The 72,089-nt window shown below is 42.5% G+C and overlaps 1 protein-coding gene and 1 pseudogene across 1 annotated transcript; both read left to right on the top strand.

Moving 5' to 3' along the window:
* Positions 1–25,576: 25,576 nt before the first annotated feature.
* Positions 25,577–27,745, top strand: LOC117348554 (beta-1,3-galactosyl-O-glycosyl-glycoprotein beta-1,6-N-acetylglucosaminyltransferase 3-like). The gene has a single exon (XM_033920806.1). It carries the CDS (start codon positions 25,577–25,579, stop codon positions 26,807–26,809), a length of 1,233 nt encoding a protein of 410 aa, XP_033776697.1. The 3' UTR covers positions 26,810–27,745.
* Positions 27,746–51,216: 23,471 nt separating this feature from the next.
* Positions 51,217–57,227, top strand: LOC117348553 (annotated as a pseudogene).
* Positions 57,228–72,089: the final 14,862 nt, after the last annotated feature.

Here is a 72,089-nt window from a genome sequence, read left to right as displayed (position 1 = left end):
TGCGGGTGTTGCACGTTCATGCTCAGAACTGAATTTTGGGTGATGCAATTTGGATAACTCCCCAGATATGCCTAACAGATTTTGAAGTATGTTGGGGGGTTATGTGAATAGCAGTAATAGCATTTTAGAAGCTGGTCTTTTATTAATCAAAGTAATTTTTTTAGGGAGGGATTATCTTTCAAATGAGGGAAAAGATCTCCGGCAAAGGAGTTTCTTTCAAAAGGTGTTGCATAGTTACCACCCCTGGTTCCTCAAAGCGGAAATTCAGCGTGGGAGAAGTGCAGAGGCTAGCAGATCTCTTCTCTCTCAATGAGAGAATTCTGTTTCCCCTAAAGGAGATACTGAGACCATGGACTGTGCCTGGAGTAAACAGTTCATGTTCTGTCGTTCCCTCTATTAAACAGGATGACTGACGATCTCATCCAGATTGTGTCAGAGGGTGTCAGAGGGTCTCCTTCGCAAAGCACAATGACTACCTATCACTCATCGTCTCTCCTATAAAATACTCCTCACTTTCAAAACAAAAAATTCTAATCAACCAGCATTCATAGATAAACTTTTGATCCCTTATTCACCATCAAGGGCCCTCCGATCAAATAATCAAAATTTACTCTCTATACCGCCTATACGGGAATTGTTTTAAGATACTACCCGCAAATCCATCTTTTCAGTTACCGCCACTTCTTTGTGGAACGCCCTTCCACTAGACATTCGATTAGAGACCTCACTTGGAAAATGTAAGACTAAACTTAAAACTTTACTTTTTAAAGATGCTTTCCTTCTTTAGTATTAGCTTCCGCCTTTTAAATTCCCTGATTCAAACGAAGCTTTGAAACATCTTATACTTCTTTTTAAGTAGTTTCCATCCTAATGTTTTTTACCATTCCCTATTTACTGTCCTTTTTTATTGATTTTACTTTGATGTATTTTAAATTACCTCTCCTCCCCCTACTTTTCTTCAGTCTCATATACGTTGCTCAGAATTTGTATAGTATTTTTAATATTTGATAAACTATTGTTTTTATTTACTTATTTTAATTGTACTCTATAATCTTTATAATGTACACCATCTAGACATGTGTTTTGATAGACGGTATATCAAAAATAAATAAACTTGAAACTTGCTCGGACCCTGAGAATGATGACAAACGAACTAGAGCGGATTGCCAGCAAACTGGATTCTCCACCCCAACCAAACAGGTTTTAGGCAACATCACTCCACAGAACACTCATTAATTGGTATGACTACCACTATCCATTATTACTTAGATCACCACCAATCAGTTCTCCTAATCTCATTAGATCTTTCGGCAGCCTTCAACACAATCGATCACAATTTACTATTAAACAGACTTCAATCAATTGGTATTACAGACCAAGTCCTATCTTGGTTTCAATCCTACTTTTCTAATCGTTCCTCTTCTGTTTCTTTTAATAACACAACCTCTGATACTTTTAATACAGCTTACGGTGTCCCTCAAGGCTCTATATTGTCTCCACTTCTGTTTAATATATTTCTTTCTCCTTTACTGACCTTATGCCAATCCATAGGCTTCAACGTATTTGCATATGCCGATGACATTCAACTCTTACATCCCATAGATACTAATAATCCATCCGATTCAGCATCAATTAATATTAAATTAGAGAAAATTCATAACTGGTTAAATGAAAATAGACTTGCATTAAATATTAAGAAATCCAACGTATTACTCTTCCCTTTAAAGGAGAACTTTAATCTACAGTACCCTATTTCCATTAAGGGTCAACCATTACAAGAAGTTTACAACATAAAAATACTAGGCGTTATATTTGATCAAAAACTTACTTATCATGAACACATAAGTAGTGTTATCAAGTCTTCATTTTTCAGGCTCCGCCAAATACGTTCTGTGTCACAATTTCTTAGTATTAAATCTCTTAACATTCTTATTCATTCTCTTGTCATTTCAAAAATAGACTATTGTAATGCGTTGCTGATAGGAACAGCACAAAAAGAAATTAAACGATTACAAATGATACAAAACACATCCATAAAACTTATTTGTAAAGCTAAAAAATTCGACCATGTAACGCCCCTTCTTAAAGAAGCTCATTGGCTACCAGTTGCCCATAGAATAATATACAAACTTGGTCTGCTTACTTTCAAATCCCTTTTTTTTAAAACACCAGCTTTCATTCACAAATTATTAATACCTTACACTACCAACAGAACTTTAAGATCTGCAGAACAACATTTATTATCTATCCCATCTCTAAAAATAATAAATACGCGCCGCCAGTTTATGTTTTCCGTTACTGCTCCCCAAAATTGGAATTCCTTCCCTATTTATCTAAGAGAAGAAACTAATATAGAAAAATTCAAAAGTAAATTGAAAACTTTTCTTTTCAATGATGCATTTATAAATTAATTTAAAAAAAAAAAAAAAATCAGAAATCATTTTTTTTTCTCTTTCTTCAATCACCCTACCCTTCCTCATGTCCATTCCCTATATGTCTCTCCAGACTTTTAATACAATGTAAATTCTCCCCTTAATTCCTTATGTTTCCAGTTCGTTGCATCTGTCTAAAGTTGAGTTTGTTTTATCTATTGTAGTAATAATTTTAATATTGTAATTTTATCATGATGTACATCGCTTTGAATCCAGATAAAGCGATTAATCAAAATTTTATTAAAACTTGAAACTTGAAACTTGAGGAGCGGGGCATAGTTAATTGCCATTAATGTATTCATAAATTCTGCACTGTTTTGGAAACATATGTTATGCCATGTTATTTTTCTTGATGTTCAGATGAAAGCTCAAAGGAGGAGGAGGAGGAGGTCAAGGAGGAGGTGAAGGTAGGAGCAGCGGCTGCTGTTGCTCCTGCCCCCACGCCGACCCCTTCTCATGCCGCGCAGGCGCCTCATTCCAACCTCCCCCCCAGGCCCTCAGGTCAAAATTGGACCACAGAAACTTGTGCAACATGGCATCTGCGCGTGTTTAAAATTAAGATGCTAGGTTGAGGATTTAAAGAAGAAGGCGCGGGACCTGCGTCTCCATCAACCGTGCTGGGTCAGATGCATGTGACGCAATTTTGATAACTCCCCAGACAGGCTTAACAGATTCTGAAGTGTGTTGTGGGGGTATGGGAACAGCAGCAATAGCATTTTAGAAGCTATTCTTTTCTTCATTTAAGGTAATAGAATTTTGTTTTGGGAGGGAGGAATTTAATAAATAAGGGCTAATTGCTCCAGCTATCGGAGCAAATTTATCTCAATGGGGGTTGCTGAGTTAATAACACTCCTGTTTCCTCCAAGGTCCCTCCTTCCACCTCCAACTTCCTTCCCCGTGCCATGGGTAACCCCAGATTTCTCTATTCATTATTTACATTAAGCTAAATGTATTTGCACTAGAGGATTGTGATTGCCAGGTTGCACAAGTTTATATGGTCCAATTTATACGTGGTCTTGCTAGACTTCATTTAAGGTTAACTTTTCTAATTACGGAAAAGTGCTCCTGCTAGCGAAGCTTCTGTCAACAGGTGTTGCAGAGTTACCACCCCTGCTTCCTCCAAGGTGCCTCCTTCCACCAATGTAGGTGCTCATGGCACACTTACCGCCACACCTATACCCATCTTGTTACAAAAATGTAATGTTTCCCAAATGGATAACAGTGCCGAAAAGACCAATAAACTTTGTAAAGTGTTTGCCTTGACTGTATATTACGTTAGTATTAACATGATGCTTGTCATACGGACACAGTGCAATGGTCCTTATGTGTGTTGTTCCTTTCTGTCCAAGTCTATGTAATACCAGCCCTTATCACAACCATAATAAAAAATATATGAACAAAGATGTTTTATAGCAAGCATTTTTCTATTCTATTCAGGTATTTTTAACAAATGTTTGAAAACATTATTAGACCTGCCACACATTAGCACTTGAAAACGTCATCTACGAAGCAGAAACAGAACTTTGGATAAACAGTGTTTTATTGAAATAAAAAACAGTTAGGCAACCACATAAAAGTACACACATATCTATAAACAGAACATTTCATAGTGTATTAGTCAATGCAATGCATCTCCAGCTGATTGCTATGATGAAAAATATGCACAGATAATAAATTCTGAAGACATGCTGTTTAGTTTTATTGGGGGAAATAGGGGGATTACTACACATCCCAAGCGCCACGCTCTTAAATATAACCCAAGTGTTGACACCCTGTGTTCTCTGCGGCTTGTGCTGAAATTCAAGAGAAAACATGGGTTATGAGCAATGTTCCCTCTAAGGATTGATGAGGTGTGTGCAAAAAAAAATATGCATGAGTGACAAGTTACATACTCCACAAATTTATGAGCAGGCGCGGAGGAAGCATTTTTAAACAAATGTAGTTTATCCTTGTACTCCTTATGTATTTTTAATCATCTATGGATATGTTTGTATGTTTATTGTTCAAGTGGTTTTATTTATTTCCCCAAATTTATTTTTGTTATACGCATTGTAAATTGAAACAAATATAATGGAAAAGTCAATTTAAGTGACCAAATAAAGTAATCTAAACAAAGAATGTGTAGGAGCACTTAATTGTATAATGTGTATTTATAAACAAGGGAAAAAGGACCTCAAAATACCCCATTAAATGTGATCAATGAAGCCACAAAGTTTTTGGGGTGGGTATCATCATTGGTCAAAAACCCTTGATTTTTTAATTTTTTAAGAAAGATTTTTTATGTGTGCTTTATAAATTTTACATATATATCCAAAATCTTATTAGTGACTATTAGAAAAAAATTTTTTCTTTTCTTGACTTTTTTGAGCAAAAAGATAACCAGCAATTTCTATAACTGATGTTCAAATGTTTCTTATGTTTTGATGATAAATACTCAAAAAGCACTTATCTTGTAGACCCGACGGAGGCCATGCCCGTTTCGCTCAGTAGGCTTCTTCAAGGGTATGTTTTTGATAGTGCCAGTACAATTTTCATTTTACTGCTCAAAATGTCTTAAACAAAAAAAGAAGAAAAGAACATCACATTATACTTATAATTATATTAGAAAAGTCTCTGGACTGATATGATGAAATGTTCAATTGAATGAGAACAAAAGCATCCAGCGAATATTAGACGGTTTTATAATAAATATGTTAATATAAAGACAGCCATGTTTCTATCAAATATTTAAACCAGCAATTTGATAAAGCCATACCTATAAAGATCATGGTATATTGAAAACAAAGTTGTACTTGCCATATAACAGGACTGCTGGTGATTTCGTCCGAAAAAAGTGAAACAAAATGGCGCTTCTATTTAAACTAGACGCCGCCGATTTTTAACCAATGAGAACGACGTTGACGCCATTTTGAATATATTATATGACGTATGTGGCTTTATAAATAACGATCGCCATTTTAGATAGTTGTAAATAGTCATTCACAATGCCGGTACAAATAAAAACAATCCATTTAAACAGACACTCATTCTTCAAAAAAATTTTTTTGGCTGTTTAGATTCACAAATAATTTATGAAACATAATCGATCAATTGTTTTGATGGTAAATTTCATGACTGTATTAAATGTATGTATTAGATGATATAAAATATATATATTGTGAATGAATGTGTTGAAAGGATTATAAAGACATTGCTGGTATTGTATAAATGAAACAAATTTAAATTAAAATTAAAAGAAAACATGCCAGTCAATCTGATTGTTTAAACCATCAGGTTCCAACGATCTTAATCTTGAAATCCATGATTGTTCTTTTCTCATGAGAATATTGTTGCGATCTCCTCCTCTGGATGGTTTCATAACCTGATCAATCACCCAACATTTTAACTCATGAAATTCATGCTTGAATTCTTTACAATGGGATACTATTGGTGCCTCCATTTTTATACGTTTTAAATTGGACCGATGTTCATTAAGTCTGATCTTGAGACTTCTGATTGTCTTTCCAACATATACCTTGCTGCATGGACATATTAAAAGATAAACAATATGTGTGCTATTGCAATTAGAATAGAAGTTAATATAATATTGTTTCTTATCACGAGGATTGATGAAATTGTCAGATTGTACCATCATTTTGCAATTGATGCATTTTCCACATATATAATGTCCTTTCAAAACAGGATGTTTAATTGTGATTGATTTCAATTCTGATGGACTTATTAATTCTTTTAAGTTCTTTCCCCGTGAATATGCATTTCTTAAATTAATGTTCTTAAAGATATCCATGGTTTGCATAATTTTCCAGTGCTTCTTTATCACATATGAAATTCTTGGACTTGCATTGGTATATTTAGAAACAAAAGTACAGATGTTTTCTTGTTTATTTTCTTTAGAAACCGGATCTAATAGTAAATCTCTATTATTGAATCTTGCTCTTTTGTATGCTGTACTTAAATTCTTCTTACTATAGCCTCTTGCAATGAATTTTTCTTTTAGAGTTTTAGATTGTAATTTGAACTCATCATTAGAACTACAAATCCGTTTGTACCTTAAAAACTGAGAAAAAGGTATACTGGTCTTGCATCCCGAAGGATGACAACTAGATGAGTGCAATAAAGTATTGCGGTCTGTACTCTTATGATAAACTTTAGTTTCAAAACCATCTCTTGTTTGAACTATATTGATGTCTAAAAAGTTTATGCTGTTATATGAGTATGTTTGTGTAAATCTGATGTTATCATTACAAGTATTTAACCAGGCAAAAAAACTTTTGAATTCATAAATAGAACCTGACCATAAAAGAAAAATATCATCTATGAATCTATACCATGTTTTTATTTTGTCACTAAAAGGAGATGACTTTACCCATTCATTTTCAAAATCATTCATAAAAAGACAAGCTATGGATGGTGCAAAAGTGGACCCCATAGCAACTCCCGATAGTTGAATGTAGAGTTTATTTAAAAATGAAAAATGATTTTCTTGCATAGCTATTCTTGTTAATTGAATGATGAAATCCGTAGGTACAAAATGAGGACGTGGTCTAGACTCCAAAATTCGCTTGATGACTTCAATTGCTTCCAATTGAGGAATAGATGTATAAAGAGCATTGATATCTAAAGTTACCATTAGAAAAGAACAATCATGGATTTCAAGATTAAGATCGTTGGAACCTGATGGTTTAAACAATCAGATTGACTGGCATGTTTTCTTTTAATTTTAATTTGCACCATCCATAGCTTGTCTTTTTATGAATGATTTTGAAAATGAATGGGTAAAGTCATCTCCTTTTAGTGACAAAATAAAAACATGGTATAGATTCATAGATGATATTTTTCTTTTATGGTCAGGTTCTATTTATGAATTCAAAAGTTTTTTTGCCTGGTTAAATACTTGTAATGATAACATCAGATTTACACAAACATACTCATATAACAGCATAAACTTTTTAGACATCAATATAGTTCAAACAAGAGATGGTTTTGAAACTAAAGTTTATCATAAGAGTACAGACCGCAATACTTTATTGCACTCATCTAGTTGTCATCCTTCGGGATGCAAGACCAGTATACCTTTTTCTCAGTTTTTAAGGTACAAACGGATTTGTAGTTCTAATGATGAGTTCAAATTACAATCTAAAACTCTAAAAGAAAAATTCATTGCAAGAGGCTATAGTAAGAAGAATTTAAGTACAGCATACAAAAGAGCAAGATTCAATAATAGAGATTTACTATTAGATCCGGTTTCTAAAGAAAATAAACAAGAAAACATCTGTACTTTTGTTTCTAAATATACCAATGCAAGTCCAAGAATTTCATATGTGATAAAGAAGCACTGGAAAATTATGCAAACCATGGATATCTTTAAGAACATTAATTTAAGAAATGCATATTCACGGGGAAAGAACTTAAAAGAATTAATAAGTCCATCAGAATTGAAATCAATCACAATTAAACATCCTGTTTTGAAAGGACATTATATATGTGGAAAATGCATCAATTGCAAAATGATGGTACAATCTGACAATTTCATCAATCCTCGTGATAAGAAACAATATTATATTAACTTCTATTCTAATTGCAATAGCACACATATTGTTTATCTTTTAATATGTCCATGCAGCAAGGTATATGTTGGAAAGACAATCAGAAGTCTCAAGATCAGACTTAATGAACATCGGTCCAATTTAAAACGTATAAAAATGGAGGCACCAATAGTATCCCATTGTAAAGAATTCAAGCATGAATTTCATGAGTTAAAATGTTGGGTGATTGATCAGGTTATGAAACCATCCAGAGGAGGAGATCGCAACAATATTCTCATGAGAAAAGAACAATCATGGATTTCAAGATTAAGATCGTTGGAACCTGATGGTTTAAACAATCAGATTGACTGGCATGTTTTCTTTTAATTTTAATTTAAATTTGTTTCATTTATACAATACCAGCAATGTCTTTATAATCCTTTCAACACATTCATTCACAATATATATATTTTATATCATCTAATACATACATTTAATACAGTCATGAAATTTACCATCAAAACAATTGATCGATTATGTTTCATAAATTATTTGTGAATCTAAACAGCCAAAAATTTTTTTTTGAAGAATGAGTGTCTGTTTAAATGGATTGTTTTTATTTGTACCGGCATTGTGAATGACTATTTACAACTATCTAAAATGGCGATCGTTATTTATAAAGCCACATACGTCATATAATATATTCAAAATGGCGTCAACGTCGTTCTCATTGGTTAAAAATCGGCGGCGTCTAGTTTAAATAGAAGCGCCATTTTGTTTCACTTTTTTCGGACGAAATCACCAGCAGTCCTGTTATATGGCAAGTACAACTTTGTTTTCAATATACCATGATCTTTATAGGTATGGCTTTATCAAATTGCTGGTTTAAATATTTGATAGAAACATGGCTGTCTTTATATTAACATATTTATTATAAAACCGTCTAATATTCGCTGGATGCTTTTATTCTCATTCAATTGAACATTTCATCATATCAGTCCAGAGACTTTTCTAATATAATTATAAGTATAATGTGATGTTCTTTTCTTCTTTTTTTGTTTAAGACATTTTGAGCAGTAAAATGAAAATTGTACTGGCACTATCAAAAACATACCCTTGAAGAAGCCTACTGAGCGAAACGGGCATGGCCTCCGTCGGGTCTACAAGATAAGTGCTTTTTGAGTATTTATCATCAAAACATAAGAAACATTTGAACATCAGTTATAGAAATTGCTGGTTATCTTTTTGCTCAAAAAAGTCAAGAAAAGAAAAAATTTTTTTCTAATAGTCACTAATAAGATTTTGGATATATATGTAAAATTTATAAAGCACACATAAAAAATCTTTCTTAAAAAATTAAAAAATCAAGGGTTTTTGACCAATGATGATACCCACCCCAAAAACTTTGTGGCTTCATTGATCACATTTAATGGGGTATTTTGAGGTCCTTTTTCCCTTGTTTATAAATACACATTATACAATTAAGTGCTCCTACACATTCTTTGTTATACGCATTGAAAATATTTGATATTGTGTTTAAATCAAAATCTCAATAAACTTGAAACGAGTGCCCGTGAGATTGTGGGAGGGATAAAAACTCAAAACTTAGAAGAATAACAATTTACTTAAAGTTTTTGCTTCGCCAGCTTTCTGGTATCTTTACATACAGTGGCGTACCTAGCATATGTAACACCCGGGGCCCATCATTTTTTGGCACCCCCCCTCCATCTATACGAGAAACATGATTTTTAGTAACAAGCCACACGTCACACATGAGTAGCTAGGAAAAGGCAGCATCTTGCATATTGCAGTGAGCAGTACATCAATACACCCATTGTAAAACTAAACAAGCCAGACCAGCACAGATCAATCCTACACCGTCAATCCTAACAGAAAACCATGACTTTTGAACACACAGAACACAGAAAACACCTTCGCCTAGTATGGAATATGTCATCACAAACTAACCCCTTCCCCTTTTACAAAACTGTAGTGTGGATTTTAGCCACGGTGGTAACAGCTCTGACGCTCATAGAAGTCTGAGCATCAGAGCTGTTACCACCACGGCTGGCGCTAAAAAACGCTCCACAGTTTTGTAAAAGAGGGGATAAAATAGAAATACACAGCTTCAACTCTCTAGCTCAGGGGTGCCCAAACTTTTTGGGCTTGCGAGCTACTTTAAAATGACCAAGTCAAAATGATCTACCAACAATAAAATTAAAATCACAAAGCACACTACACGCTGAGAAAATGTTAATTACCGTATCATTCCCGTTCTGGGTTTTTTTCAAAGAGGTCAAGGCAGATGACTCTATGCATTGTCACCTCAGTAACAACCATACAAAAATAGACAAATATACCCCCCTTCCTTTTTATTAAACCACAATAGCAGTTTTTAGCACAGGGAACTGCGCTAAATGCCCAGCGCTGCTCTCGACGCTCATAGGCTCCCTGCGCTAAAAAACACTATTGAGGTTTAGTAAAAGGGGGCCATAGTGCAAAATATAGACAGCATATATAAATTCAGACACATTTTGATCACTAAATTTAAAGTAAAATCATTTTTCCTACCTTGTCTGGTGATTTCATGAGTCTCTGGTTGCACTTTCATCTTCTGACTGTGCATCCAATCTTTCTTCCCTTCTTTCAGCCTGTATGCTTCCTCTCCTCCAGACCTCATTCCCTCCCCTAACTTTTTCTTCCTCTCTCCCTGCACTTTCTTTCTTTTTTCTCTCTTGATGCCCCCTTTCTTTTTCCCTTCTGTCTCCCTGCCTGCCCCCTTTCTTTCTTTCTCCCTATCCTCCACAAAGCCACTGCTGCTACCATCGGGGGAAACAGGTCCCAAAGCCACCGCTGCAACCATCGGGGGAAACAGGCCCCAAAGCCACCGCCACGGCTTCCCCAAGCTCTCTCTGCTTCCCCCGACGTCAATTCTTCCATCAGAGAGGAAGTTCCGCCCAGCCAGGCAGCGATTGGCTGGCCCGAACTTCCTCTCCGACTGCAGCCTTAGGAGGGGTGCACAGCCGGGGTGGACCGCCCCCCCCCCCTTGGTACACCACTGAAGACTTGGCAGCGGCTCCTCTCACGAATCCCAACCTGCGTCGGAAGTCCGATGCAGTCGGGGATCTTGAGAGGAGCCGCCGCTGCATCTTTCAACTTTAAAATACACTAAGGCCGCCGCCGCTTCCTCTTACCTCCGCCTGCCCTCGAGTGAGCGACAGGAGACAACGTATGAGCGACGCCACTGAAAATAGTGAGCGATCGCTCATGCGCTCAGCTTAGAGGGAACACTGGGTTATGAGAATGGTTACAATACATTAAAACATACACGATGGATGAAATAACATTTTTTTAACCACCAATTCAAATAGCATACATTTCCACAGGCAATTCTTAATTTCAGAAAAGGTAATATATAGCTTGAATTAAACCTAAAACACCGGCGCAAAAGATACATTCCATCCAAGTTTCAAAGCCTTATTGGATCCAATTTTCAACTCAAGCTTTTGTAACATGGAAAAAATGTTACTATCAGGCACCCTATTTCAAAAAATAACTGGAACACAAGCGTTTTTACTCTGTGCCGTTGTGGTTGAGATGCCCATAAAGATATGTTACATCCCAGTTTCTAAAGCCTTATTATTGCAAGTGCACAATGAAGGCATTTGAAACCTGGAAAAAAGGATCCTCTCAGGCGTGAGGATCGCATTGGTTGCACACTCCAAGTAAAACCTGGAATGCACAATTGGGTTAAGGTTTCTGTTGAATCTGGGGATGATTCAACAGAAAGTGGAGGGCCCCACACTGTTCTACGATGAATCTCTCCTGAAGTCTCCTCAATCTGGGAACACTGCCGATAGTGCTGAAGGGTACATAAAAAGAAAAATGTGTGAGGGGGGCATAAACCCAATAAACAAACCAAAAATAAGAATGTAGGACAATGGACGCTGCATACCTTGTGTGACATCAGCTCTTTTCCCAGTTGTGCCCCCGAAAAATGGACTCACAGGAATATGTCCTCGAAGAAGAAAAAGAACAAAAAGATATTAGCTTCCCAAGACCTCCTAAATCCAAAAACTGAAACAAATAACCAAAGGATCGTAGGACAGACTAAAGGATCACAAAGCATTGCCCAAAATTAAAAAATGAGGTGTAGAAGCTCCCAATTTTGGGGGTTTTGCACAACGAACAACACTAGTATACTAATTAGCTGGGTCCCACATGAACACTCATTGGAAGGGTTGCAACTCTATGTCCTCGCTGTAGATTGCTGTGAGTGCTGAAGTAAAGAGGAAAAAATAGTGGATTAAGATAGGGAAAACCTATAGTTAAATGAAATAAAGTGGAACTAATGAGCGCCATTTACCTCGATACACAGCTTGCGCGGTACTGCTAGGGGGGCCTAGTGGGTTGCACCGGCGTCGACGTTGCTGGTCCTACGGTGTATACAACATACCACAATCAATTAGTGACAGACTGTGTATGGCACCTTCAATATACAAGATAGGAAAAATGGAAAAGTAATACATACAAATTAAAACTTACCCATGGATGATGGAGATGACCACCCATGATATGTGTGCACAGGCTGCCAAGAAGCACTGTTACGCTGGACACCTACAAAGGATAAATCACTATTAGTAATGTGGGACACAAGCTATAAGAGGGTATCACACATCTATGGTTATTTACCGCATTTGATGGGGCTTGAAGAAACCGGAGGTGCCATAGTGGGTTGCACATGTGGATCCATGGGTGGTTGTGCAGGTGGGCCCAAACTATAAACATGGTTTGAACCTATGGAGAAAAAGAAATGGACCGATTAGTATATCGCCGTACAGGAATGGAGAAACCCCAAATGTAAAAACATCTTGCACATGGATGCTACTTACCACGTATGGGCTAGAACATAAGGGTTGTGCCCTAGTAGTGTACGCGTGTGAAGCCATAGGACTGAAACCTGTAGATAGAAATAAGCGGACAGATTAGCATGTTTCACACCTACGGAGAAATTTAAACGAGGTGTATGCAGATATAATGAAGTTGAGGTAGGAGATTGTTCTAAAATGTAACAGGTTGAACACTCACCATGCATGATTGGGCTGGACGAAACTTTAGGTGCCTTACAAGGTGAAGCACGGGGAGCCATAGGGGGTTCCACTGCTGGAGCTACAGTACAAAGCGTACGGTTTGAACCTGTGGAGATGAAGCATTGCACATATTATCATCGCCTGGCACATATACCGAAACAGTTAAAAATCCCCAAAAGGTATACAAATAGAGTAACAGGATGCCCCGAAGAAGGAGCTACGGATAACTACTCAGACATAGGAGGAGATGATCACACAACAAATAAGGGAGACAACGCAGGAGCAGAAAAGGATACCGTGAAAAAAAACAGTAGTGACTGTTAAGCTTAGAAAGTCCAAGAATGTAATACAAAGGGAACTAAAATGTATGTATAAAATGCTAGAAGTCTGAGAAACAAAATGGGAGAATTAGAGACAATAGCAAGACACGATGAACTGCAAATCATTAACATAACAGAAACATGGAGGACAGGGATACAAACTATACAGAAGAGATAGAGTAGGGCAGAAAAGTGGAGGTATTGCCCTATGTGTTCAGGAAGGAGTAGAATCTGTTGGAGAGGCTACGACGGAAAGGAAAGAGAAGCTGGAGTCCCTCTGGATCAAGATTCCTAGACACAATGGTGCAGACACAAAAACTGGCCTTTACTATCGAGTCCCAGGACAGATGGAGGAGACAGACTCAGAAATGATAGAGGAAATTAAACAAGAATGTAAGACAGGTAATGTAATAATCATGGGAGACTTCAATTTCCCGGGGATAGACTGGAACCTGGGAACCTCGAACTGTGGCAAGGAGGCCAAGTTCCTGGAAGCACTAGTGGACTGCTTCCTGGAACAAATGATGGGAGAGCTGACGAGAGGAAATGCCACCTTGGTCCTAAATGGCATTACGGGACCGACAAAAGAAGTAGAAGTCATGGTCCCGCTGGGGATGAGCGATCACAACATGATCAACTTTAAACTTGACATCGGGAAAGGGAAACTTATCAAAACCTTAACCACGACCTTAAACTTTAAAAAGGGAAGATACGACAGCATGAGAGCCATGGTGAAACAACATCTCAAGAATAAGATGGACAAAGTTAAAACGGTAGATCAGGCATGGTTCCTACTGAAAAATACTATCACAAAATCTCTACATTCCGCGGTTTTCCAAAGAAAGGAAAACTAAAGGCAAAGGAGAACCGGCATGGCTTACTAGAGAGGTGAAGGAAGCCATAAAAGAAAAGAAGGACTCTTAAAAAATGGAAACGCATGAAAACAACCGAAGCTTGGAACAAACATACAGATGATCAGAAGAAATGTCACAAGGCGGTGAGGGATACCAAAATGGACTATGAGGAGAAAATAGCGTAAGAGGCCAAAAATTTCAAGCCCTTCTTTAGATACATAAAAGGGAAACAACCTGTAAAAGAGGCGGTGGGACCACTGGATGACCTGGGAAGAAAAGGGTACATCAAGGAAGACAAACAAATTGCAGACAGACTAAATTCCTTCTTTGCATCTGTCTTTACAAAGGAGGACACAGCAACAATACCAGAAGCAGTGAAAGTGTTCAAAGGAGTAATAGAGGACAGCCTCACCACAGTAGAAGTGGACTTGGACCAGATATACTACCAGATCAACAAACTTAAAAGTGACAAATCCCCTGGACCGGATGGAATTCACCCGAGAGTCTTAAAAGAACTGAAGGTTGAAATCGGAGAACTATTGCAGAAACTTGCCAACCTGTCAATTAGAACTGGACGACTGGAAGATAGCGAACGTCACACCAATTTTCAAAAAATGATCAAGAGGAGAACCGGGCGACTACAGACCTGTGAGTCTTACGTCTGTCCCTGGAAAGATGGTTGAAGCACTGATTAAAGATAGCATAGTCCAGCACTTGGATTCACATGACCTGATGAGAGCCAGTCAACATGGCTTCAGGAAAGGGAAATCATGTTTGACGAATTTACTTCAATTTTTTGAGACCGTGAACAAACAAATTGATAGTGGAGAACCGGTGAACATAATATACTTGGACTTCCAGAAAGCGTTCGACAAGGTTCCACATGAAAGATTTCTCAGGAAACTACTACAAAGCCATGGAATAGAGGGGGATATACAAAGATAGATAGGCAAATGGCTGGAAAACAGAAAGCAGAGAGTGGGCATAAATGGGAAGTTCTCAGACTAGGAGAAAGTGACTAGCGGTGTACCCCAGGGCTTGGTACTTGGGCCAATCTTATTTAATATTTTCATCAATGACCTAGAATAAGGAACATCCAGTGAGATCATCAAGTTTGCAGATGACACAAAGCTATGCCAGGCAATCAGATCGCAGAAGGATAGCAAGGAACTCCAGAGCGAGTTAGAGAAATGGGCAGAGAAATGGCAGATGAAGTTTAATGTGGAAAAGTGCAAGGTAATGCATTTGTATAGAATGTCAGGTGCAACTCTGGGTAAGAGCGAACAAGAAAGGGACCTGGGTGTACTGATAGATAGGACCCTGAAACCGTCGGCACAATGCGCGGCAGCGGCAAAGAAAGCAAATAGAATGTTAGGCATGATAAAGAAAGGAATTACGAGTAGATCGGAGAAAGTTATAATGCTGCTTTATAGAGCAATGGTCAGACCACATTTGGAATACCATGTCCAACATTGGTCTCCCAACCTAAAGAAGGATATAAAACTGCTAGAGAGGGTACAGAGACGAGCAACAAAGCTAGTAAAAGGTATGGAAAACTTGGGATACAAGGAACGACTTAAGAGACTAGGACTGTTCTCCCTTGAGAAAAGGAGAGTGCGAGGGGATATGATCGAGACCTTCAAAATACTGAAAGGAATCTACAAAATAGAGCAGGAAAAAAAAATCATTTACAATGTCCAATGTGACATGGACAAGAGGACATGGACTGAAGCTAAGGGGGGACAAGTCCAGGACAAATATCAGGAAGTTTGCTTCACGCAATGAGTGGTGGACACCTGGAATGCTCTCCCTCATCATGCATAATGTCCGGAACTTGATCCTCAAGGTTGGTCGATTGAGAATGTTCTAAAAAGAGGGAAAAAAATAAGGTTTAAAAATATAAATGGTAAAAATAACCATATTAAGAAATATTAACACAACACTCACACCTTGCAAACCGCAGGCAAAAAACTTACCTTCATCTGCACAGAGGTCTGGTGAAACACAGGTTCCCACGATGCTTCCCTCCTGTGTATGCACTGAAAACATAAACAAAGCATTTAAAAAAAAAATTTAGAATTCACATAAGTACCTTATAAGAGTACATCACAACCTGCATTAATCAAAACTTATCATGTTGCAGATCTATATTCTGTGTTGCTGAAACTGGCGCAATCGCTGTTAATCTTCCAACACCCGATGTCCCTGGCTGTGGCTCCTCTGAAAGAAGATACAGAAAGATATTTCAGGGGACAGATTTATATATGTAATTTAACATAAAAGATGCCATCCTCCATAGATCGATGCTCACCTTCCTCAAAATTCATAGACGTAGAGGCAACCAGTTCAGCTGGACACAATCTTCTTTTTTGTCCTCTTTCCATAGGAAATGTAGAAGGGTGTAGAGTAGCCTCAGCCCCTGTCTGGCCATCTTGCGCTGTAAGAAAAAAGACAAATCATTTAGGAAAAAAATAATTGCATGAAAAATGTGACGTACAAAAAAATAATTGCATGAAAAATGTGACGTACAAATGTGAACTAATAGCAAAAAAGTACAACTAATTCACCGTTTCCATCATCGCTGTTCAGACTGCAGGTCACTCAGCTCTACAGCACATAGAGGGCCACCACCGATACCCTTGGCATGTCTGCATATCTTGTTGTACTTGGCCTTAACCACAGCACGGATGTCCTTCCAACGGTGCTTGCATTGCGGGACACTGCGTTTTCAAACACCGAGGGTACTAACATCACTTGCAATTTTCAACCAAATTGCAAGTTTCATCCCAGAAGAAAGCCTTGTGCTCTGGAATAGATCCTTAAACTTCGCCACAACACTATCCACAAGAACAGCAAGCTCTTCATCTGTGAATCTGAGTGCTCTGAACTCCCTCTGCCTCCATATCTCCTGCAATAGAAAGTAACAGGCAGGTTAGAACAACGTTCCCCCCCCCTGTAAAAAATAGACTAATCTAAACATTTCAGATACATAAAATGACTGTATGTCCTGGATTTTAAACGAAATGAAATGTTACAATGGACAAACTCCTAGCCTGGTAACGAAGAGATGTGTTTTTCACATCCTCTATAACCAGCTAACAAACAGCACAAATCTATTCCAAAAAGATGTTAAAAATTAAGGAGAATGCCTTACAATGAATAAATCACCCAACCCCACCTAACCGAGAAAAGTACAGTATCCCCGAAACCAACGTGTCTCCTAACACCCTTTCGCTAATAAATGGCAACTTACCAACAGAAGAAAATCAAAACAGATGAATATAGGCTTTTTGGAAGCGCGCAAAACTTCGAGATCAATCCATAAAAAATAAAAGTACAGTATCCCCGAAACCAACGCATCTCCTAACACCTTTCGCTAACAAATGGCAACTTACCAACAGAAGAAAATCAAAAGAGATGAATTTAGGCTTTTTGAAAGTGTGCAAAACTTCTAGATTGATCCGTTAAAAAAGAACGAACTCGAAGAATTCAACAGCTCGCTCACAAACCTCCGATGCTAAAAATTTTCAAAAAGCTAAGGTCACAACTTGTACAGCATGCAACAGTACTTCAGAAAAATAACGGTTGGTAAGAATACTTCCTTATATTGCCTTTTTGACGACAACAATGCTTTGCGGTAGGCGCATTCGGAGCCCGCTAATGACATCTGCGATTAAACCAGGCCCCATTTCTACGCAGTGAAGTCCTAAAGAGCTAGCACATGCATTATGAGCTTCAAAACCAACAAGGATACAGTGCGCACACGTGTCAATCGATGTTTCAGCGCTAATAGACAAGCTTTACTGACTCGATCACCTACAATGACTCGGAAATGGATAGGACACGAAGCAGATAGATTTCGGGAATCCTGCCCTAATTCTATTCTCTATTAGCACTACTTTCTTTAATTCTAAGATATAGACCTGCAGGAGTCAGTGATCAATCCCTATTCACACCCCTCTTGTACCTTTGCCAAAACATAGAAGTAAAGCCACATGACTTTCCAAAACCTGGGGGGAGCTTCGGTAGATGATGTTGGGGGTGGGCGGAGCTAACTTTCGCTGCTGCCCCTGCTTCTCTTTCTCTCCCTTCTCTCCTGTTTATCCCTCTTCCGGGTTTTTCCTGTCCCCCTCCGCTCGCCTCTTGCTCCTCTCTGCTGCCTGCAGAGCCAAACGGCTAAGCGCCGTTGGCCCCTCCCCTTTTAAGGGGGAGCTTCGGTAGATGACGTTGGGGGTGGGCGGAGCTAACTCTCACCGCTGCCCCTGCTTCTCTTTCTCTCCCTTCTCTCCTGTTTATCCCTCTTCCGGGTTTCTCCTGTCCCCTTCCGCTTGCCTCCTGCTCCTCTCTGCTGCCTGCAGAGCCGAACGGCTGAGCGCCGTTGGCCCCTCTCCTTTTAAGAGGGAGCTTCGGTAGATGACATTGGGGGTGGGCGGAGCTAACTCTCGCCACTGCCCCTGCTTCTCTTTCTCTCCCTTCTCTCCTGTTTACCCCTCTTCCGGATTTCTCCTGTCCCCCTCCGCTCACTTCCTGCTCCTCTCAGCTTCCTGCAGAGCAATTTATCAGGATATTTTCCTATATCCTTCCCTAGATTGTGGGGGATTATCAGCTTTTACTGCTTCTAAGGGCAACATTCTATATACAAAATATAGAAAATAATGCAAATAACCCTAAGCGTTCTCCTATCTGTATATACAAGCCTTATAAATACGCAACCCTCCTTAACTAAACCTGCCGTTAATATACTTGTTATTACCTATAGAGTTATATACAAGGTTACATAAAATAAGAAGAAAACTACTTACATTCCGTACGGACACTGCACAGCTTTTACATTACCTTCATGTCCGGCGTGCAGGATGTCTTTCAACACACAGGTGTCCTTTCACAAAGGGCCGGATTTTCCTATAGGCTAACTAGGCTTCAGCCTAGGGCCTCAAGATCAAGAGGGGCCTACATTCAAATTGTTAGCAAAATTAAAATTACACTATTCTAAAAACAGTGAACACTAAAACACTGAACCGAAAATAAGGAGAAATTCTACGCATATGACTAATAAACAAACATAAAAATGTATTGGTTAAGATCAAGGTGTTCGGCTCATTGGGTCTGTTCGTTTGTATATACTAGATTGCACCAAAGTATAGTTCATACGTTCATTGATTGCTATGGCAAATATTGACATGCCTTATGCTAATAAGCTCTGGTTTGTTCTTGCATGAATAAAGTGCAGATTGGTGTAGATTGGAACAGACAAACGAACAGCCCTATTGATATCCCGACGTTTGGTTATATTCCTGTTACTTCGATAGTATGAAACACGTGTTAATGTTATTAGAAAAGATTCTTATTTTAGGATTGCGTACATGATCATTTGATTCTCGCCTTTTGAGTTCAGTAGGTTCAATACTTTAGTGAAGTGTTTATAGACTTTTGAAAAATTTTTTTGTGACAATATCTTCATTTCGCGGAATTCTAAGTAAGTTCTTAACATATGTTTTAATTTGCATATTTTAAAATGTATATTACGTGCTTTATTTTATATTTTCATGATTATATCATAAATAATAAAATCCTAGAGCGGGCATGCGCTGTTGAAATATCGTGAGTCCTGGTGGCGTGAGGTGTGCTTCTGTGTCACTCCTCACGGCGCCTGCGCCAGCGACTCATCAAAATTCAGCCGGGGGTGGGGAATCCGAATTGCACACGTGCTCCAGCTCCAGATTGGATCCCGCTGCTCCTCTTCCCCTCCCCTCCCCCCCCCCGACCTCTTTCCCGGCTCCGGAGGGAAATCGGTCTCAGCCCTGGGTGATTTATTTTATTATCTCTCATGTAATTTGCAAACTTAAAAATGGGAGGTGAAAGGACCTCATATGTGGAATAGCCTAGGGCCTCTTTTCATCTAAATCCGGCCCTGCTTTCACCACACAGATGAAATTTCTTTACCATCACACAAGTGAGGATTTCTTGTCACCACACAGGTGCGCTCTGAGCAAAAACCGACATGCTCAGATCACACACATTCTCTGATCACGTCGGGGTCACAATTTGAAGAGCTCTAAGGTCGTTTGTGATTGGCCCATTGTGCTGCAGCTGAACTCCTCCGCAAACACCTTAAAACCTGGCTATTCTCAAAACTGTAACACTTCACCCCTCTTAGGCCTCTCCCCTTCCCCCTTTACACCTAACTCTTTAATCTCTCCACTGTAGTTCCTCTCTCATCCTTCTTCCTGTAAACCGTGCCGAGCTTCGCATTCGTGGAGACGGTGCGGTATATAAACCCAAGGTTTAGTTTAGTTTAGTTTAACTAATGTGTGCCTGTGCTGAGCTTACTGCCTAGATGATGAGCTCCAGAGGAGGGAGAGCCGGCGGATGAGTTTCTGCTTCTGCGGAGCTGTGGCGCTTCACTTTCTGTTGCCTTTGTGTAGCCGCCTGAGTGAGGAACGGGATGGCTTTCTGGCTCTCAGCTGCGTCTTGCCCTGCCCCCACCTTAGCTGGCTAAAGTTGCACGGGGTAAGTGTGGGCACTGGATCTGGAGAGGGGAAGGACCTTGGGGGGGCGGGGCGGGACAGGCCAGAACCCTGCACCTCCTAATCCATGTCTCCCCGCTGCCATGGTGAAAGTGGCTGCAGCTCCTGAGCATTGGGTGGCTGGCTGGGAGAGGGCCTATTCCCCCTGCCGAACCATATCGGTCGTCTATATGTTTGATATTCAACTTACCCACCCCGTTGACCTAGATAACCCTGCCGATATTTCTTCCATCAATTCGAAACTGAATCAAATCTGTCACTGGTTAAACAAAAACATGTTAGCTCTTAACATCAGTAAAACCAAAGCAATGATTTTCCCAGTTAAGGATGGTTTCTTCTCTTCCGTCACTATTAAAATAAACTTTGTTCCTGTTCAAATAGTTACTTCTATTAAACTTCTTGGAGTTATTCTTGATGGAAAATTCTCGTTCCATGATCATATAAGTTCAGTAGTCAAGAAATGTTTTTACCGCCTTCGAATGATTAGATCTCTTTCTACTTTATTAGACCAAACTTCTTTAAATACTCTTATTCATTCGCTAGTCATTTCATGTCTAGACTATAGCAATGCATTATATAAAGGCATCACTAAGAAAGAAATAAAACGCCTCCAAATTATTCAAAATACTGCCATTAAAATCATTTCAAAAGCTTGAAAATTCGATCATGTCACACCACTTTTGATTAACGCCCATTGGCTTCCCATAGATCATTGAATTACTTATAAAATAATGTTACTGATACATAAAACCATAGCTTCCGGTCTACCTGATTTCATCAACAGGTTATTAATCCCCCACACCCCCCATCGCACATTATATTCTTCTAATCAAAACCTGTTATCCATTCCCTCTTTAAGACACATTGGCACCATGCGTACTAATATCTTTTCTGTTACGGCCCCTACCATCTGGAACTCAGCACCAAATTATATAAGAGAAATTTCATCACTTGATAAATTTAAAAGTAGCTTGAAGGCCTTTCTTTTTAAAGACGCATTTGGAGTATAATAGTCCTTTTAAGGGCTGTAATGGAACTTCGCTCCTTGCTTTTCTTATCAAGTTTCAAGTTTATTAATTCTTTTGATTAATCGCTTAATCATAGTTCTAAGCGATGAACTATTTAAAATACATTCAATGGGAAACAATACAATACAAACTTTGAACAATACAATAGGGTTAAAGATTAGCTCATCATATTCATAACATAAGGTAAAATGGGGATGTGAAATACAATTTAATATAGAAAAGCAGAACAAAAAAAGGAAAGGTACACAAGGGAAAGAAATAAAAGCATATTAATACAATAAAATCAATGGCCTGGGGGTTGAGAGATTAAATATCAAAGGCATCTTTAAAAAGAAATGTTTTTAAATTACTTTTGAATTTTCCCAGATCCTGCTCCTTTCGTAAATAAATTGGAAGAGCGTTCCAAGTCTGTGGAGCGGTTACTGAAAAAATAAACTGCCGTCTTGTGTTGATAATCTTAAGCGAAGGAATAGTTAATAAATTTTGTTCATTTGATCTTAGAGCTCTGATTGGATTATATGGAATTAAGCATTTATATATAAATGCTGGCGTTTTATTGAGAAGAGATTTAAAGGTGAGCAAGCAAAGTTTATATGTTATCCGATGGATAACTGGAAGCCAATGTGCATTTTTTAAAAGAGGTGTAACATGATCAAACTTTCTAGAATTGGTTATAAGTTTAATGGAAACATTTTGAATAATCTGAAGGCGTTTAATTTCATTTAATGATATTCCTTGAAGAGTGCATTACAATAGTCTATTTTAGAAATCACCAAAGAGTGAATAAGAATATTTAATGATTTTGGACATAAAAATTTTGAAATTGATCGAATTTTACGTAATCTATAGAAGGTAGTTTTAACGATATTGCTGATGTGATTATGAAAATTTAATTTGTTGTCAAAAGTCACCCTTTTCTTATTCATTTTAATCTTTTCTACAAAGCACTAGATTATTTATTTTTTGTTCCCCTCCTTTTTGTTTTGATCCTTCTCCCTCTCTTTTTCATTACACAAATGTATTTCTACCCTTTTTCATTTTGTTTTGGTAAGTTAATAAGAACATAAGAACATAAGCACTGCCTCTGCCGAGTCAGACCATAGGTCCATCATGCCCAGCAGTCCGCTTCCGCGGTGGCCCCGTAGGTCAATGACCTGTAAGTGATCTATTACTCTAAAGCGCTTTGTACTGTACAGTAACCCTCTAATTGTACCCCTCAATCCCCTTTTCCTTCAGGAATTCGTCCAATCCCATTTTGAAACCCAAAATCGTACTCTGCTCTACCACCTCCTCTGGAAGTGCATTCCAGGTGTCCACCACCCTCTGAGTGAAGAAGAACTTCCTAGCATTAGTTCTGAACCTATCCCCCTTCAATTTGTTTGAGTGTCCTCTAGTTTTTGTTGCCCCCGCCAGTCTGAAGAATCTGTCCCTCACTACCTTCTCTATACCCTTCATGATCTTGTAAGTTTCTATCATATCCCCTCTAAGTCTCCGCTTTTCCAGGGAAAAGAGCCCCAGCTTCTCCAGCCTCTCAGCATATGAAAGGCTTTCCATGCCCTTTATAATTTTTGTTGCTCTTCTCTGGACCCTCTCGAGTATCGCCATATCCTTCTATGTGTTTGACTGTCTGTTTTAATAATTATAATTTGTTTTTAATTTATGCCTTTCTACTCTTTATTTTATATATTATGTAAAACCGCTTTGAATTTTGATAAGGTGGTATATCAAATTTTTAAATAAACCTGAAACCTAAACCTGAATCACTTGGAAGAAGCCAGCTGGTTCTGCTGAAGTCCGGTTAGTGGGGTGGGGGCGGGGGAAAGGCTTGGTGGGTGCTGAGACTTGGCATGCATGTGACAGGTGGAGAAGAAAAGAGTGGAGAGTCAATTTGGCCCAAAGGTTAGGCAGGGGTGGGCTTGGGATTGTGGGGGATAGCTAGGGAAAGGGAGAGAGAAGTGACAGGCAGACCAGAGTGAGGAGAAGAAAGAGTGAGAGCTAGCATGAAGGGAGAGAGTGAGGTGACAGGGAGAGAAGGTGGGGGTGAGGCACAAGATAGCAGAGACAAGTAAGCAGGCAGTATGGCTAATATGAGAACTACTAGCAAAAGGGACAGGTGACGACCATCATGAGGGGTAGGGAGAATGAGGCAATGGTGAAATGGAGCATGGGATCACAAGTGGCTAGAGAATAAGGTGGCAGACAGGCCAGCCAAGGTGATAGCCTTCCACCTTGGTCAGAGAGAGAGAGGTAGGGAGAGTGAAGTGGATGGGGGTGAAAGGAAAGGGAGAGAATTTGGTAACAGGAACAGGCAAAAGAGGGTACAGAGATGATGGTGACAGGATCAGGGGTAGGGAGAGTGTGGTGATGGTGAGAAGGAAGCAAGTGGGCCAGTGTGAGGGGTAGGGAGGTTGTGTTCTGTATGTATGAAAAGGACTGTTTTCTTTTAGCGTTGACTGTGCAGGATCGATCTATACTAATCTGGCTTCAGTTTAACAATGGGTTTATTAATGTTCTAATGCTCACTGCAGTGTTTATGATGCTCCCTTTTCCTAGGTGCACCTTTGCTTGGTAACTCATGGATTATTACTAAAAATATTTTTTATAGTGAGGAGGGGGTATTAAAAAAAGGAGGTGGTGTTAAAAAATTATTGTATTTTAATTTTGGTTTAAATAAACTAAGGCTTAAAAAAAATCAAAACTTTCTGAAGTAATTGCTGCTTTTTATGGGGACAGGCAACTTTTATGTGAGGATGGAGGGGGTTCCTTGAGGGGATGGAGAGATTCCTCATAGGGACGGGTGGGATTTTGGCAGGGACGGATGGGATTTCTGTCATCAGCAGAGCTAAGCTACGAGCTGAAGAGTTTCCTAAGTCTAAGAAAGAAGAAGGACCGTACCATGGAGAGGGTAAGGAGGAGTCAGGGGAATGTTCACAGGAACTCAGCTAGCATTGGCTTGTACTCCTGAGAAAGAAGGAGAACCACAGCCTAGAAAAGCCAAGGCAGCCTAGGAGGTAAGAACCCAGGTAGGGCTAAAGGAATAACAGTTAATCCCTTAAGGGCAACATTCTGCAGTGTTCTCAAGAAAGTGTTTATACCTGTCACAGTAAGGCTGTAAAAGTGCACGGGTTTGGAAGTGTCTGTTAAAACTGACTCTACTATGGAGAAAGAAGGGATTAAAGAAAAGGTTAGTTTTTGTTCGATATAAAGTATTTGTTTAAAGTAAAGTAGTAGAAGGGTGCTGTTTTAAAAGATTGTTGGTTAGAGTCTAATTCTGTTATGAAATGATAAGTAGTAGTTGTAGAAATGTTAACAGGGGTTGTTGAGCTGTTTGTGAAAATACCTGTTAGAATATTGTATGTAAAGCCCAAGAAGCAGGAAGACTTATGAGTACTAAAGAGAAAAGGGCTTGTCTGAAAGGGGGAGGGGCAGAAGGAGCTCAGTTCTGTTGAGTTACAAGCAGAGTAAGGGACAGCAGCACTAATTCAGGAGCGTGAGAAAGCTCCCGTTTGAGTAAGGTAGAAATAGGAGCTGATGGTCTTTGTGTCTCGTGGCACCATGTGCATTTCTGTAAGCAAAAAATAATGTTTCTGTTCTTTTGAATTGAAGAGAACTGATATTAGCTTTCACCAACTGATTAAACCTGGATTATGTTTTTTTCATTTAATTAGAGGAAAAAACAAACAATAGATATAAAACAAAACGGGCAAATCATCTGAATTTGAAAAATGAGTTGGATCAGGCTTTGCAAGAGATGGAATCGCTATTTCTTGCTCATTGGGCTACTTTCATTTGCCTTCATAATGCGGACATACATTTTTCAACTGTGTAGTTTTGATGAGCTGCACCAAGAGGTTTTCTATCTGAGAAACAATTACTGCAAGACCCAGTTTGTCACCTCAATGAAATTGCCTTCCAGCAATCAAATCAACTGCTCCAAAGTAATACAAGGAGATCAAGACGCAGTGCAATTGGCACTTTTGCACCAAAAGAATGCCAGCAAGAAGGAGCTGCGTATATCTGAGATGGACTATTTGAAATTTACTAAAGATTGTAACCATTACAAGATGAGCCGGAGGTTTATTCCTATTCCATTGAGCAAAGAGGAAGAGAATTATCCCATTGCATATTCTATGGTCATCCATGATCAAATTGAAATGTTTGAAAGACTTTTAAGGGCAATTTACAACCCTCAGAATATCTATTGTGTCCATGTGGATGAAAAGTCTCCTGATTTATACAAGCAAGCTGTTCGAGCCATTGTTTCTTGTTTTGAAAATGTATTTATAGCATCCAAATTGGAAAAATTGGTTTACGCATCATGGTTCAGGGTTCAAGCTGATCTGAACTGCATGGAGGATTTGCTGAAAAGTAAAGTGCCCTGGAGATATCTGATAAACACTTGCGGCACCGACTTCCCAATAAAGACCAACATGGAGATAGTCAGAGCCCTGAAGCTATTGAAGGGCAAAAATAGCCTAGAGTCTGAAAAGCCACAACATAAAGTAAGTCGCTGGCAGTTTTCTTATAAAATTACTACAACTGTAGAAAAAACTAATATTACGAAGGGTCCTCCACCAATCAGTTCTCCAATGTTTGTTGGAAGTGCTTATTTTGTGGTTACAAGAAAATTTGTGAACTACGTATTGGAAAATTCTGAAGTACAGAAACTAATAGAATGGTCAAAGGATACTTACAGTCCAGATGAACACCTGTGGGCAACTCTAAATCGAATGTCCTGTGTCCCTGGATCTACTACATACCATGAAAAATATGACCTTTCAGACTTAAATGCAATTGCAAGACTTCAGAGATGGGATTCGCATGAAGGAGATATAGGTAAAGGGGCAGCGTATCCCCAATGCACAGGTATTTTCCGACGGTCTATCTGTATTAATGGAGCTGGAGATCTCCACTTTGTACTTCAGCAGCATCATTTATTTGTCAATAAATTTGATGTCAGGGTGGATGACTATGCTGTTCAATGCCTGGAAGAGTATCTGAGAGATAAAGCTCTTTATGGAGAGGAACATTAAGATTTTCCCCATGGTCTGCAATTATGAGAAGAAAACGCTGTAGCTCGACTTTGAGATCCTTGTTGATTGCAATAACATAATAATGATCATGTTTTTCATCTACTTTCTCCTACTTTCATCTACTTTCTCCTATTCTGTATGTATTTGAGAGGGAGGGAGCTTAGTAAATCAGGCGCTATATTCGTGAATGAATGTTTGAAATTGCAATTCAGTTGTTTAACCTCTGCTGTATGTGAACTTCAACTCTACTGTATATTTAAATGCAGTTTCCCAAACCTAGTTGGGTTTCAAGATTCATTATTCACAAATTTGACCTCATGCATTTGCATTGTGCATATCCTGAAAACCCAACTGGCAGTGGTGTCCCCAGAACAGGTTTGGAAAGCCCTGGCTAAATGTCTAGGGGAAAACCAATATACTCTATATAAGAGTTGGACATAGAATTCTTTGCAGGTCATTTTATAAACCTTACCTGGATATTCTGTGTGGAATTAGCAGAATTTACATGTGTAGATTCTAAGCTTGGCATTTACATGAAGATATGAGGGGGTTCTGAGAAGTTCTCAGCTCACCCAAGAAGTGAATGACATGGGTATGGTTCAATCAATAATCTGAAATAATATCAAAACATAGAATTTTGTTTCTGCACTTAACAAAATAAGATAACACTAATTTCAGCTTCAGTAGCAAAATAATGCTCAGAATTTAGGAAGTTTGATGATTGGGCTGAGAACTTTTCAGCACCTCTGTACACTGTAGCTGTTTACTCAAAGAATTGCCAGGGAATGCACAAATTCAAAGTGAGCATGTTCTGGGTGGTCGAAGAATATGCATGTACTTCCCCCCGGTGTCAGGTCAAAACCGCGGAAGACAAAGGCGCGCGCTGAAGAAAATGACAGTTTTTAGGAGCTCCGACGGGGGTGTGTGGAGGAGAACCCCCCCACTTTACTTTATACAGATCGCGCTGCATTGTGGGGGGTTTGGGGGGTTGTAACCCCCCACATTTTACTGAAAACTTCACTTTTTCCCTAAAAACAGGGAAAAGTTAAGTTTACAGTATAATGAGGGGGGTTACAACCCCCCAAACCACCCACAACGCCGCCGCGATCTGTATTAAATAAAGTGGGGGGGATCCCCAACAAAACCCCCCCGTCGGAGCCCCTAAAAACTGTCATTTTCTTCGGTGCGCGCCTTTGTCTTCCACGGTTTTGTCTATGAACACTTCCCCCCTAGCATAAATACTGGTTAATATTCAGTCTCAGTGGGCAGCTGGGTTTTTATAAATGCCTATTTTAAAAAACATGAATATTATCAAAATGATTAAAAATGCAATTGTTTTGTTTCAGCATTTATATGAAGCAACTGCTAGATTAGTGAAGTAGTGGATCCAATTTTAAGAGAGAATATGTCATGATGCTGTCATTTGATGTTTGAATTTGAATGTTATGTATATGTAAACCACCTAATTACTAGATGCTTTATAAATTTTAAAATAAATAAATATATGTGTGGACCACTGACCAAAATGCTTCTACAACATTTGGCTTCTATCCTGAAGCTAGCCCACCAAGTATTGCTATTTTGCTTGTGGAAATTTGGAAACTGGTACCTATACACAGGGCCGGATTTTCCTATAGGCTAACTAGGCTTCAGCCTAGGGCCTCTTTTCATCTAAATCCGGCCCTGCCTATGCATTACACTCTAGTGCATGGGACTTAATGCTCCTTAATGATTTGTTGTGCTGGTGCTTCAGAAAAACTGCGAGAACAACCCAAACTTTCTGAACTGCCCGGTCATAGCAAGGAAGTAGGAAATGTCCTGTTTCTTCTGCAGCTGAATTCAGCCAGGAAAGGGAAATAGGTCGCAGGTTTTGAGAAAGAGACTGGGTGATGGCCTAGAATGAGATACAAGAGATCAGTAGCATAGTAAGGGGGGGCAGAGGGCTGTCTACACCAGATGCCGCCTTGGTGGGAGCTGCTATCACCCCTCCTCCTCTACGACACCCTGCTCCACAAGTGCTTTCATTTCCTCCCCCCCCCCAATATACCTCTAGCTCTTCACTGGTGCGAGCAGTAATTCCAACCTGCTGCTTGCGCCAGCGTCGGCTCTCCCCGGGTTCCGTGCCTAGGATTTTACATCAGAGGGAGAGCCGACACCAACATAGGCAATAAGTTGGTGATGCTGCTCACGCCGGGGAAATTAAAGAGGTACAGGGGAAGAGAAGGAGTGCCTAAGCACATCAGGGAGGTGAAGAAGAGGGCGGTGGCAGAGTGCTGCCGACCCAGGCACCTCTCACTCTCACTATGCCTCTGCATGAGAGAGAGAAAGAAAGAGAAAGAAAGAGAGACTGTGTGAAGACTCATTCATTCATTCACTCATTTTTCTATACTGTTCTCCCTGGAGAGCTGAGAACGGTTTACATGAATGTATTTAGGTACTCAAGCATTTTCCCCTGTCTGTTCTGGTGGGCTCATAATCTGTGACTTTAACCACTGCACCACTGTAGAAATCAATACGTAGTAGAAGTGGGCTTAGGACAATGAAGCCATTGTGACATCACTGGTGGAATGAGTAAGGTTTTCAACGGGACAGTCCCATTTTCGGATCCCCTGTCCCGTTGTCCCCACACACAGCTTCGAGACGCCAAAATGTCCCGTTTTCAGGGACAGCATCCCGAAGCTGTGTGCGGGAACAACGGGACAGGCGATCGCTTCCTGTCCCTCCCCTGCCGCACCAAAAAAAAAAAAAAGCCTCCCTTCAGGCCCAATTTAAACTTTCCCCGGTCCACCGCTGCTGCTCCTCTGCTTACCTCCCTGCCACTACTCACACCCAGAAGCCTTCTTCCCGACGTCAATTCTGATGTCGGAGAGGACGTTCCGGGCCAGCCAATTGCTGCCTGGCTGGCCCGGAACGTCCTCTCCGACGTCAGAATTGACGTCGGGAAGAAGGCTTCTGGGCGCGATTAGCATCAGGGTGGTAAGCAGAGGAGCAGTGGTGGTGGATCGGGGGGGGGGGAGTATAAATCGGCCTGGAGGAAGGCTTTTGTTTTCTGCGGTAGGGGGGGGTAAGGAGTTAGGCAGGCTGGCTGGCTCTAGGGGAGGGAGGTAGGCAGGCAGGCTTGCTAACTTTGGTGGAGACAGGCAGGCAGGCTCTGGGGGAGGTAGGCAGGCAGGCTGGCTCTGGGGGAGGTAGGCAGGCAGACTGGCTCTGGGGGAGGTAGGCCAGCAGGCTTTTTGGGAGGGGGTGGGACAAAGGCTGGAAGGCAGTGAGGGGACATAGGAAGGAGGCATGAAGGAAGGAGAGAAAACGGCAGAGAAGGGAGGGGGGAGTTGTAAGTAGAAGAAAGGCTAGAGAGATAAAGCCTGGACCAAAGGGGAAAGACAGGAGGCAGAAGCAGAACTTTGGGAGGTGCAGAAAGAGGGGGAGAGCCCCTGAGGAAGAGCAGAGAGAGGCAAGATCATAACTGAAGAGGGAGAGAGAGAGGGAGACCTGGAACAATGGTACAAAGGAGAACTGACATTGGATCTGGGGGCACTAAGGACATAGGAAGGAGGCACTGGGGACACTAATGACATAGGAAGGGGCACTGGGGACACTAAGGACATAGAAAGGAGGCACTGGGGGCACTAAGGACATAGGAAGGTGGCGCTGGGGACACTAAGGATATAGGAAGGCGGCGCTGGGGACACTAAGGACTGATCAGGATAATTGCACACATGCATACTTATAGCTATTCTAGGGTTGTAAAATGAAAATGACAAAAAAAGTAATGATGCAAAATATTTTAATAAAATCCAAAATCTTATTTTTATTAGATATCGATATTAGATCATAAGATTACTCAATTAATTGATTAGCAAATCAATTGAGTATCATTTGCATCAGAGAATTATTACAGAAGCCAAAAGCTGGCCTTGCTCATAAAAAATTCCAACGTTTTACCAATTACACGTCCATATATATCCTAAATGACGACATTCCTTCGTTACAATCCATCTGCAGTCTAATTGGTTCACATTATTTATTCCCATATAAGGCTAGCTTCATATAGGCGTGTCACAAATTACATTCTTATATCTAAAAAAGTTACATTCTCACATTAAGCTTATATATTTTATAAAAAGAAGAAATACATAGACTGCAAGAGTACCAAAGCACGAGGGAAACAAAATGAGAGGACAAAAAACTGGGTCTTAAACTGCCTATACACAAATGCTAGGAGCCTGAGGGCCAAAATGGGAGAACTGGAAATCACTGCCAGCAATAAGGACCTAGACATAATTGGAGCCACAGAAACGTGGTGGACAGAGGAAAATCAATGGGATGTGGCCATACCAGGGTACAAACTGTACAGGAGAGACAGGACACATAAAAAGGGTGGAGGAATAGCGCTGTACATAAAAGACTCCATTCCATCAGCCAGGATGGAAACAACAGTACGGGCGGATGGCTTGGAATCACTATGGGTTAAACTACAGGGAGGAGCAGGGGCAGACATTAAATTGGGTCTGTACTACCGCCCACCTGGACAACCGGAAGAAATCGACCAGGAGCTGGAAGCTGAACTGAGGCAGGTATGCAGAAGCGGAAATGTGGTGGTGATGGGGGACTTCAACTATCCTGGGATAGACTGGAGTATTGGGCACTCAAACTGCGCAAGAGAGACCAAATTCATAGAGGTCACGAGGGACTGTTTCATGGAGCAACTGGTCACGGAACCAACACGGGGCGATGCCACTCTTGACCTAATCTTCAACGGACTAGGAGGGCCAGCAAAGGAGGTGGCGGTATTACCCCCGCTAGGTAACAGCGATCACAACACGATCCAGTGCAGGCTTGAAATTGGATCATCAAAGGGGAAAAGAACCACAACGACGGCACTCAACTTCAAAAAAGGAAATTATGATGCCACGAGGAAATTAGTGGGAAAGAAACTCAAAAGCAACATAGGGAAGACGGAATCCGTAGAAAAAGCCTGGACCTTACTCAAGGAGACTGTGCACGAAGCGCAAAACCTATGCATCCCCAAGTTCAGAAAAGGGTGCAAAAAAAATAGAACGAAAAATCCAGTGTGGATAACAAATGCAGTGAAGAAGGTGATAAGCGACAAGAAGGCATCGTTCAGAAAATGGAAAAAAGACCAAACAGAGGAGAACCAAAAAGTGCACAAAGAACACCAGAAGGAGTGTCACCGAATGGTTAGAAAAGCAAAAAGAGAATACGAAGAGAGACTGGCAGAGGAAGCAACAAACTTCAAGTCGTTCTTCAGATACGTCAAGGGGAAGCAACCGACGAGAGAAGAAGTGGGACCATTGGACGATGGTGACAGAAAGGGAGTAGTAAAAGGAGAGAAAGAGATAGCTGACAGGTTAAATGAGTTCTTCACGTCAGTCTTCACGATGGAAAATATAACCAACATTCCAGAACCCGAGGAGATCGTTATAGGAGACCAAGACGATAAGCTGGTCGATTTAGAAGTAAGCCAAGAGGATGTACTCAAGCAGATTGACAGACTAAAGAGCGACAAATCGCCAAGTCCGGACGGCATCCATCCAAGGGTACTCAAGGAGCTAAAAAACGAAATAGCGGAGCCATTTCGACAGATATGCAACCTATCCTTAAAAACCGGAGAGATCCCGGAGGATTGGAAAATAGCAAATGTCACGCCCATCTTCAAGAAGGGCGCAAGAGGAGACCCGGGAAACTACAGGTCGGTGAGCCTGACCTCAGTCCCGGGAAAGATGATGGAGGCACTGATTAAAGACAGCATCTGTGAGCACATCGAAAAAAATGGGCAGCTAAAACCGAGTCAACACGGCTTCTGCAAGGGTAGGTCATGCCTCACTAACTTATTGTACTTCTTTGAGGGGGTGAGCAGCCAGATGGATAAAGGGGAATCTATAGACATCATTTACCTTGACTTCCAAAAAGCCTTCGACAAGGTGCCACACGAGAGACTGCTTAAAAAGATATGGAACCACGGGGTACAAGGGGAGGTCCACCGATGGATCAAAATCTGGCTGGCAAACAGGAAACAGAGGGTTGGCGTAAAGGGCCACTACTCTGACTGGAAAGGGGTCACGAGCGGAGTTCCGCAGGGGTCGGTGCTGGGACCGCTCCTGTTCAATATCTACATAAACGACCTAGAGGCGGGAACCAAGTGTGAGGTCATTAAATTTGCAGATGACACCAAACTATACAGCAGGGCTCAAACCAAGGAAGACTGCGAAGATCTTTAAAAGGATCTAACACAGCTGGAAAAGTGGGCCGAAAAATGGCAGATGAGCTTCAACGTGGGGAAATGCAAGGTCATGCACGTGGGGAAAAAGAACCCGATGTTCACATACAAAATGGGGGGAACACCACTAGGGGTCAGCAACCTGGAGAAAGACCTGGGAGTGATGGTAGATGCAACACTGAAGGCAATGGCGCAATGCGCCATGGCCTCAAGGAAAGCGAACAGAATGTTGGGTATCATTAAGAAGGGTATTACAACCAGGACGAAAGAAGTCATCATGCCGCTGTATCGTGCAATGGTGCGGCCGCATCTGGAGTACTGCGTCCAGTACTGGTCACCGTACCTCAAGAAAGACATGGCGGTACTTGAGGGAGTACAAAGAAGAGCAACTAGACTGATAAAGGGAATGGAAAATCTCCCATATACCGAAAGATTGAAACAGTTGGGACTTTTCTCCCTGGAGAAGCGAAGACTTAGAGGAGACATGATAGAAACCTTCAAGATCCTGAAGGGCATAGAAAAAGTAGACAGGGGCAGATTTTTCAAATTAAGGGGCGCCACAAGTACAAGGGGGCACTCGGAGAAATTGAAAGGGGACAGGTTTAGAACAAACGCTAGGAAGTTCTTTTTCATTCAGAGGGTGGTGGATACATGGAACGCGCTTCCAGAGGCTGTTGTAGACAAGAAAACATTAAATGGTTTCAAAGAGGGTTTGGATAGATTCCTAGAAGAAAAAGGGATTGAGGGGTATAAATAGGTACAGACCATTGCTCAGGCAATGGGCCTGATGGGCCGCCGCGGGGGCGGACTGCTGAGCAGGATGGACCTAGGGTCTGCCTCAGCGGAGGCAACTTCTTATGTTCTTATGTTCTTATAGACCAATATTATAATATACTTACAAAACTCCTCAGATTCTACATCCCTTCCTGTAAATATCAGTGTCTTTTCCTGAGATCTTTGTCTCACAAAGACTGCACAAAGAAAAAATGGAAAGAGCAGGTACCCCTCTCACCAAGATTCTACGAAGTATAAAAAAGTTGCTCAAGGTCAGAGGTCAAACACCATCTGTTGCTTTATCAGGATCTCTTCAGGATTTCAGATATATGAAAATCAAAATAACATATATTCCTAATCTAATCTATATTGGTTGTTAACATATTACCTATAGCTACCTAAGAAAATTTCTATTATGTAATTTTTCCTAACTTTCTGACACTTAATTTTGGATCAATTCATACCATGATACACATGTGGTTTAGATTTGTCCTTAGCAAACTCAAGTCATGGCAAACCTAGGGCCCCCTGGTATGTGGATACCAGGTCAAAAGCCAACTCCTGTCTGCCTACATTTCCCTGAGGATTGGCCTAGTTCAGGCTGGTCACTCTAACACAAAGAAGCTCTATAAGAAAGTTAAGCTTCCCATCTGGGGTACATTTGATATGGTAGTCATCAATCACAAAAATGTCTTAGCCTGCCTCCCTATATCCGTCAAGCACATGACATATATCAAATCCATATGGTAACTTAAAATCCCTGTTTTTAAACTTTTTGTATTTCTGATCATTTTATTCCAGCTTATCCAATTTTCATTTATTAATTTATAGCTACTAATCCACATTCTCACTTGCTCTTGGATTAGGCCCTATCTATCAACAGTTTTTTGTTTTTTTTTCTAGCTAGTAAATCCTGGTGTAATGTGAGAAAGTGTAATAGCTGAATTTTTTTATTTCATGTTTGCTCACTTGTACCTGTCCAGGTAGACTAAGCTGGCCCTACTCAGAACTACTTAAGGCATAGGACAAGGTCCTTAGGACATAGGAAGGAGGCACTGGGGGCACTAAGGACATAGGAAGGGGCACTAAGGACATATGAAGGAGGCGCTGGGGACACTAAGGACATAGGAAGGAGGTGCTGGGGGCACTAAGGACATAGAAAGGGGCATTAAGGACATAGGAAGGAGGCGCTGGGGGCACTAAGGACATAGGAAGGAAGCACTGGGGACACTAAGGACATAGGAAGGCACTGGGGGCACTAAGGACATAGGAAGGAAGGAGTTAGGGAATAGAAAGGGACAATTGTTGGGTCTGAGTGCAGAAAGAAATGAAAGAAAGGATGCACAGTCAGAAGGAAACGCAACCAGAGACTCATGAAATCACCAGACAGCAAAGGTAGGAAAAATGATTTTATTTTCAATTTAGTGATAAAAATGTGTCAGTTTTGAGAATTTATATCTGCTATCTATATTTTGCACTATATTTGTCTATTTTTCTATAGTTACTGAGGTGACATCGTTGAAAACCCTCCAAATATAAATAATAATTAACATTTTCTCTGCTTTGTGTTTTTTAAAATTTTATGGTTACCATTATGAAATAATAAGATATTGTGTGTACATGAAAAATGAATGGAAGAAATTGGGTGTGGGGCTAGGGTGGGATTGGGAGCAGGACTGAATATTAATAGAAGTCCTGTTTTGATGAAAAAAATAAATGGTCACATTAGGAATGAGGAATTATGACATCACAATAACAGCTCTGGTTTTCAGAGGCTGAAACTTTTCACAATATTTATTTATTCAATTTTCTATACTGTCTCCCAGGAGAGCTCAGAATGGTTTACATGAATTCATTCAGGTATTCAAGCATTGTTTCCTTTCTGGCCTTGTGGGCCCTCAATCTATCTAATGTACTTGGGGCAAAGTGAGGATTAAGTGACTTGCCCAAGGTCAGAAAGAGCAGCGTGGGTTTGAACCCACAACCCCCGGATGCTGAATCTGTAGCTCTAACCACTAAGCCACACTTTCCTCCTGGAAGGGTCAGCCCCCCACCCCCCTTTAGTCTTCACACAGTCTCTCTCATGGTAATATCTGAACAATGCTTTCAGTTGTCTTAGCACATAAGTGCCAGGGGATATTAACAGGGGCAGAAGTGTGGGAGGGTCCAACATATTATATATATGCATAACTTGCATGGTTCAAATCACAGTTCTTAATAAGAGTGTTCTTTATTTTCCTTGGTAAGTCATAAGCAAGTAGCACTACAGAGACAGAGTTTCAGTCTGCCATTTGTCTACACACACAGCTGCAGGAGGGCACGTCAAGAGGAATTCCCAAAGTGATCTGCCTCATAACACAAAGGCATGCATATTGATACAGTTTTATCTCATTGAAGTAAAATTCTTCAAAGTTGTCACTTGAATGTCCTAATTTATTTATTTATTTCAGTATTTATATACCACTTATAATCTAAGTGGTTTACATTGTGACCAGTCAGACTCTGTGCCTGACGTGTTCCCAGCCAGAAACCCCAGGAGAGGCAGAGACAGGGCTAGGAAAGTTGTTCCCGAGCCCAGCAGCCTAGATTACAGGAGTACACTAGGGAGGATCTGACTGAAGATGAGTTTCTTTCTGACCATTCAGAAGCTGATGACATGGAGACTCAGCCCAGCTCTGCTAGGTTTGTTCCCAAACCTGTGAATATTAGGTTTAGGCAAAATGCCCCTGTGAGAAAACCCTGCAGTTACCACAACGTCCACAGGGGGAGCCCAAGAGAGCCTCAGAACACAGGCACACTAAGAGCAGGGTGTGGCTTTCCCTTCAGAATCAGAGAGGACAAAGAAGGGAAAGGGTCCTCAGCAGCCAGCCAGTCCAGAGTAGAGAGTTGCGCGGGGACAGAAATCCCACTCGTCCCCGCTAAAGTCCCACCCGTCCCCACCCGTCCCCGTGAGGAATCCCACCCGTCCCTGCGAGGAATCCCTCTGTCCCCACCCGTCCCCGCGAGGAATCCCCCCGTCCCCACCCGTCCCCGTGAGGAATCCCCTCCGTCCCCACCCGTCCTCGTGAGGAATCCCCTCTGTCCCTACCTGTCCCTTAAACTACAGAAATAGTTATTTCATTTAATTATGCTACTGAATTAAAGGCTCTGGTAGAAACCCATTAACAAATAAGCAAAAAGACTTTATTAATTTGGAAATATTAATTGGGAAGAATACATACTTTGTAAACGGGTTTCTAGCAGAGCCTCTAATGTTTATAAATTTTTATCAACACAACTAATATACTACTTTATCCTGAAGCAAAAAAAAAAAAAAATTTTTTTCCTCCCTTTATTGCCTGGTTTCTGCTTTCCTCATGTTCTCATTCAATTCCTTCCATCCACTGTCTCTCTTCTCTCTGCATCTTCCATTTGCTCTGTTACTGTGCCTATCCCTTTCTCCCCCCTTCCAAATTGATCCGGCGCACATCTTCTTCCATCCATTCCCCCCATAGTCTGGCATCTCTGTCTTCTTCCCTGCCAGCGTCTTCTCCCCACTTTCTCTTCCCCATTTCCTTTCAGCGTCCTTCTCCACCCCTTTGTCTTCCCCAGTGCTTTCAGCTCCTTCTCCCACCTCAGTTTTACCTTAAGCACCTTTTCCTCTCCACTCCACCTTTCCTCCCTTTCTCCCTCCCTGCCCCTTACCTTTGTGGCGCTTACCCGCCCGACTGACAACAGAACAGGCCCGATCCAACAAACCTCCCTGCCTTGTAGCCGCAAATCTAAATTACCTTCTTACAGCAGCTGGAGTATTGAAGCTGCTGTAAGAAAGTAATTTAGATTCGCGGCTACAGAGCAGGGAGGTTTGACGGACCGGGCCTATTGTCGGTCAGTCGGGAGACCTGGCTGGCTGTGCTGCACCCGCCCCGGGACCGCCCTCCGCCCCCCGCCTTGTACCAATGCCTTTTCCCTGCCTGCCCTGTCGCAGCACACGAACGGAAGTCTTCAAGATGTCAGCGCTGTTGTCGGAGGGAGGGAGGGCTATGCTTAAGCCCTCCCTCCGACGTCAGCGCTGACATCAGGAAGACTTCCGTTCGGCTGTGTGCGGCAGGGCTGAGGGCAGGTAGGGAGATGAGCCTCGCGGCTGAATACATCCAGCCCCACAGGAACCCCGCGACCCTCGGAGGCGTCCCCACGGGATCCCCGTGACCCTAGGGGGCGTCCCCACGGGAACCCTGTGACCCAAAGGGGGAACCCGCGGGATTCCCGCGGGTCCCGTGGGATTCCCATCGTCCCCGTTCCCGTGCAGCTCTCTAGTCCAGAGCAACTGAACAGCCTAGACCCCATGGAAGTGGATAATTTAGCTCCATGCCAGGAAGCTGAGGCCATATCTAAGGTGACCATACGTCCCGTTTTTGGATCCCCTGTCCCGTTGTCCCCACACACAACTTTGGGACGCCAAAATGTCCCGTTTTCAGGGACAGCGTCCCGAAGCTATGTGCGAGGACAACGGGACAGACGATCTCTTCATGACCCTCCCCTGCCGCACCAAATAAAAAAAAAAAAGCCTCCCTCCAGGTCCGATTTAAACTTCTCCCCTGGTCTACCACCGCTGCTCCTCTGCTGCCACTACTCACACCCGGAAGCCTTCTTCCCGACCTCAATTCTGACGTCGGAGAGGACGTTCCGGGCCAGCCAATCGCTGCCTGGCTGGCCCAGAACGTCCTCTCCGACGTCAGAATTGACGTCGGGAAGAAGGCTTCTGGGTGCAAGTAGTGGCAGCAGAGGAGCAACGGCAATGGACCAGGAAGGAAGTTTAAATCAGGCCTGGAGGAAGGCTTTTGTTTTCTGGGGGGGAAAGGAGGTAGGCAGGCAGGCAGGCTAGCTGGCTGGCTACCTCCTTTCCCCTCCCCCCCCCCGGAAAACAAAAGCCTCCCTCCAGGCCTGATTTAAACTTCCTCCCCGGTCCACCGCCGTTGCTCCTCTGCTGCCACTACTCGCACCCGGAGGCTAGAGAAACTGGGCCTCTTCTCCCTTGAAAAGAGGAGCCTGAGAGGGGACATGATCAAAACATTCAGAGAGATTGTTCACCCTCTTCAAGGTGAAGAGAACGAGAAGGCACTCGCTAAAATTAGAAGGGGATAGATTCCGAACAAACGTAAGGAAGTTCTTCTTCACCCAGAAAGTGGTAGAAATCTGGAACGCTCTTCCAGAGGCTGCTATAGGGGAAAGTACCCTTCAGGGATTCAAGAAATGGTTAAAGTTCCTGCTGGACCAGAACATACATAGGTAAGGCTAGACTCAAATAGGGCACTGGTCTTTGACCTAAGGGCCGCCGTGTGAGCGGACTGCTGGGCACGATGGACCAGTGGTCTGACCCAGCAGCGGCAAATCTTATGTTTTTATGAACCAGGTTGGTTATGAAACAGAACATTTGCCCCCTTTTAGTTCACCAGATAGGGCAGCTAAAGCCAAGGTGGTTGTGCCTGTAAGATTACGGCAAAACAGACAGGGGAAGCTTGAGCTGAGGCAGCCTGCAGTGGAACCAAAGCCCATCCTCTTCTACTGGTTGAAGGGGAATGGCTTTGGGCTGGTTAAAGGCAAGCTGAATGAAGCAGTAAGGAGAGTAGAGAGTGATGTGTCAGAAACACTCCAGCAGGATGAAGCAAGGCAGGAGCCTTGGAGGGAGCAGGCAGACTCTGAGATGGTGGATTGGCCCATGCAGGAGGTAGAGGAAAGTTGTCCTACTTCTAACTTTCAGGTTCCAGAGGATTTTATGGAAGTGGAAATCCAGGAAGCCGGCCCTACTTCAGAGGACCAAGCATAGTTCATGGAACTTAACTGAAACAGTGAGTAGCTGTGAGGCAGCTGGTGTTTTTTTTTTTCTTTTAAAGTATGCTTTGTATTTTGAGTTCCTTGGGTTTTTTTTGAGCTGGATATTATTGCTGGCCAAAACGTGGGTGCTTCCCTTATTTTTTTACAATCTGCCAACTGGATGTTTAGTTTGGGCAAAAAGGCATTGAGACAGAGTGAATATTTATATGCTGTGTTTGCAGTGGTGGAGAAGCAATCACAGAACCTCGTTTCAGCTGAGCTGCCTACTAATGTGTGCAGCAGTGACTAGAAAGCCTCAAGGAAAGTTTACCTTCTGTTTTGTGCCTGAGAGAGAATATTTAAAACTGTCTGCTGCTGGGAATTATAACATTCTTATATGCACTGTGCTGTGAAAACCTTGTTCCTGCTCAGAAATAATTATCTGTCACAGAGCAGGAAGTTTTTGTTTCCAGAAAGCCAGTATGTTTTGAAGTCTGAGCCAGAGTGGATGGGCTCACCAAGACAAAATGCCTGTGTTTGTTTGGTTTTTTCTTTCAAACTACATTTGGTTGTAACTACCTGCAGTCAGGACTGAGGTCTTTGCCTTCATGCCCGGAGTTGATTGCTGAAGAACCACTATTGTAGTGCTGGACTAGAACTGGATTGGAATCTTAAAGTAGTCTCTGTACTGTTTGCCAGAGGCATTTGTTTTCTTTTGGACTTTCTTTTGAAAACTGATTCTTTTGTGGAAAACTGAATATGTTTTGGTTGGTTCTATACCTTTTTGACCCTGAGGTCAGAATAAAAACTATTATTGACTTTGAGAAAATTCTGCCTGAGTGTTGTATTTGGATGGTTGAAGCCAATTCTTACCTTTGTTCCCAGGCCTAGGCAGTTACCTTGGACCAAGCAGAAGACCTGAAGATACCCCTGGTAGTAGGGGACATGTCAGTTCTTAGTTTTGTCACTTTTCAACTCCGCTCTGGGCAGGGCCGGATTTAGATGAAAAGAGGCCCTAGGCTATTCCCTTTCACCTCCCATTTTTAAGTTTGTAAATTACATGAGAGATAATAAAATACATCATTACTGTGATATATATCAATATGTTAAATGAAACATGTTGTTATTGGTACTAACCTTTATAAAAAATGTGACACGATCCACGTTTTGCCTATCTCCCCGCGGGGCTGGGCTTTGCTCAGCTGTTTCCGGACTCACGTCTTTCCCTCCCCGATCCTCCTCCCAGGGCAAGAAAAAGAAAGGGAGAAGCCGAGTCGGCGCCCCGTTGCGGCCGGAGCCGGTTCAAATCCAGAAGCAGAACCGAGGTAACCGGGGAGCGGCTAAAACCTGAACCAGAGGCAGGATCAGACCGGAGACCGGGCGCGCCCCTACCCGGGGCTGAGACCAATTCCCCTCCGGAGCCGGAAAAAGGGTGGAGGGGGGGAGAGAGGAGCAGCGGGATCCGATCCGGAGCTGGAGCACGTGTGCAATTTGGATTCCCCACCCCCAGCTGAATTTTGATGAGTTACTGGCGCAGGTGCCGTGAGGAGTGACACAGAAACACATCTCAGGCCACCAGGAATTACGATATTTCAACAGCGCATGCGCGCTCTAGGATTTTATTATTTATGATATAATCATGAAAATATAAAATAAAACACGTAATATACATTTTAAAATATGCAAATTAAAACATATGTTAAGAACTTACTTAGAATTCCGCAAAATAAAGATATTGTCACAAAAAAATTTTTCAATAGTCTATAAACACTTCACTGAAACATTAACACGTGTTTCATATTATCGAAGTAACGAATATAACCGAACGTCGAGATATCAATAGGTCTGTTTGTTTTTCTGTTCCAATCTGCACTTTATTTATGCAAGAACAAACCAGAGCTTAGTAGCATAAGGCACGTCAATATTTGCCATAGCAATCAGTGAACGTATGAACTATGCTTTGGTGCAATCTAGTATATACAAACGAACAGACCCAATGAGCCGAACGCGTTGATCTTAACCAATACATTTTTATGTTTGTTTATTAGTCATATGTGTAGAATTTCTCCTTATTTTCGGTTCAGTGTTTTAGTGTTCACTATTTTTAGAATAGTGTAATTTTAATTTTGCTAACAATTTGAATGTAGGCCCCTCTTGATCTTGAGGCCCTAGGCTGAAGCCTAGTTAGCCTATAGAAAAATCTGGCCCTGGCTCTGGGGAGTGTTTGTGACAGTATATACATCTTTGTTATCACTGTCAAGCCGTCCAATTAAAGAGAAGGCCTTCTCAAAATTGGAATTGTCTATTGTTCTAACAACATTTCATCTAATGGCATACTCTGAATATCTTTGAGAACCAAAGCAAGAAAATCAAATATGTAGGAACTCTTCAGTATTAAGGCCAATCAAGCATATTGGTGGGAGTGTGTGGCACAGTGGTTAGAGCTACAGCCTCAGCACCCTGAGATTGTGGGTTCAAATCCCATGTTCTTCCTTGTGACCCTGGGCAAGTCACTTAATCCCCCAAAGAAAATACGTGTGCAAATTCAATCACTATTATTATATTTTTAATTATAGCAACTGAATTTGCTTACGTATTTTCTTTGATTGTCACAGTTAAATGTCCCTGAAGCAGCCTTGCTGGGGGCAGCTTGAATAAATCTGATATTATGTCCAGATTGTCTGTCAAGGAGCAGTGTGGGGTTGGGCACCCTCCTGCCGGTGATCATTGGGGATGAGGGGACAGGAAATCCCTTGCCGCAATAAGTGTAGCGGCCTTGTCTATTCTAACCAGGTTATGTAACCAGTGTCTGTAACATGGACATCGGTTACAGAATCAGGGTTAGTGTAGGCGTTTCTGGGCGTCCTGTACAAAATCCAGGCCTAAGTGTATAGCCCTCATTGGAGACTGCCCCAACTTTGTTAGTTGTACTGAGAACATAAGAACATAAGAATAGCCTTACTGGGTCAGACCAATAGCCCATCAAGCCTAATAGCCCGTTTTCAGGGTGGCCAATCTAGATCAGTGTTTTTCAACCTTTTTACACCCGTGGACGTGCAGAAATAAAAGAATTATTTTGTTGACCGGCAAACTACTAGGACTAAAATTTAAAAACACTGTTTCCGCCCCATCTCTGCGAGCCCGGTCACCTCAGTAGCTATAGAAAAATAGACAAATATAGTGCAAAATATAGACAGCAGATATAAATTCTCAAAACTGACACGTTTTGATCACTAAATTGAAAATAAAATCATTTTTCCTACCTTTGCTGTCTGGTGATTTCATGAGTCTCTGGTTGCATTTCCTTCTGTCTGTGTATCCTTTCTTTCATTTCTTTCTTTCTACACTCAGGCCCAAGAATTGTCCCTTTCTATTCCCTCCCTCTTTTCTTCCTATGTACTTAGTGCCCCCGGTGCCTCCTTCCCATGTCTTTAGTGCCCCCGGTACCTCCTTCCCATGTCTTTAGTGCCCCCAGTGCCTCCTTCCCATGTCCTTAGTGCCCCTTCCTGTCTTTAGTGTCCCCAGTGCCTTCTTCCCATGTCTTTAGTGTCCCCAGTGCCTCCTTTCCATGTCTTTAGTGCCCCCAGTGTCTCCTTCCCATGTCCTTAGTGCTCCTTCCTGTCTTTAGTGTCCCCAGTGCCTCCACATGTCCTTAGTGCCCCTTCCCATGTCTTTAGTGTCCCCAGTGCCTCCTTCCCATGTCTTTAGTGCCCCCAGTGCCTCCTTCCCATGTGCTCCTTCCTGTCTTTAGTGTCCCCAGTGCCTCCCCATGTCCTTAGTGCCCCTTCCCATGTCTTTAGTGCCCCCAGTGCCTCCTTCCCATGTCCTTAGTGCTCCTTCCTGTCTTTAGTGTCCCCAGTGCCTCCTTCCCATGTCTTTAGTGTCCCCAGTGCCTCCTCTCCATGTCTTTAGTGCCCCCAGTGCCTCCTTCCCATGTCCTTAATGCCCCTTCCTGTCTTTAATGCCCCCAGTGCTTCCTTCATATCTCTTTAGTGCCCCCAGTGCCTCCTTCCTATGTCCCTCTCACTGCCTTCCACACTTTGTCCCAACCCCACCCCCGAAGCCAGCCTGCCTGCCTGTCTACCTCTCTCCCTCCCTCCATGGCCAAAGCCAGCCTGCTTGCCTGCCTACCTCCTTCCCTCCCTGTCGCGCAAAAAATAAAAGCCTCCCTCTTTCCTTTCCCCTGCTCTTACCACCCTGCTGCTGCTGTTGCTAAAGCCGACAGGAAGTCTTGTTTCCGACGTCAATTCTGACGTTGAAGAGGACTGGCTGGCCCAGAATGTCCTCTCTGACATCAGAATTGACGTTGGAAACAAGACTTCCTGTCAGCTTTAGCAGCAGCAGCAGGGCGGTAAGAGCAGGGGACCTGGGGAAAGGAAAGAGGGAGGGACAGGAAATGATCGCCTGTCCCGTTGTCCCCGAGCACAGCTTCGGGACGCTGTCCCGTAGCTGTGTGTGGGGACAACGGGACAGGAGGTCTGAAAATGGACCTATGGTCACCTTAATCTTGCCGGCTCTGTGCGGACTGGCGGTTGAAGAACAGTAATCTAGATCACTAGTACCTGGCCAAAACCCAAGGAGTAGAAATATTCCATGTTACCGATCCAGGGCAAGCAGTGGCTAACCCCATGTCTTTCTCAATAACAGACAATGGACTTTTCCTCCAGGAAATTGTCCAAACCCTTCTTAAAACCAGCTATGTTATCCGCTCTTACCACAACCTCTGCCAGAGCTTAACTATTCTCTGAGTGAAAAAATATTTCCTCCTTTTGGTTATAAAAGTATTTCCCTGTAACTTCATTGAGCGTCCCTTAGATTTTGTAATTTTTGACGGAGTGAAAAATCGATCCACTTGTACCCATTGTACTCCATTTATTATTTTGTAGACTTCAATCATATCTCCCCTTGGCCATTTCCTTTCCATATGAGAAGAATTCCATCCCCTTTATCATCTTGGTCGCTCTTCTTTGAACTTTTTCTAGTGCCGCTATATCTTTCATGAGATAAAGAGACCAGAATTGAACACAATACTCCAGGTGAGGTCGTACCATGGAACGATAGAGGCATTATAATATTCTTAGTCTTGTTAACCATCCCTTTGTTAATATTTTCTAGTATCTTGATTGTTTTTTTGCTACTGCTGCACATTGGGCGGAAGGTTTCATGACACCCAGATCTTTTTCATGGCCGCTAACCCCCAAGGTGGACAGAAGCCCCTTGTTTTTCTATGAGGGATGTTCAAGAAGTTTCCACACTTTTATTTTTTAATCACTATTAAATCCAAGAAAATTACATCAATTTTCCACATAATCATCCTTTTGTCTACATGACATTCTATGACACACCCTCTTGCCACTTCTCCCGCCCCCAACCACTTCCCCCCAAAATATGAAAGTATGGAAACTTTTTTAAAAACCCTTGTAATTAAGAATACATACATTATCTTTGATCTAGAGGGTTTTAGTGATCATTATATAAAAAGGTTTCACTGGTCCAGGAAGGAGATACAGGATATAAAATCTTAGATGTAACCCTTAGACCAGAATGCTAAGAGACACCTCCTTGACCAGGAAATGGGGAGTTATTGTTGGAGCAGACCCAGTTAGCTGCTATTGGAGGGATTGAATCATCTGGATCTTGAGACGGGATTCTGACAGTTTCAGTCTCAAGGGAAATGGAGATGGTTTCAGCTCTGTCTCCTGAAAAGGGAGGAAGTAGAGAAAAGCAATTATTACTTTCTCAAGAGCCCTCGATTGTAGTGGATGGTTCCACCAGAGATAAGAGGAGAAAAAGGCCAGAAAAAGTCATCTTGGAGGAGTTGTGGGATGCTGTTGGAAATATGAGGAATTTGCATCTTTTGCTTTAGAACCAGATCGTAATTGTCTCTTAAGACTGTATTTTCATTATAAAGATGTAGATTTGCTGGGACATAAAGTGCAGGTATTTTCTGACTTCTGTAGAGCCACTCATCTCACAAGGAAGGCTTTCCTAGCCCTAAAATCTGAGATGTTGGCCTTAGGAGGGCCTTTTTACTTGAAGGTTCCATGTAAAGGTTTTGTAAAAATTGAGATGAAGATGTTTTCCTAGACCCAGAACAATTTAAGAATTTTCTGGAAGCGAGGAAACTTCCTAAAGTTCTGACAACTTTTATTCTGTCTTCTAATTCGGCAAGATGATGTCTAGGAAAAATTTGGGTATACTATCTCTGTAAGAAATTTTCCTTTGTTTACCTCTTTACTCCAATTAAAAATCTCCTACTTACTGGAATGTAATTTATTTTTCTTCACTCCGCCAGGATTTTTCTAATTTTCTTATATTTCTTCTTTATTGTGATATATTGCTCTCCATACTGAGTATTTGCTGTAATGTATGAGATAGATAGTTTTCCTTTTTTACTATTTGTTTTCTTAATAGGGAACTATATGTCTGTCATCAAGAATTGCCTTGAATATACAGTATTTAAAAAAATAATAATAAAAAAAATTTCACTAACCCCCACCTTTACAGAGTCACACTAGTGTTTTTATCACCGGCAGCAGTGGTGGCAGCTCGGATGCTCATAAGAATTCTATGAGTGTCAGAGCTGTTACCGTGGCAGCTGGTGCTAAAAGCACTAGTGTGGCTTTGTAAAGGAGGGGGTAAATTAGAAGAAATATAATCTTATTAGTAGTGTGGTTTTAGGCAAAAACGCAAAAAAGAGATGAGTTCTATAGTGAATATGGCCAAGAGATCAAACTATCATGAGTCAAAGAATAGGTGTATCATGTGTTAGGTTTCAAAAGTGCAACTGAGACTTGTTATGGTAAACTGCGATTCTATCTTTGAAAACTTGTTTGTATTTTTATCATTCACTTTTACTAGTAAAAGACCTTGTTGATTTTTTTAAAAAGTTCAAAAATATACAGTGCTCCCCCGCGAATTTGCGGTCGGCGGTTTGCGGTTCCGGTCATTCATGGCTGCAAACTACAGACCAGTGAGTCTCACATCAATAGTATGCAAACTCATTGAAACACTAATCAAACGTAAATTAGACGCAATCTTGGATGAGGAGAATCTACGGGATCCCAGTCAACACGGATTCACCAAGGGTAGGTCCTGCCAATCCAATCTCATCAGCTTCTTTGACTGCGTAACAAAACAGCTAGACTTGAGTGAATCCGTGGACATCGTATACCTAGACTTCAGCAAAGCTTTCGATAGTGTCCCGCTTCGCAGGCTGTTGAGCAAGATGAAATCAATGGGGCTTGGAGAAACACTAACTACATGTGTCAATGACTAGCTGAGTGGCAGACTTCAGAGGGTGGTAGTTAACGGTACCCTCTCTAAAACATCGGAGGTGACCAGTGGAGTACCACAGGGCTCAGTCTTGGGCCCGCTCCTTTTCAATATATTCATAGGGGACCTAACTCAGGGGCTTCAAGGTAAGATAACGTTATTCGCTGACGACTCCAAACTATGCAATATAGTGAGAGACGGCAATTCACCCGATAGTATGACACAGGTCCTACATTTGTTGGAGCTTTGGTCCTCGACCTGGCAGCTGGGCTTCAACGCTAAGAAATGTAAGATCATGCACCTCGGCAGCAGAAATCCATGCAGAACTTACACCTTGAATGGTGAGACCTTAGCTAGAACTTCAACAGAACGAGACTTGGGAGTGATCATCAGCGCAGACATGAAAACTGCTGATCATGTGGACAAGGCTTCATCTAAGGCAAGACAGTTGTTAGGTTGCATCCGCAGGAGTTTTGTCAGCCGGAAGCCTGAAGTCATAATGCCATTATACAGAACCATGGTGAGACCTCATTTGGAATACTGTGTGAAATTCTGGAGGCCACACTACCGAAAAGATGTGCTGAGAGTAGAGTCGGTGCAACGGATGGCCACCAGGATGGTCTCGGGGCTCAAGGATCTATCGTACAAGGAAAGGCTGAAAAATTTGCAACTGTACTCACTCGAGGAACGTAGGGAGAGACGAGACATGATCGAGACATTTAAGTATATTACCGGCCGTATCGAGATGGAAGAAGAGATTCTCTTTCTCAAAGGACCCTCAGCCACAAGAGGGCATCCGCTCAAACTCAGGGGCGGGAAATTTCATGGTGACACCAGGAAATATTTCTTCACCGAGAGAGTGGTTGATCCTTGGAATGAGCTCCCGGTGCAGGTGATCGAGGCAAACAGCGTGCAAGAATTTAAGAGCAAATAGGATGCCCATGTGGAATCCCTTAGAGGGTTAAAGCCAAGGGAACCTGTCACCAGGAGTGGGATCCCTAGGACTTGGGGGTGGGTCAGTGGAGTGGGCAGAACTGATGGGCTATGGTCCTTATCTGCCATCATCTTCTATGTTTCTATGAATCTCCAGCCAGAAGAGGACAGCTGTACAGGCAGGAGAGGGCAGCCGGAGCACCGGCGAGTGAAGGAAATCACTCGCTGTATGCTCTGACCGCTTCTTCCTGTACTAAAGTCGGCCCTTCACATGCTGACTCCAAAAATCACGCAGACCGTGCAATATATTACCCAAAAGCAGACAATATTTTATTTAAACAAAGTATAAAAATGCAACAGCAAAAGAAAATTAACAAAATGTATTTGCTCAATTGTTATACATTGGAAGGATTGGTACAGGTAGATGCCAAGGCAAAAATATCTAGCTGTAAGTGATCATCTCTAGCTTATACTAAACTAAACTAAACTAAACCTTAAGTTTATATACCGCATCATCTCCATGGATGTGGAGCTCGGCACGTTTTACAAGAACTTAAAATATAGGAAGAGAAAAAAAAAAGATTTACATGAATTTATATATAAAAGAGAAGAGTAAGGGGGGCTAGAATTACATTTTAGTGAAAAGCCAGGTTTTCAGTTGCTTGTGGAATAATTTGAGGGAGCCCAGGTTCCGCAGCGGGGTAGTAAGGTCGTTCCAAAGACCTGTGATTCTGAAGAGAAGGGATTTTCCCAGTTTGGCTGCATAGCGAATACCGTGTGGCGAGGGGAAGGATAGTTTATACCTTTTGGGCAGGTCTGGTAGAGTCAGGACTCGAGGAGTTATAAGATAGTGGGATTAAGGGAGGAAGGATGCCGTGAATGATCTTAAAAGCCAGGCAGGAGCATTTGAAATGGATTCTGGAAATCACTGGGAGCCAGTGAAGTTTGGCTAGGAGTGGGGAGACATGGTCAGACTTGCGTTTTGCAAAGATCAACTTGGCTGCAGTATTCTGGATTAGCTGGAGTCTTTGAAGACTTTTTTTTGATAGGCTTAAGTAGATGGCATTGCAGTAGTCTAGTTTGGAGAGGATGATGGATTGGATAAGGACGGCAAAATGTTGTTGGCGAAAATAGGATCTTACTTTCCTCAGCATGTGGAGGCTGAAAAAGCATGATTTAGCCAAGGAGTTGAGGTGGTCATTGAGGGAGAGAGAAGAATCGATAATGATGCCAAGGACCTTGCTTGAGAACTCAAGCTTCAGTGCAGCGCCTGAGGGTAGTGCGAAGAGGGTAGGCAGGTGTTCTAATTTTGGGCCGAGCCAGAGTAATTTTATTATTGATTCATTCAATTTCATCTGTACCGAGAAGGACCAGGAATGGAGTCTCATTATGCAAGCTGTAATGTTCTCGTGGAGGTTGGTGATGTTCTGGTCTGTCTCAAGGAGGACAAGGATGTCATCAGCGTATGTGTAAATTGTTTCAAGGGGGGATAATTGGAGGAGTTTCAGGGAGGACATATAAATGTTAAAGAGAATAGGGGATAGGGGTGATCCCTGAGGGACACCGCAAGATGTTGTCCAAGGAACGGACATGGTGCCATTTGTGTTGACAGTGTAGGAGCGAGAGCGTAGGAAGTTTGAGAACCACTTTAGGACGGTGGAGTCAATTCCTATCTCGGAAAGTTGATAAAGTAGTATGTTGTGGTGGAAAGCTACAGAGAGATCGAATTGTAATAGGACAGCGAATTTGTTACGAGAATGTAGTTGTTGCACCTTAGAAATTAAAGAAACTAGGAGGGATTCGGTGGTGAAACTGGGTCTGAAGCCATATTGGTAGGGATGGAGGATGGAGAATCTCTCTAGGTAAGAAGAGAGCTGGGTGGCGACTATGGCCTCTAGCACTTTAGTTAGGAGAGGGATATTTGCTATGGGGCGGTAATTAGATGTAAGGAAGGGTCGAGATCGGCTTTTTTCAGAAGAGGGGACAAGGCAATGTGTCCCATTTCTGTGGAGAACAGGTCCGATAGTAAAGCAGAATTTATAAGCCTGGTAAGGTAGGAGATGGCCTGCGCAGGAATGTTTTCGTAAAGATAGGAAGGGAAAGGATCCAGGATGCAATTGCAGGATTTCAGTTTGAGACAGAGTTTAGAGATCTGGGATTCGGATATGAGTTCAAAGGCAGTCCAGGATCTATCAGCAGGGATAGGGTTGGAGTCGTTGGGAGGCAGAGAATTGTAAGAGACTGCTGGGGGGAAAGAACTCCATAAGGTAGTAATGTTTTCGTTGAAAAATTTAGCTAAGTCGTTTGTGGATGGGGGGAAAGGGGAAAGGTGGAGTCATTTTTTGAGGTTATACAAAGGCATGCATCGATTTTTATAACCTTCTCTCATGGCTATACCCTTTAATCTTATGCCAATCAAAACTTGTCTTGGCGTTTTGCAAAAATGCTACTATCTGCCCTGTCCTATCATATCCTGGTAACCATTGCAGTGCTTATACATAAATGACCAATCTATACACAATTCCACAGTCATTTCTGTAGTTCTGTCTTTTCCTTATTTGGCAAGCTCATTTTTTTGTGTTAGCTGGTGTCAGGTTCAGCCTATGTAAAAAGTTCAGTACATTCCTAAGGCCTGACGCCTATATCTTTATATACAGACTTGGTTTGCTTGTACTTCTCTGTAGCAGGGACCATATATCTTCTTGCTCACATAATTCACGTTCAAATACATGACAGGCTTGTGTTCTTCCAGCAAAGCCTTGCTGTCCTGTAGGGCCTCAGCCTGCTCGTTAATAAATGAAACTTAAGCAGGCTGAAAATGAAATGCAAGGCAGGCCTGCATATAGAGTCTTGAGATCATTTAGTTAATAAGAGTTCCACTTCATGTGGGACCTAGGGCCCTTGGGGAACAGAGGGCCCTTCCTCACAAGACATTAATAAATAGGCTAATTAGAAATTAAATCCTGGAACTTTTAAAAGGAAATGCTTTAACTTTAGGAAGAAGTGGAGAATAAAAGAGAGCCCTAGAAGTGAAGGTGGGAAGCCCTATGGTCAGAAGCAAAGCTAAGCTTCAAGCTGAATAGTTTCCTAAGTCTAAGAAAGAAGGAGGGTACCATGGATAGGGTAAGGAAGAGTCAGGGGAATGTCCACAGGAACTCAGCTAGCACTGGCTTGTACTCCTGAGAAAGAGGGAGAACCACAGTCTAGAGGTCTGCACGGAAAGGGGATCCCTCCCCTAGGTTAATGGGACTCCCACGGGGACCCCTCCCAGGCCCATGGGACTCCCACGGGGATGAAACTGGTGTTCCTATCCTGACTCAAGGCCTACCTTATTTCAGGTCCGGCACTGCACTGAGCTCTGAGTCCCGACGAATCAGCAACATGTCACGTAGGCATGGAGCTCATCACGTAGGCAGTAAGCTCAGCACAGGCACACATTGGTTCAGCTGCAGCACAATGGGCCAATCACAAATGACCTCAGAGTTTTAAGGTTGTTTGTGATTAGCCCATTGTGCTACATCTGAACCAATGTGTGCCTGTGCTGAGCTTACTGCCTACGTGATGAGCTCTAGAGAAGGGAGAGCTGGCAGCTGATTTGCTGCATCTGGGGAGCTATGGCGCTTCACTTTCTGTTGCCTTTGTGCAGCCGCCCGAGCGAGGAAAGGGATGGCTCTCTGGCTCTCAGCTGCGTTCTGCCCTGCCCCCACCTGAGCTGACCAAAGTTGCGTGGGGTAAGTGTGGGCACTGGATCTGGAGAAGGGAAGGACCTTGGGGGGCAGGGCGAGGTGGGCCAGGCCAGAATCCTGCACCTCCCACTCCACGGCTCCCCGCTGCCGTGGTGAAGGTGGCTGCAGCTGCTGGGCACTGGGCTGGCTGGCTGGGAGAGGGCCTATTCCCCCTGCCAAACAACTTGGCAGGAGCTGGCTGGTGCTTCTGAGGTCAGGTTAGTGGGGGTGGGAAGGGGGAAAGACTTGGTGGGTGCTGAGACTTGGCATGCATGTGGCATGTGGGGGAGGAAAGAGAGGAGAGTCAATTTGGCTCACAGGTTAGGCAGGGGTGGGCTTGGGATTGTGAGGGATAACTAGGGGGAAAGGAGAGGGAAGTGACAGGCAGGCCAGGGTGAGGAGAAGAAAGAGTGAGAGTTAGCATGAAGGGAGAGAGTGAGGTGACAGGGAGAGGAAGGGGGGCACAAGATAGCAGAGACAAGTAAGCAGGCAGTATGGCTAATATGAGACTAGGAAAAGGGACAGGTGACAACCATCATGAGGGGTAGGGAGAATGAGGCAATTGTGACATGGAGCATGGGATTACAGGTGGCTAAAGAATAAGGTGGCAGACAAGCCAGCCAAGGTGATAGCTTTCCACCTTGGTCAGAGAGAGGTAGGGAGAGTGAAGTGGCAAGCTGGATGGGGGTGAAGGGAAAGGGAGAGAATCTGGTGACAGGAACAGGCATAAGAGGGTACAGAGATGATGGTGACAGGATCAGGGGTAGGGAGAGTGTGGTGATGGTGAGAAGGAAGCAAGTGGGCCAGTATGAGGGGTAGGGAGGTTGTGTTCTGTATGTATGAAAAGGACTGTTTTCTTTTAGTGTTGACTGTGCAGGATCGATCTGTACTAATCTGGCTTTAGTTTAACAATGGGTATATTAATGTTCTAATGCTCACTTCAGTGTTTATGATGCTCCCTTATCCTAGGTGCACCCTTGCTGTGTGACTCATGGATTATTACTAAAAATATTTTTTTTAGAGAGAGGAGGGGGTATTAAAAAAAGAGGGGGGTGTTAAAAAATGATTGTATTTTAATTTTGGTTTAAATAAACTAAGGCTTAAAAAAAATCAAAACTTTCTGAAGTAGTTGCTGATATTTATGGGGACAGGTAACTTTTATGGGGAGTGGGCGGGGACGGAGGGGGTTCCTTGTGGGGAAGGGGCGGGGATGGAAAGATTCCTCGTAGGGACGGGTGGGATTTCTGTCATCAGCAGAGCTAAGATTCGAGTGAAGAGTTTCTTAAGTCTAAGAAAGAAGAAGGACCGTACCATGGAGAGGGTAAGGAGGAGTCAGGGGAATGTTCACAGGAACTCAGCTAGCATTGGCTTGTACTCCTGAGAAAGAAGGAGAACCACAGCCTAGAAAAGCCAAGGCAGCCTAGGAGGTAAGAACCCAGGTAGGGCTAAAGGAATAACAGTTAATCCCTTAAGGGCAACATTCTGCAGTGTTCTCAAGAAACGGGTTTGGAAGTGTCTGTTAAAATTGACTCTATTAAGAACATAAGAACATAAGCAATGCCTCTGCTGGGTCAGACCTGAGGTCCATCATGCCCAGCAGTCCGCACACGCGGCGGCCCAACAGGTCCAGGACCTGTGCAGTAATCCTCTATTTATACCCTTCTATCCCCTTTTCCAGCAGGAAATTGTCCAATCCTTTCTTAAACCCCAGTACTGTATTCTGCCCTATTACGCCCTCTGGAAGAGCATTCCAGCTGTCCACCACTCGTTGGGTAAAGAAGAACTTCCTAGCATTCGTTTTGAATCTGTCCCCTTTCAACTTTTCCGAGTGCCCTCTTGTTCTTTTATTTTTCGAAAGTTTGAAGAATCTGTCCCTCTCTACTCTCTCTGTGCCCTTCATGATCTTATAAGTCTCTATCATATCCCGTCTAAATCTCCTCTTCTCCAGGGAAAAGAGACCCAGTTTCTCCAATCTCTCAGCGTATGATAGGTTATCCATCCCTTTTATCAGACGTGTCGCTCTTCTCTGAACCCTCTCGAGTAACGCCATATCCTTCTTAAGGTACGGCGACCAATATTGGACGCAGTATTCCAGATGCGGGCACACCATCACCCGATACAAAGGCAGGATAACTTCTTTCGTCCTGGTTGTGATACCCTTCTTGATTATACCTAGCATTCTATTTGCTTTCTTAGTGGCTGCTGCGCACTGTGTCGTCGGCTTCATAGTCATGTCCACCATTACCCCCAAGTCCCTTTCTTGGGTACTCTCAATCAATAACATCCCCCCATCGTATAGTTGTACCTCGGGTTTCTGCTTACCACATGCAATACTTTACATTTCTCAACATTGAACTACATCTGCCATCTCGCCGCCCATTCCCCTAGTTTGTTCAAGTCCCTTTGCAATTCTTCGCATTCCTCTTTAGTCCCAGCTCCACTAAATAGTTTTGTATCGTCCACAAATTTTATTATCTCACACTTCGTCCCTGTTTCTAGATTGTTTATGAATATTGTGACATTTCCGCACCCCGAGACGGTCATGTCAGAGTAAAACCCCGGTCTCAGTCTCTTACTCGAGACCAGACTCTCCCTGAGAAGGACCAGGAAGAAGATCCTGAAAGCCTAGCTGCCTATCCTGAGCCTTCTAACCTAGAGCAGTACCCAGAGTATAGGTTAACTCCACAGAAAAGCTTCCAGTCACACTAAGAGGTTTAATCAATCTCCCAGTGGTATTCTGCCCTGTAGCCTGAGGGGGAGCCCAAGAACACACAAGCTAGGCACACACACACCCAGTATAGGGCGTGGCCCTAAGCCTTTTAAGCAGCTCTCCAGAGCATTAAAGGGGGCTGCCCAAGAGAGTCTGGCAGAGAGAGTTCTCCGGGCCAGGAGAAGGCCAGATCTCACTCCAGAGCCAATGGAGTGTGAGGCTCCAATGCCTCAGGAGCCAGCAGAGCCGCTGGATACACCAGAAAGCATGGTCCTGGATGAAGGGTGTATGTCAGAGACCGTTATGGAAGAAGCCATGGATGTGGGCTTGGCAACTTTCCACTAGACACTACAGGTACAGGGCTGTACAGGAATAATAGTGGAGAGGAGTTTTTGGCAGAACTGTTTTTGATTGTTTGTGCTGTAACACAAGCTTAGAGCAGTGCTGCAGCAGCCTGATTATCAGGCTACACTGCAGCTGTGCAGGAGCTCAGGAGAAGCCCAAAGGACTGTGAGCTAATCAGGGCTGGAAGTTTAGAAGCCTGCAGTAAGGCTTCAGTTTTTGTCTTTTGTTTTTGCTCAAAGTTTACTTTATATTCAAGAATGTAAATACCTGGTGAAGAAACTGGACTGTGTTGGTTAGTAAGCCCAGGACTCCAGCTCAAGGCTGGATAATTGCCTAAGAGACTAATTGTGCTGGGTTTTTCAGAGACTGTGTGATCAGGTAGAGCAAGCCCTAAAACCTGGACTGGAAGTATAACTGATAGCAAGCTTGCTGTGCTTTCACTGGACTGGGTGAAAGTTAAAAGTCTTTTTGTTTTCTGTTTTCTTTCTTTTTGCCCTTGTTTGGGAAGAAAGGAAACTTGGACTATAATAATATCTGACATGATTTATGTGTTAAGTGACTAATTAAACTTTACACATTATTTTTTGTCCAACTTGACTCACGGTGCTTTATTTTTAGCAAAGCCCAAGATAGTGAGACACCAGTGAGGTCTCCCCCTTTGGGAGCCACGTCAGGAGTGTGCTACCCTCTACCGGAGGTCTTCTTAACTTTACCAAGACCCCGGCAGGTGACAATATATTAAATAGCAGTGGCCCAAGCACCGAGCCCTGCGGAACACTACTCGTGACCCTCATCCAGTCCGAGTAGTGGCCCTTCACCCCTACCCTCTGTTTCCTACCCACCAACCAGTTTCTGATCCATCTGTGTACGTCTCCGAGCACCCCATGGTTCTTCAGTTTCCGGAGTAGACGCTCGTGAGGCACCTTGTCAAAGGCTTTTTGGAAATCAAGGTATTTGATGTCTATGGGGTCTCTTCTATCCATCCGTTTGTTGATTCCTTCAAAGAAGTGCAATAAGTTAGTTAGGCACGATCTCTGCCTACAGAAACCATGTTGGCTTGTTATCAGAAGTTTGTTTCTTTCCAAATGTTCATCGATGTTTTCTTTTATCAGTGCTTTTGCCATTTTTCCCGGAACCGAGGTCAGACTTACCGGTCTGTAGTTTCCCAGGTCACCTCTTGATCCCTTTTTAAAGATGGGCGTGACTTTGGCTATCTTCCAATCCTCCGGGATCACACCTGTTTTCAAGGATAGGTTGCAAATTTGCCGCAGTAGTTCCGCTATCTCCTCCTTTAATTCCTTCAAAACCCTTGGATGGATTCTGTCCGGACCCGGGGATTTGTCAGTTTTAAGTTTTTCTATCTGCCTGTATACATCACCAAGGCTCACTTCCATGGATGTTAATTTTTCTGCTTGATTTCCATTGAAGATTTTCTCAGGTTCCGGTATGTTGGTTGTGTTTTCGTTTGTAAATACAGATGAAAAGAACATGTTAAGTCTTTCCGCGACTTCTTTCTCCTCCTTCACCACTCCCTTCCTGTCTCCTTCGTCCAGCGGTCCCACCTCCTCCCTAGCCGGTTGCTTCCCTTTAACATATCTAAAGAATGGTTTGAAATTTCGTGCTTCCCTGGCTAGCCTCTCTTCATGGGGAAAGAAGGGATAGTTCTTTGTTAAGGTCATTGTTAGATATAAAGAGGAAGAGAATTATTCCATTGCATATTCTATGGTCATCCATGAACAAATTGAAATGTTTGAAAGATTTTTAAGGGCAATTTACAACCCTCAGAATATCTATTGTGTCCATGTGGATGAAATGTCTCCTGATTTATACAAGCAAGCTGTTTGAGTCATTGTTTCTTCTTTTGAAAATATATTTATAGCATCCAAATTGGAAAAAATGGTTTACACATCATGGTTCAGGATTCAAGCTGATTTGAACTGCATGGAGGATCTGCTAAAAAGTAAAGTGCCCTGGAGATATCTGATAAACACTTGCGGAACCGACTTCCCAATAAAGACCAACGCTGAGATAGTTAGAGCCCTGAAGTTATTGAAGGGCAAAAATAGCCTAGAGTCTGAAAAGCCACAACATAAAGTAGCTCATTGGCAGTTTTCAAATAAAACTATTACGATTGTAGAGGGAACTAATATTATGAAGAGTCCTCCACCAATCAGTTCTCCAATGTTTGTTGGAAGCGCTTATTTTGTGGTTACAAGAGAATTTGTGAACTACGTATTGGAAAATTCTGAAGTACAGAAACTAATAGAATGCTCAAAGGATACTTACTTGCCAGAAGAACACCTGTGGGCAACTCTAAATCAAATGCCCGGTGTCCCTGGATCTACTACATACCATGAAAAATATGACCTTTTAGACTTAAATGCAATTGCAAGACTTCAGAAATGGGATGAAGATGGTGGAGATATAAGTAAAGGAGCAGTGTATTCCCAATGCACAGGTATTTTCAGACCGTCCGTCTGTATTAATGGGGCTGGAGATCTCCACTTTATGCTTCAGCAGCATCATTTATTTGCCAATAAGTTTGATGTCAGGGTGGATGACTATACTGTTCAATGCCTGGAAGAGTATCTGAGAGACAAAGCTCTTTATGGAGCGGAACATTAAGATTTTCCCCATGGTTTGCAATTATTTCTTTTTTTAAATTCTTTATTGATTTTATAAGCTGTAACTCAACTTTGAGATCCTTCTTGATTGTAATAACTTATTAGACAAAAGAATGATCATGTTTTTCATCTACTAACACATAAAGAAATGAATTACAGGTCTCAATAAATAGCAAATACAGAACTGATTTTCTCCTATTCTATGTGAATATAGAAGGGGGAGGGGCTTACTAAATACATATAAAATCTTCAGTGAATGTCTGAAATTGCAGCTAAATTGTGTAACCTCTGCTGTATGTAAATTTAAAATCTACAGTATCTTTAAATGCACTTTCCCAAACCTAGTTGGATTTCAGGATATCCAGCTTGAATATGCATGAGATAATCATCATGTACTTGAGATTCATTATTCACAAATTTGATCTCATGCATATGCATTGTGCATATCCTGAAAACCCGACTGGTGGTGGTGTCCCCAGGACAGTTTTGGAAAGCCATGGCTAAATGTCTAGGGGAAAAAAATATTAACTCCCCCTTCTCTTTCATTTTCTCTTATAATATCGCAGTAATCACCAAATGTTGATGTCAGAGGATCAGTTTTCAATGGATTTTGTATATAACAGTTAAAAATAGGAATCTTTGCAGGTCATTTTAGAAACCTTCCTTGGGTATTCTGTATGGAAATAGCAGAAAATACATGTGTAGATTCTAACTTTGGCATTTACATGCAGATACGAGGGAGTTCTGAGAAGTTCTTAGCTCAACCAAGAAGAGAATGACATGGATATGGTTTAATCAATGATCTTCTTATTCTTTATTGTATCACAGCTCTGTTTAACATCCTACAAGATTATATGTTAAAAACAAACAAAATTATTCCATTCATAAATACACTGATTCAGTATCCAGAAACGCTGGAAAAATTCATAAGGCTTGATGTTGAGCCATATCTTCTTAATATTCCTGCCACAATGAAAAAAAGGCAGGAAAAATATAAAATCAAGATACCAGAGTTTGTTAGAATCTTGTGCAAATAGTGCAATTTGTGCAAAAATTTTTTGTGCAAATAGTGCAATTAAAGTGCCTTGTTACATATTAGTTCAATGCCTGGCCCCCCCCCCAACAAACACAGGAAACTTCCTCCACTTTAAACAAAGGGATCTTTAATTTATCATCAAGAGGACTTAATAAACAAGAGGAAGAGTTACTCTCTAAGTGTTTATCTTTTGTTCCTAGCATTAAATATGACAGTTTTGATACTCATACATGTCTAAGCAGATTTTTTAGATCATTAAGATAGATTAGTCGATACGAATGATTCATCTTTACTTGATGGCTTGATATATAAGTCTTCTTGGCTTCCCCCTGGCCCCTCCGATCTTCTAGTTACTTGTTTTGAACGTTTAGTTTTAAGAGATGTCAAATCATTAGAAGCCCAAAGTTATAGAAGAGGGTCTAATATTTCATCTAACCAATTTAAGATTATTCAGAATTTACAAAAAGATCAATCTATAATTATCCATCGGGCTGACAAAGGGGGCGGCATAGTCATTCAAGACTATGCCGATTACCAAAAGGAAGCTTTATCTCAACTTCATGATAATTCTTACTATATAGAATTGCCACAAGATCCTACTAATGACATTAAACTAAGAGTAGATCATATAGTTCAAACAGCTAAGGATAAGGATCTAATATCCTTTAAAGAATTTTGATTCCTTACTAATAATTACCCGAAGATACCACACATTTATTTCATCCCTAAAATACATAAATCAAGTACTTACCCTCCTTGCCGTCCCATTGTGGTGGGCATCGGCTCAGTATTGGAACCATTGTCTAAATACCTTGATGGGTATTTAAAACAATTTGTACCATTGGCCAAATCATATATAAAGGATTCGTCACATTTTCTCCAGATCATTGATAGTCTTTGTCAACAACCCTTACCTGATAACAGTATTTTAGTCACGGCGGATGTGACGACACTATATACGAACGTCCCCCAATTGGCAGCTCTAGCAGTGGTCGAAACTGTGTCCTCTAAGTTAGAAATTTTGGATTCTAAAAAGTATTTCCTTAAACAATTGGCAGAAGTGATTATATTCAACAATTATTTTAAATTTGAGAATACTCTTTATCTCCAAACTAAGGGTGTAGCAATGGGGGCGACAGTAGCCCAAACTATCGCATGCCTATATATGACAAATTTTGAGGAGACATTCGTATATAGTTCCGGTCACTTCCACCATGTAACTTGCTGGAGGAGATTCATTGATGATGTGTTTTTCATGTGGACTGGTGGAGAGGAAGAACTTAGTGAATTTTTAATAGAAATTAATCAAAAAGATCCTAATATCAGATTCACGTACAAGATGGACAAATTTCATCTGTCTTTCTTGGACGTGAGTCTATACATTCAAGACAAAGTCATCTCCACCAGTTTACATAGAAAACCATCTGATCGTAATGCTCTTCTCCAGTATCAAAGTTTTCACCATCGTTCCCTTAGGAATAGTATTCCAGTTGGACAATTCTTGCGTTTACATCGCATTTGTTCAGAAGAAGCTGATTTTAACAGACAAGCCACTGTTATGTATCACAAATTTATCGAGCGTGGTTATCCAGCAAAATCATTAAACGAGCTTGGAAACGAGCCAAGTATTGCCAAAGGTTTTGGTTGATGCGGCCAGTTGTTAAGGATAAAGAACATCATACAGTTTGTGTGCTTCCTTATACCAACAACAGTAATGCCATTAAGAAAATTATTTTAAAACACTGGCCCATAGTACATTATTATTCTTCATTGACTGAAAGATCTAAATTTGCCTTTACAAGGGCTCGGAACTTGGGTGAAAAACTTAGATACAGGAGAATAGACCAGTCTAGTCTGAGATTGCCCGCTCATCAACCATGTGGGCATTGTTGTACTTGCTGTTATGTGTGGCATCAATCCTTTATTATGATTCCAGTGCCACAGAGGAAGAGATTTGAACTCACCACGGGTACTAATTGTGACTCCCAGGGGGTTGTATACTGTGTGATCTGCCCCTGTGGATTATTATATATTGGTCAAACTAGCAGAAAAATTAAAACACGTATTATAGAACATCTTAGTAATATCCGCAGGGGCAGAGTATCCGCCCCCCTGGTAGATCATTGGGTGAAGGAGGATCATTCACTGCAAGATCTTAAGTATACAGTGCTAATACACATCAAACAATATGAGGGTGATATTTGTAAACTTTTATTGCAAAAAGAACAACGGTTTATTTATAATTGGAATAAGCTATCCCCTAATGGTTTAAACTCCGAGATTGAGTGGTTGAATTTATAAATAAATGTCTGAGATCCTCAGGTTTAACGTCATTTCCGTTCCTGCTATCAGTGTGGTGCAGTATGATGGGTATATATATCCGGGTGGTTTGCCTCATTCAGTCTGTTCCTGTTCCGGTGCCGTCCCCGGTGTAGATCGCAGGTTTGTCTAGTATAGCTTTAGTGATATATGAAAGTATGATTAAAAGTAAAAACTAGAATGATTCAGATATTGAGTTACACACAGGTTTTAATCCGTATTTTAACTTTAGCTAGTGTTTTTAACCTAGACCCCTCCTGAAGAAGAGTACGAAACTCGAGTAGGGGTGCCAGGCATTGAACTAATATGTAACAAGGCACTTTAATTGCACTATTTGCACAAAAATTTTTTGCACAAATTGCACTATTTGCACAAGATTCTAACAAACGCTGGTATCTTGATTTTATATTTTTCCTGCCATTTTTTTCATTGTGGCAGGAATAGTAAGAAGATATGGCTCAACATCAAGCCTTATGAATTTTTCCAGCGTTTCTGGATACTAAATCAGTGTATTTATGGATGGAATAATTTTGTTTGTTTTTAACATATAATCTTGTAGGATGTTAAACAGAGCTGTGATACAATAAAGAATATTATTTAATCATCACAGAATACTATTAATTGACTCCCTAGTAGTGAGTATAAGTTAATTAATGATCTGAAATATTGTCAAAACAGAAAATTTTGTTTCTGCAAATTGGCACTTAATGAAATAAAATAACACTCTTTTCAGCTACAGTGGCAAAATAATGTTCAGAATTTAGGAAGTTGGTTGGTTGGGCTGAGATCTTTTCAGCATCCTTTCGTACAATGTAGCTATTTACTCAAATTGCCGGAGAATGCACAAATTCAAAGTGAGCATGTTCTGGGTGGTCGAAGGATATGCATGTACTTCCCTAGCGTGAAAACTGGTTAATATTCAGCCACAGTGGGCAGCTGGGTTTTATAAATGCCTATTTTTAAAAACATGAATGTTTGCCACTACCTGGATAGTGAGCAGTGATGAATATTATTAAAATTATTAAAAACACAATTGTTTGTTTCAGTATTTTTGTGAAACAACTATTAGATAAGTGAAGTAATAGATTCAATTTTAAGAGAGAATATGTCATGATGCTGTCATTCAGTGGCGTACCTAGCATATGTGACACCCGGGGCCCATCATTTTTTGGCACCCTCCCCCATCTGTACGAAAAACAGATTTTTAGTAACAAGCCACATGTCACACATGAGTACCTAAGAAAAGGCAGCATCTTACATACTGCAGTGAGCAGTACAACATCAATACACCCATTGTAAAACTAAACAAGCCAGACTAGTCCTACACCGTCAATCCTAACAGAAAACCATGTCTTTCGAACACACAGAACACAGAAAACACCTTCTCCTACTAAGGAACATGTCATCACAAACTAACCCCTCCCCCTTTTACAAAACCAGTGTGGATTTTAGCCACGGTGGTAACAGCTCTGACGCTCATAGAATTCTGAGCATCAGAGCTGCTACCACCACGGCTGGCGCCAAAAAATGCTCCACAGTTTTGTAAAAGGGGGGATAAAATAGAAATACATAGACAAAGGTTAAACTGAACCAGCAAGAAGATGGACTCTGCATACAATGCAACACCACAGAAACAGTGACACATGTCTCCTAAAGCAATAAATAAATAGAAAATTTTTATTCTACCTTTGTCTTCTCTGGTTTCTGCTTTCCTCATTTTCTTGTTATTCTCTTCCTTCCATCCACTGTCTCTCTTCTCTTTACATCTTCCATTTGCTCTGTTACTGTGCCTCTCCCTTTCTCCCTCCTTCCAAATTGGTCTGGCACCCATCTTCTTCCCTCCGCTCCTCCCATAGTCTGGCATCTCTGTCTTCTTCCCTGCCAGCGTCTTCTCCCAATTCTCTCTTCCCCATTTCCCTTCAGTGTCTTCTCCCCACTCTCTGTTCCTCATTTCCCTTCAGCATCTTCTCCCCACTCTCTGTTCACCATTTCCATTCAGCATCTTCTTCCCACTCTGTCTTCCCCATGTGCATTCAGCGTCCTTCTCCCCCTCTGTCTTCCCCATATGCTTTCAGCGTCCTTCTCCCCCCTCTGTTTTACCCTGTTTTCCTCTCCACCCCACCTTTTCTCCCTTTCTCCCTCCCTGCCCCTTACCTTCGTGGCGCTTTCTCCCCCCTCCCCCCCCCCGCCCTGTGGCCGGCGATGTCTAAACTGCTTTCTAACAGCAGCCGGAGCATTGTAGTTGCATATGGCTGCCGTAAAGGTCATCTCTGATGCAACTTCCGGTTGCATCAGAGATGACCTTTACGGCAGAAACACGCAGCTTCAACGCTCTTACTCAGGGGTGCCCACACTTTTTGGGCTTGTGAGCTAATTTTAAAATGACCAAGTCAAAATGATCTATCAACAATAAAATTTTTAAAAAACACAAAGCACACTGTACGCTGAGAAAATGTTAATTATCATTCCTATTCTGGGTTTTTTCAAAGAGGTCAAGGCAGATGACTCTATGCACTGTCACCTCAGTAACAACCATACAAAAATAGACAAATACCCCCCTCCCTTTTTACTAAAGCACAATAGCAGTTTTTAGTGCAGGGAGCTGCGCTAAATGTCCAGGGCTGCTCTCGACGCTCATAGGCTCCCTGCGCTAAAAACCGCTATTGTGGTTTAGTAAAAGGGGGGCCATAATGCAAAATATAGGCAGCAGATATAAATTCAGACACATTTTTATCACTAAATTTAAAATAAAATCATTTTTTCTATCTTGTTGTCTGGTGATTTCATGAGTCTCTGGTTGCACTTTCTTCTTCTGACTGTGCATCCAATCTTTCTTCCCTTCTTTCAGCCTGTATGCTTCCTCTCCTCCAGACCTCATTCCCTCCCCCAACTTTTTCTTCCTCTCTCCCTGCCCTTTCTTTCTCCCTGCCTCTCTTTCTTTTTTTCTCTCTTCATGCCCCCTTTCTTTTTCTCTGTTTCCCTTCTTTCCTTCTGTCTCTCTGCCTGCCCCCTTTCTTTCTTTCTCCCTGCCCTCCCCCAAGCCATTGCCGCCGCCATCGGGGAACAGCCCCCCAAGTCACCGCCATCGTGTAACATGCCCCAAAGCTTCTGCCACCCCAAACTCTCCTTCACTGCATCGGGCCGACCAGCATTCCTCTCCCCAACATCAATTCTGCCGTCGGAAAGGAAGTTCCGCCCAGCTAGGTAGCGATTGGCTGGCCTGAATTTCCTCTCCGATGGCAGAATTGATGTCGGGGAGAGACGGGCTGATCGGCCCGGTAGAATTTTCCGGACCTGGCTGGCTGTGCACCCCCCCTAAGGCTGCACACGAGGAGGACCGCCCCCCCCGCCCCCCTTGGTACGCCACTGCTGTCATTTGATGTTTGCATTTGAATGTTATGGGGCTCATAATCGAAAGAGAAAAACGTCCAAAAACTGGCCTAAGTCGGCACTTGGACAATGACCTGGAAACGGGGACGAAGTGTGAAGTTATAAAATTTGCGGATGACACCAAATTCTGTAGCAGGGTTAGAACCACGGAAGAATGTGAAGACCTGCAAAGGGACCTAAACAAACTGGAAGAGTGGGCAATTAAATGGGAAATGAACTTTAATATAGAGAAATGCAAGGTCATGCATATAGGGAAAAAGAACCCGATGTTCAGCTACAAAATGGGGGGGATCAGTGCTAGGGGAAAGTAACCTTGAAAAAGACTTGGGTGTGCTGGTGGATACAACAATGAAATCGACGGCACAATGTACAGCAGCCTCAAAGAAAGCAAACCGAATGTTGGGCATTATTAAGAAGGGTATTACAACAAGGATGAAGGAAGTCATCATGCCGATGTATCGCAAGAAGGTGCGCCCGCATCTGGAGTACTGTGTCCAATATTGGTCACCGTACTTCAAGAAGGACATGGCGATACTTGAGAAGGTTCAGAAAAGAGCGACGAAAATGATAAAAGGTATGGAAAACCTTTCAAACGCAGACAGGTTAGAAAGGCTGGGGCTCTTCTCCCTGGAAAAGCGGAGACTCAGAGGAGACATGATAGAGACATTCAAGATCATGAAAGGCATAAGGTAGAAAGGGACAGATTCTTCAGCCTATTGGGAACCACAAGAACAAGGGGCACTCACAGAAATTGAAAGGGGACAGGTTTAGAACCAATGCTAGGAAATTCTTTTTCACTCATAGGGTGGTGGACACCTGGAATGCGCTTCTGGAGGTTGTGATAGGACAGAGTACACTACCGGGTTTCAAAGAAGGATTGGATAAATTCCTGAAGGATACGGGGATTGAGGGATATAGATAGAGGTAGGGGGGATTAAAGGATTTAGACAAGGATCACCTTACAGGTCATGGACCTGATGGGCCACCACGGGAGCGGAATGCTGGGCATGATGGACCTCTGGTCTGACCCAGCGGAGGCAACTTCTTATGTTCTTATGTTTTTAATCATCGGTCAAAAATGTCCAAGTGTCGATAATAAAACCGGGTTTTGGATGTATTTATAAATGACCTAGGCCTTCATGGTGCCGCTGAACGACCATAGCTAAATGGGACATGTCAGGAGGAGTGTTGAGGGTGGGATTTGGGCGGGACATGGGCAGGCTTAGACTTAGTCGTACCGCATGTATAATCAAAAGTTATACAGCACAGGATCAACGGAACTTGGACATTGTGACTTAGACCATTTAAAACATGGTCTAAGTCACAAAAACCCACCTAAAATGACCAGATAAGCACTGCAAACACATAATACAGACCCCCACACACACTACCCCACTGATTACTGACTCCCCCCCTAAAAAAATATTAATCACAACTTGAAAATTGTGCCTCCAGAACATCATCACCTGAAAGCCTGGCATAGGAAAGCCTAGTCATGCTGCACAGAGGCATCTTAAGCTGTCTTGGGGGTGGGTTAGGGAGCCATGGAGAGGAGGACCCAGGCTCATAAGCTCCTGTAATCACTACATTGATATTGAAACATGTGCACTCCCCTATACACCCCCAAAACCCTTTTTTACTGGCATATAAGTGGCTCCTGCAGCCATAAGGACTTTTGGGGTGGTAGATACGTGGGTCTAAGGGATTCTGGAGGTAGTTTGGGGTGCTCACCATGACCTATAAGGGAGTGAGATGAAGACATGGCACCCTTTTTGTGAAGTTCACAGCAGTGCCTTGTAAGGTACCCCACTATTTATGTGCCATGTCTGGGTGTTCAGTCCATCACTTTACGTCCAACAGGGCTTGTTCTAGGCATTTTTGACTTGGGCAAAAAGTTGGATGAAAATGTGGTATAAAGCTGGACGATTTAGCGACTTGTATGATCAGATCAGCAGGATATACACTTAGACGATTTTGAAATGAAAAAAATTTGGATGTATTTTACGAAAATGTGTCCTAAGCTGTTTTTTACTTTGAATGACTTGCGACTTAGACGAAAACGGACTTAGACGTTCCTTTCAATTATGCCTCTCCACGTATATGCAAGCCACCTAGATAGTATATAAATTGTAAAATAAATAAATATATATATGTGTGGACCACTGACCACAATGCTCTTTATATCAGGCTTCTACAAAATTTGGCTTGTATCTTGAAGCTAGCCTACCAAGTTTTGCTGTTATGCTCGTGGAAGTTTGGAAACTGGTGCCTAAGCATTGCACTCAAATGAATGGGCTTTGATGTTCCTTAATGATTTGTTGTGAACAACGAGATCAACCCAAACTTTCTGAATTGCTCAGTTCAAGCTTACAGAGATCCCAGTCATAACAAGGAAGTAGGAAATGTCCTGTTTCTTCTGCAGCTGAATTCAGCCAGGTAAGGGGAATAGGTTGCAGGCTTTGAGAAAGAGACTGGGTGATGGATTGGTATGAAATACATGAGAGAGAGAGGCTATGTGAAGAATAGTAGGGTGGGGGTGGGGGCAGTTAACCAGGCCATGGTAATATCTGAACAATGCTTACAGTTGTCGTACCACATAAATGCAAGGGGATATTCACAGGGGTAGTATGGGAAGGTGCAACATATCCATAATAAAACCCTTAGTGTGCCTCCGTGCTTCCGTGCCTCCGCACTGTGACAGGAATCTGGCTAGACCTATTAGAATCAAGGAGAAAGTCCCTGTAAGCCCCAGTAAAAACTCTGTGACCAGGTTTAGGAAACATCCTGATCAGTGTGAAAATCCTGTTCACAACTTTAGGAAGGATCCAGCCCCTTTAAGAGTGTCCAGGGTTTTGGCTGTTATTGAGAAGGCAGGGCCCTTTTAGAATTTGTCTAACCCTGCTAGGAGGGGGCATGGCTTGTTGTTGAGACTCCCATTTACTGAGCTTTCCTCGTCAGATAAAGAGAGACAGCTGGGACAAGGAGCTGAGCAGAAGCTGGGAAGGAAGCCATTCCTTCCAGCTGAACCATGGCCAGCACAAGGAAGTTTCCCTGAGGACTGGGAAATGGAGGAACTGGAAGCCAGCCAGACCAAACCAGTTACAGAAGCCCAGCCTGAGGACTATGCCATGGAGTGCCAGGAGGACTATGTCTTGTCTAACGGGGAAGAACACTTAAAGGATTGTGAGTAGGCTGTTAAGCCAAGCAGTTTTTCTTTTCCTCCATGGGAGCTTTGAGTTTATGTTTTGGAGCAACTTGTGCACTGCTCTGACTTGTGCTAGGGGTTGAAGAAGAAAACCCGGAGCCTGTCTCTTGGGAAGGCGGCAACACCTGTGGTGTATGGGCTCATCTCTTCCCAGCCTGTTGGGGATTCAGCTCTACCCAACAGGGCCACATCCAGAGCCAGAGAGAGCGTTTAAAGAGAACTAGTGCTTGGTGCATGTACTTTTCTGTTAGGCCATGAGAAAGGCCAGAAGGAAAAGTTAAGGACTTTTGTGTTAATGGATTGGACTGACTCTGAAAGCACGGCTTGTGCTAAACATAGAAACATAGAAACTGACGGCAGAAAGGCCACGGCCCATCTAGTCTGCCCATACCAATGTCCCACCCCCTAACTCCCTCCGTGAAGAGATCCCACGTGCCAATCCCATTTTTTCTTAAAATCTGACACGATGCTGGCCTCAATTACCTCCAGTGGAAGACTATTCCAGCGATCAACCACTCTTTCGGTGAAGAAATATTTTCTGGTGTCACCATGAAATTTCCCACCCCTGAGTTTCAACGGATGCCCTCTTGTTGCCATGGGACCTTTAAGAAAAAAGATATCTTCCTCCACCTTGATATGGCCCGTGACATATTTGAACGTCTCGATCATGTCCCCCTTCTCTCTGTGTTCCTTGAGTGAATATAGATGCAACTTATCCAGCCGTTCCCCATATGGGAGATCCTTGAGTCCTGAGACCATCCGGGTGGCCATTCTCTGAACCGACTCAACTCTCCGCACATCTTTGTGGTAATGTGGCCTCCAGAATTGTACAGTATTACAGATGGGGTCTCACCATGGATCTGTACAAAGGCATTATGACCTCGGGTTTACGGCTGACGAAGCTCCTACAGATACAACCCATGATTTGTCTAGCTTTGGATGAAACTTTCTCCACTTGATTGCCAGATTTCATGTCTTCACTAATGATCACCCCCAAGTCTCGATCTGCTACAGTCCTTGCTAGGGTCTCACCATTCAGGGTGTAAGACGTGCATGGATTTTTGCTGCCAAGGTGCATGACCTTGCATTTTTTGGCATTGAAACTTAGTTGCCAGGTCCTTGACCAATGCTCCAGTAGGAGCAGGTCATGTGTCATAATGTCGGATATTGAGCCTTTATCAGGCACTGTGCTTTTGTCTATTGTGCTCTTGCTCACTATGTTTCATAGTTTGGCGTCATCGGCGAATAACGTAATTTTACCTCGAAGACCTTTAGCCAAGTCACTTACGAAGATGTTGAATAGGATCGGGCCCAAGACCGAGCCCTGCGGCACTCCGCTGATCACCTCCGTTGTTTCTGAGGGGGTGCCGTTTACCACCACCCTTTGAAGTCTACCACTAAGCCAGTCCTTAACCCATGCAGTTAATGTGTCGCCTAATCCCATCAAACTCATCTTGTTCAATAACCTGAGGTGTGGGACGCTATCAAATGCTTTGCTGAAGTCCAAGTACACGATGTCTAGGGATTCCCCCGTATCCAGCTTTCTTGTTACCCAGTCAAAGAAGCTGATCAGATTGTAAATCCGTGTTGATGGGGATCTCGTAGATCGGACAGGATCGTGTCCAATTGAAGTTTGATTAGAGTTTCCATTAGTTTCCATTCTTAGACTCACCGGTCTGTAGCTCGCAGCCTCCGTCTTGCATCCCTTTTTGTTAGCTGTTTTCCAGTCCAACGGGATTCTTCCATTACTTAGGGAAAGATTGAAGAGTGCGGATAACGGTTCTGCCAGGACATCACTCAACTCCCTGAGCACCCTGGGGTGTAGTTTGTCTGGTCCCAGAGCTTTGTTCACTTCGAGTCTTGATAGCTCATAGTAGACACTGCTGGGCGTAAACACAAAATTTTGAAATGGGTCTTCCATGCTTTCCCTTGTCTGCAGCTGAGGGCCGGATCACAACGCCTCGCAAGTGAAGACTGAGCAGAAGTATTCATTTAAGATTTTGGCTTTATCGGAGTCCGATTCTACATAGTTCCCGTCAGGTTTCTTAAGGCGTACTATCCCACCTGTGTTTCTGTTTCTGTCACTAATATACCTGAAGAAGGATTTATCGCCCTTTTTGATGTTCTTCGCTAGATTCTCTTTCATTTGAAATTTGGCCTCTCTGACTCCTGTTTTGACCTTTTTTGACTTGGCCAGATAGTCTTCCCTAGATTCCTGCTTTCCTGATTGTTTGTAGGAGATGAATGCTCTTTTCTTCTTTTTTATGAGGTCTGAGATCTCCGCAGAGAACCATTGTGGTTTATTGTTTCTGCGCCGTTTACTAACTGATTTTATATAACGGTTGGTTGCTTCGTGTATGGTTGTTTTCAGAGTTGACCACATTACCTCTACATTGTCTGTTTCTACTTGGTTTTGCAGCGCCTGATGGACGAAGTCTCCCATGCTTTTGAAGTTTGTGTCCTTAAAGTTGAGGACCTTGGTTAGTGTGGTTGATTTAGTGAAAGCTTTCCTGAGGTTGAATCATACCATGTTGTGGTCACTGGAGGCCAACGTGTCTCCTACCGAGACCTCCGTGACGCTTTCTCCGTTGGTAAGTATCAGGTCCAGTATCGCCTGATCCCTAGTGGGCTCCAGTACCATTTGCCTGAGTCTTGCTCCCTTTATAGAGTTTAATAGCCTTTTGCTGCTGCCGGTCGCAGAGGTAAGATTGTTCCAATTCACATCAGGCATATTGAAGTCTTCTAATAATACTGTGTTCCCACGAAGAGTGATATTCTCTATGTCTTCAATTAATTCAATATCTAGGTCATCCTGTTGTCGTTGAGGTCTGTATATTATGCCAAGATACAGGCATTTGTCCTTCCCCCTGGCCAAATTCACCCAGAGGGATTCCCCGGTGTACCTGACATCCGCAATTCTTGTAACATTAATGTCTTCTTTAGTATAAAGAGCTACCCTTCCTCCCATTTTGCCCTTTCTATCCCGACGGAGTAAGTTGTAACCTGGTATGACCATGTCCCATCCATGGGAGTCCGTTTAGCCAGGTCTCGGATATCGCCACCACATCTAGATCGGTGTTGCTTATTTCCGTCTCTAATTCTAGAATCTTGTTGCTCAAACTGTGGGCATTGACGTACATAGCCCTCCATACCTTATGTTTGTTATGTCGAAATATTCCTGCCTGAGCTAACTTGCCTCCTTCAGTACCGTTTGCAAGGTGTGTACCCTCCCTAGAACCAAAATTACAATGTGTACATACCCTAGACTCGGAAATGTGTGTACTCACCTCAGACCTAGAGTTGCAATGAGTACTTACCCCAGACTTGGAAATGCAATGAGTACTTACCCCAGACTTGGAAATGCAATGTGTACTTACTTCAGACTCAGAAATGGATTGGCAGCTTATCTCGTCAGGTTGTTTGTTTGTGCCAGTACCCTCACCCAACTTACCTAGTTTAAAGCCCTATGTAGTAGGCGGGCTAGTTGGTGTCCAAAGACATGCTTACCTCTTCTGGTCAGGTGTAGTCCGTCCGGTCCTTTTAGTCCTTGCAATGCATCTCCATGGTTCAGGAACCCGAAGTTCATCTCCTTGCACCATCCGTGCAGCCAGTCATTTGTTCTCTGGATACGATCTTCCCTGGCTCTTCCCTTGCCCCTCACCGGGAGGATCGAGGAGAAAACCACCTGCGCATCCATCCTCCTCAGCTTCTCACCCAGGGCTCCAAAGTCTACAGGTATGCTCTCCGGTGTGTTTCTGGCAGTATCATTTGTTCCCACGTGGATGAGAAGCATGGGGAAGTGGTCTTATGGCTTGATGAGTCTGTCTAGGCAGGCGGTTACATCTCGGTTCCTGGCCCCTGGCAAACAGCAAACCTCTCTTGATTGCATATCAGGTCTGCAAATTGGTCCCTCGGTGCCCCTTAGCAGTGAATCTCCACTCTATGCTTCCTTGGGGGGAGTCGTCCTGTTGTCTCTGGAGCCGTAACTGTCTGCTGGACAACTTCCTGTGCCTCGTTATCAGATCCTTCCTGTAACATCTGGAATCTGTTCTTCAAGGTGATTTGTGGGGTCGATGTAAAACTGCCCTGTATGTCAGAGAAAGAGACAGAAGATGAAGGTTTTCTTCGTTTGCCCTTGGAGGAAGTCACCAGCTGCCAGGAGTCAGCGTCTCCAGCCTCTTCCTGTATCCCGATTGTTGGTGTCAAGGTTGCAGGGTTGGTCACTTTGGGCGTCATGAGGTTGGTCTTGTCTGGTTCCTGTTCGGTGATCTGGGACAGCTCCTTGATGACTCCATCGATGAAGGCCTCGTTGTCTCGGATGCTTCTTAAGCGCTTTACCTCCTCTCTCAGGCTCCACAGCTCCTGCAGAATGCTTCCATCTGGCTGATCCATCTCATCCGTCTGAGTGGAGACCGTAGTCATCTGCGTGGGGGTGGCTTCGGTCTGTATAGAGACCTCTGTCCTCTGTCCTGGCTCTCCCTCCGTCTGCATGAGCACCGTGGCCATCTCCTGGATCCCTTCCGTAACTGGACTGCCTGTCTTGATTGTAGTCTTGTAGCTTCTGGTTCTACCTGCCATTTCTTTTTTTTTTTTGTTAGTTATCTGTTAGTGGTTTATATATTTGTTAGTAATTTGTTGGGTAGTGTGAAGGTTTGAAGATTGTTTAGTGGAGACTGTTAGATAAGACTGCCTCTGAAGGTTTGAGTGATTGTTAAGACTGCCTGTGAATGTTTGAAGATTGTCAGTTAGACTGTTAGTCAAGACTGCCTGTTTGTTAACCAAACAGGAAGGTCTGGCTATTAAATGGTTTGAAAGTTTGCGGATAGAGTGATTGGTGAGGTCTACCTTTCTAGTTTATAAGTTTTGTCTCCTTGTTTGCTAGTTGGAGGGTCTGGCTGATAGAAAGTTTGGTA

This window comes from Geotrypetes seraphini, chromosome 14 (assembly GCF_902459505.1).
Source record: "Geotrypetes seraphini chromosome 14, aGeoSer1.1, whole genome shotgun sequence".
NCBI lineage: Eukaryota > Metazoa > Chordata > Amphibia > Gymnophiona > Dermophiidae > Geotrypetes > Geotrypetes seraphini.
Note: the sequence above shows the minus strand (reverse complement) of the source record. Positions and strands in the feature narration are given on the sequence as shown.

Coding starts and splice junctions, on each gene's coding strand:
- LOC117348554 (XM_033920806.1), top strand. CDS start 25,577: ATGCGGACATACATTTTTCAACTGTGTAGTTTTGATGAGCTGCACCAA.